Source organism: Phaseolus vulgaris, chromosome 5, assembly GCF_051622355.1.
Source record: "Phaseolus vulgaris cultivar YP4 chromosome 5, ASM5162235v1, whole genome shotgun sequence".
NCBI classification, from domain to species: domain Eukaryota; kingdom Viridiplantae; phylum Streptophyta; class Magnoliopsida; order Fabales; family Fabaceae; genus Phaseolus; species Phaseolus vulgaris.
The window spans coordinates 15,449,044-15,521,132 of NC_143502.1; the positions used below are offsets into that span (position 1 = coordinate 15,449,044).

General features: G+C 44.4%; 1 protein-coding gene across 4 annotated transcripts; it reads right to left on the reverse strand.

The window, feature by feature from the left end:
* Nucleotides 1-32,506: 32,506 nt before the first annotated feature.
* On the reverse strand, nucleotides 32,507-41,095 carry LOC137835223 (Nucleoporin autopeptidase). 4 transcript variants are annotated; one of them, XM_068643624.2, is made up of 13 exons: nucleotides 40,964-41,095; nucleotides 40,685-40,856; nucleotides 40,133-40,432; nucleotides 39,244-39,894; nucleotides 38,901-39,128; nucleotides 38,218-38,810; nucleotides 37,801-37,888; nucleotides 37,646-37,706; nucleotides 34,700-34,838; nucleotides 34,435-34,551; nucleotides 34,152-34,326; nucleotides 33,706-33,771; nucleotides 32,507-33,469 (listed from the first exon to the last, which is right to left on the reverse strand). In XM_068643624.2, the coding sequence occupies exons 2-13, from the start codon at nucleotides 40,698-40,700 to the stop codon at nucleotides 32,778-32,780; spliced, it is 3,126 nt and encodes a 1,041-aa protein (XP_068499725.2). In that variant the 5' UTR covers nucleotides 40,701-40,856; nucleotides 40,964-41,095; the 3' UTR covers nucleotides 32,507-32,777. The 4 variants fall into 4 exon arrangements, with proteins under 4 accessions (XP_068499725.2, XP_068499724.2, XP_068499727.2 ...); XM_068643623.2 differs by having other exon boundaries at nucleotides 39,244-39,903; XM_068643626.2 differs by lacking the exon at nucleotides 33,706-33,771.
* Nucleotides 41,096-72,089: the final 30,994 nt, after the last annotated feature.

Sequence of the window (72,089 nt, forward strand, 5' to 3'; positions counted from 1 at the left end):
ACCTGGCGACGCCCATGCCTGGTGACGCCCATACCTGGTGACGCCTAAAGCGGTCAACACACTGACTTTCTTCCTTGGGGCCCCCTTGGTTGGTCCCGCCATATGTTTGACTTTGACCATGGTCAATGCCCGGGGACGGGTCGGTACAGTTACTCTCTCAGCACGAGTTGCCCATCAACAACGCACTTGGACTCGCCGAAAGGGGTAAGATCCGCCTCAGGGTGCACGCAGGCAAACTGAGCGATGGCATCTTGGAACCCCTCATCGTAAGCATCAACAGCGTCATTGGTGAGTTCCTCCTCTATCTTTTTGAAGCATTTAACCTTCTCAGCGAGCTCCCCGTCAACCTGCCACAGCAGGACCTCGCGTTGGGTTGCCCTTTCCTTCAGCTTTGCCATTTTTCCTTTCATCTCCGCCACCAGCTCTTCCAACTCGATCACATTGGTGCGAAGAGGCAAGATCTTTGCTTCCAGCTGGACAGCCTCCTGGCCCTAGTCATGAAGGGCTTTCTTGGCGTCCTTCTCTGATTGGCGAATGCTTGCCAACTCCATATACATAGCGGTCTCATGATTGGCAAAGGTCTTGGTCTTGGTGGACAATTCTTCCTCGAGCTTTGCCATCCTAACCTTGAGATCTTCGGCCTCTTGGGCCCTACTCAACGAGAGGTTGGATGAGATCAGAAAGTCCCCAAGGTCGTCGACCACGCGGTTTTGAGAGAGATTACCGCTCAAGCTCTCCACCACCTCCTTGTCTTGGAAGAGATTGAATATTCGATGAAGCAGTGTGAGAAGCTCGAAGGTGGAGGGCATCTCTTGACCCTCGGGGGCGCTCTCAACCCCACCCTCGTGAACAACAAGCTGAAGCGGAGAGGAGGCGCTCGGGGGGTGGTCCATGAAGGTCGGGGTCCCACCAAATGCAGAAGCAGAGGGCGCCATGGCCTCGTTAACCCTCTGCCTTTTGAAGACAAGGCTGGTGCATGTGTCCTCGTCGTTAGTCTCGACGGCCACCACCCCTTTTTGCCTATCAACAATAGGGGTTGGTTCATTTGGGTGGGGAGCAGAAGTAGTTGAGGTTGAAGGGGCTATGGGCATTGAAGTGCCCACCCCGGCATCGGCCGCCCTACGCTTAGCCAGCAGGTCGGCCAACTTCTTCTTCTTATACTTATTAAAGCCCATATCTACATGAAAACAACAAGTTAATACGGGGAATAACAACGAGGCAAGTGAAATACAAACAAGAACAAAGTAAGACAAGAAGCATGGGAACGAGAAAATACCGATATATGACTTAAGATTCTTGTGGTTAAACTCACGCTTGAGTAACTCCAAAGTGCTGAAGGGGGTAGGAAGTCCAGAGAGGAGCTCACACACCCTCGCTCTTGAGGAGAAAGATCCTCAAGACAACGGGCCCTCTGAAGAATTGGCTTCTCCGTCCAGTACAAGGGAAACCCATCTAGAAGGGCAGGGTCCCTCCGATTGCTCCGGACTTTGAAGAAGTTCTTCTTGAGCCCCTTGTATGATTGCTGGAAGAGCGTTAAGAGCACCCTCCCAGCCACACTGTTGAAGCTGACCCACAACTTCTTTCCATGGTCTTTAACTTCAAAGAAATAAATAAAAGTACCCACAAATGGCGTAAGGCCGAGGCTATAGCAAAGAATGGCGAAAACCCTTACGAACACCCAACTGTTAGGATGCAGTTGGGCGGGGGCGACGTTCACCTCGGTCAGGAGCGTGCGCTCGAAGAGAGTGAGGGGTAATCGAATCCCAAGTCTTCGGAAGATGGTGGAATAGATGAAGCAGAAAGGACCTTCAGGATTAGAGGCTTCATCAGCACATACTGGCTCACCCTCACGACTAGCCACTGTACCGCCCTGGTAGTCGGAAGTGATGACGTGGCATCAAGCTACAGTATCGGCGTGTTGACGAGACGCCAGGTTGGCAGAAGGGAAGGAAGTCGGGGGGCTCGTGAAGTCGCCAGCCATTAAGTTGGCGTTCTCCGATCTCCAGCATACCAGAACCGGCGATCACCGGGTTAAAGATGAAGTCGCCAGATGTAAACTCAGGCGACCAAATGATTGGAGATCGCCAGAGCAAGCACATCGCCGAAGATGAAGGTGGTGCAGATTATGAAGGCGGCCGGCGAGACCACAGGGAAGGTGTACGAAGGCATCCTAACTCGCCATTTCCAGTAGAGATCGCGCTCCAAGTTAGCTATGCACTGGGCAGCACCATGCATAAGTAACTTAGCCAAAAGAGAGTCAGAAGCAGCGCCCAAGTCAAGGAGGCTCCAGATGATGGCACGTGTACGACTGGATGCGAGCCACGTGTCCAGGTGCGTAACTGCCAGGAGAGAGAAAGTGACCAGGTATTTAAGGGTTTCCCAACGAACTTTTGAGGTACGCACGTTCAGATTGTCTTCTTTACGCTTGCGAGTTCTTGAGCATATTGTGAGAGAGAACATTGCACGGTTCCTTGAGAGTTCTTAAGTGTTTGCTCTTGAAGTATTTGGTGGTTCAGTCACTGACTTGGGCGTTGGAGTGCGATCGGCCGCAGCGGCGCCGCTCTGTTCTTTTGCAGGTTCTTGAGGTGGATAGTGACGAAAGACGGAGGTTGAAGCGGTGCACACGTCGATCCAAGTTTGACGAGGCAAGTTCCAACGTTCTGGTCAACAGGCAGGATCATCAGGCGCCCACCGTGGGACCGTGTAAAACTTGTTCCCATCCACAGCGTGAGTTCTTGGAGGTTTTCGTAGTTTTCTGTGTGGTTGTGTGCTGGTGCAACCGCTGTTCGCTGTTCATCTGAGTTTTGTTCGGTGATTTCGCGTTTTCCACCGTTCGTTTGGGTTTTTGTTCGGTGAAGTGAGATTTCCTACTGTTTACGCGAGATTTGTTCGGTGAAGTTTGAGTTCTTTCGCTCGTTTGGTTATCCGTGGCAGAAGCGGTGGTTTCTGGTGGAGTTGCAGGTTTCTGTGGAGGATCGCTGTGTTCTTGAGTTTCTTGCAGAGTTTCGCGTAGTTTTGACCGATTGATCGCTGAACCAATCGTCGTTGAAGGAAGTTTTGTTCATTCCTCTCTGTGATTTGCTGAGTTTTCATGAGAAAAATGAGAAGCAACCGTTCAAGTCCAGTTGCGCCCGTTGCTGCTGAAGGCGCCGCCGCCATGACCATGGCGCAGATGGTAGAGATTATGCGCTCGTTGCAGGCAACTGTAGAAGCCTCGCGCATAGAACAGGCGAGAATGCATGAGGACCTGGCCGCCTCTCGGGCCAGGAATGATGAGCTTAGCAAGGTGACTGAAGAGCTGCGTCAAGCTCTTCAGGAGCAGAAGGGCGTCCTATTGCTGAAGAGGTCGCGCCGTAGTCGCCACCTCGTGTTTTTCCTATGCCTTTCGCTCAGGCGATTACTGACACGCCTATTCCTGCGAGTGTGGTACCTGTCAAGGCTGTTTTTACCGGCGTAGAGGATCCTGAGGCTCATCTCACCACGTTCCATACGCAGATGATGCTATCAGGAGGATCAGACGCCGTATACTACAAGATGTTCGTGAGCACACTCCAGGGAACGGCGTTGGAGTGGTTTGTGAGCCTGCCTAACGGTCACATAACCAATTTCCAACAGTTCTCGAAGATTTTCGTCGAGCAGTACATCGTGAGTAAGGCACCGCCCAGGGTGTCTTACGATTTGTTTGATATAAGGCAATATCAGGGAGAGTCCCTCAGGGACTACTTGAATTGCTTTGGGGCGCAGATGGTCAGATCGCCGGCTAAAGATGAAGAAATGCTAGTCTACGCATTTAAGAAGGGCGTGTTGTCGGGACCATTCTGCGAGGCATTGATCAGGGCTCACCCCGCCACGTTTGCTGAGGTTAGGCGACTTGCGGTGGCCCACATCGCCGACGAGAGTGAAGTCGCCGAGAAGAGAGGAAGCGTGGCTCCCGCTAGGCCACGCGCCCAGACCAGGATCCAGCCACAGAGGGTGCTGGAGACAGCGGCGACCAGAAGGGATCAGAGGACTCGCCATCCTTATGATCCAAGGAAGAACAAGGGCAGGAGCCAAGGGCGCCAGCAACCAGCACGCCGGGAATATAATCGCCCGCCTAAGCACAAGTTTGTCATGGGATTGGCGGACCTGATCGCCATCCCCAATATACCTGCTAGGTTGAAAGCGCCAGAGAAGGTGGGCGACAAGGTGCTGGGACCAAAGCCAAATGCCTGGTGTGAGTTTCACCAAGGCTTTGGCCACACCGTGGATTCGTGTTTAGCTTTAGGATACCAGCTCGACGATCTGGTAAAGAGTAGGTTCCTAAATGACTATTTGCTGGACAGAAGGACGGGGGCCGCGTCGAGCTCCCAACCAGCAGGTGGAGAAGCCCAGCAGCACGAGATGCCTACGCACGGGGAAATCCACACCATTGCAGGGGGTTTCTCAGGAGGTGGATGCACCGCATCACAGAGGAAGAGGTACGTGAGGTCTGTGATGATGGTGGATATGTTTGAAGACCACTCGCCGGAAGTGGACATTACATTCACCAAGCAGGATCTTCGGGACGTTGTGCCTCATGACAACGATCCCATAGTAATCTCATTGATCACAGCAGGAAGAAAGGTCCACAGGGTTCTGGTGGACCAAGGAAGCTCGGCAGACGTGATGTTCTGGCCGACTTTCACGCAGTTGGAGCTGCCCCTTGACCAGCTGAGGCCCAATGGAGGGTGTTTGTATGGTTTCGCTGGTGACCAGGTGGAGGTCAGGGGGTACATGGAATTGAGGACTACGTTTACAGACGAGGCGGGTTCGAGAACAGAGAAAATCAAATACCTTGTTGTAAACGCTCCTTCAGCCTACAACATCCTGTTGGGAAGGCCCACGCTCAATCGAATAGGCGCTATACCGTCGACTCGGCACATGAAGGTGAAGTTGCCGTCTATGGAGGGGGTGGTGATCACCATCAAATCCGATCAGAAAGAAGCAAAGAAGTGCTATGAGAATAGCCTGAAAAACAAGAGATCGGTGAGTTACGTAACGACCACCCCGCCTCCCGGTGTGAAGCCCAGATCGACGGTAATAGAAGAGACCGCCGGAAGAGACGTGGAGATGGTCGATGCTGAGCTAGGGGAGGGGAATGCCGGTCTGGAGGAAGAAGAGGCAAGGAATCGCCCTGAGGAAGCGAGAGAACTGGGAATCGCCAGGGCGATGATCGCCAGAGAAACCAGACCAAAACCCGTCGAGCAGTGGCTCGAGAGAGAGATGGGGGGAAAAATCTTCAAGCTGGGAAGATCCCTGGAGGTTGAACTCCAGGACCAGATTGCCAAGGTGATAGAACGGCATCTGGATGCGTTTGCATGGTCCGCTTCGGACATGCCCGGGATCGATCCCGACTTCTTGTGCCATCATCTGGCGATGGACAACTTGGTGAGACCAGTGCGACAAAGAAGAAGAAAGTTCAACGAGGAGAGGAGGCAGGCGATTAGGGACGAAACACAGAAACTCCTCGCTGCAGGCCACATCAGGGAAGTTCAGTACCCTGAATGGTTGGCAAATGTCGTGCTGGTAAAGAAGAGTAATGGGAAATGGCGCATGTGCGTTGATTTCACTGATCTGAACAAGGCTTGCCCAAAGGATTCATATCCTTTACCAAGCATAGACGCCCTGGTGGATAGTGCTGCAGGGTGTAAGTTGTTGAGCTTCCTGGATGCCTTCTCAAGGTATAATCAGATCAAGATGCATCCCATGGATGAAGAGAAGACTGCCTTCATGACCGAGAGATCGTGCTACTGCTACAAGGTGATGCCGTTTGGGCTGAAGAACGCGGGGGCCACGTACCAGAGGTTGATGGATCGAGTACTTGCGCCGATGCTGGGAAGGAATGTGCAAGCGTACGTCGATGACATGGTCGTGACCTCGCCGGAAAAAAGCAAGCACGTTGCAGACTTGGAGGAATTGTTCACGACGATCGCCAAGTTCAAATTGAAGCTGAATCCAGAGAAATGCATTTTCGGCGTGGAGGCTGGAAAGTTTTTGGGTTTCCTCTTACCTGAAAGGGGAATAGAAGCCAACCCGGATAAGTGTGCCGCCATCTTGGCGATGAGGAGCCCAGCTACCGTGAAGGAAGTACAACAGCTAACAGGTCGGATGGCCGCCCTGTCTCGCTTCGTGTCAGCTAGCGGAGAGAAGGGACATCCCTATTTTCAGTGCTTAAGGAGGAATAACAAGTTTGCTTGGACAAAGGAGTGCGAGGAAGCCTTCGTCAAGCTGAAGGAGTATCTGGCGAGCCCGTCGGTCTTGTGTAAACCGCTGGTGGGAACCCCTCTCAGGTTGTATTTTGCTGTAACTGAGAGGGCGGTGAGTGCGGTGCTCGCCCAGGACCAAGATCAGGTTCAAAAGCCTATTTATTTTGTTAGTAAGGTGCTGCAGGGCCCCGAAACGAGATATCAGGCCCTGGAGAAGGCTGCGCTGGCTGTGGTGTTTTCGGCGAGGAGGTTGCGCCACTATTTCCATAGCTTCACAATACTGGTGATGACTGACCTGCCCATCCAGAAGGTCTTGAAGAAGCCCGACGTTGCGGGAAGGATGGTGAAGTGGGTAGTGGAGCTGTCAGAGTTTGACATTAAGTATGAGCCCCGAGGCCCGATTAAGGGGCAAATCTTCGCGGATTTCGTGGTCGAGCTCTCGTCTGAGGCGACACGAGTTGAAGGGGACGACTTCCGTTGGGTACTCTCGGTGGATGGATCGTCGAACCAGCAGGGTAGCGGTGCTGGAGTCATTTTGGAAGGACCCAACGGCGTGTTGATCGAACAATCTTTGAGGTTTGCCTTCAAAGCCAGCAACAATCAAGCAGAATATGAGGCGCTGATCGCCGGGATTTTGCTGGCAAAGGAGATGGGAGCGAGGGTGTTGATGGCTAAGAGTGACTCGCTGCTAGTCACAGGGCAAGTAACAGGCGAGTTCCAGGCTAAAGAACCACAAATGGCGGCCTACTTGGAGTATGTGCAGGAATTGAAGAGTTCCTTTGCCTCCTTTGAAGTGGTGCATGTGCCCAGAGAGCAGAATGCCCGAGCTGACTTGCTAGCTAAGCTCGCCAGTTCAGGCAAGGGGGGTAGACAGAGGACGGTGATTCAAGAAACTCTGAAGACGCCGAGAGCATTTGTAGCAGATCACCTGATTCTTCAAATAAGCAGGTCGACGGAAAAAGCGGCAAGAAGTCACAAGTCTTTAACGCAAGAAACATTGAGATCGCCGAGAATTAGAGCATGTCGAGGAGAGAAGGTGAACATGACGCAGGTCTGTGCTACCCATGAGCCAGACACCTGGATAACACAGTACAAGCGGTGCCTGGCAGATGGCCTTCTCCCGCTGGATCCGATAGAGGCTAGGAAGATAAAGAAGAATTCTAGCAAGTTCACACTGATTGATGGCGAGTTGTACAGGTTTGGGTTCACTCACCCACTCCTGGAATGTGTGCATGGCGAGAAATGCACGAGAATCATGGCAGAGCTCCACGAAGGGATATGCGGAAGCCACGTCGGAGGTCGAGCTCTGGCCGCAAGGACTCTCCGTGCAGGGTACTACTGGCCAACGATGAGAGAAGATTGCAAGAAGTATGCACAGTGTTGCAAACAATGCCAACAGCACGCCGATTGGCACAAGGCGCCTCCCGAGGAGTTGAAGTCGATTTACAGCCCTTGGTCGTTTCATACTTGGGGAATCGACATCCTGGGACCATTCCCGCTGGCGATCAGGCAGATGAAGTACTTGGTGGTGGCGATTGAGTATTTCACCAAGTGGATCGAAGCAGAACCCGTGGCCCAGATCACCGCACACAAGATCGAAGGTTTCGTGTGGAAGAACATTGTGTGCCGGTTTGGTGTGCCCAAGCGCCTGGTGTCGGACAATGGGACTCAGTTTGCAAGCCACCTGTTGAAGAAGCTGTGCAAAGGGGTGGGAATTCAACAAGTGTTTGCATCCGTCGAGCACCCTCAGACAAATGGCCAAGTAGAGTCAGCTAATCGGGTGTTGCTGAGAGGTTTGAAGAGAAGGCTAGAGAAAGCCAAAGGAAGCTGGGCTGAGGAGGTACCCCGTATAGTCTGGGCGTACCACACTACCGAACAGTCAGGAACCCATGAGACCTCGTTCAGCTTGGTCTATGGGTGTGACGTAATGATTCCCGTAGAAATCCAGGAGAGCTCGCCGAGATTCCAGAACTTCGTAGAGGAAGACTCGAATGAGGAGAGAAGGTTGAACCTGGATCTACTGGATGAGGTCAGGGAAGAGGCAAGATTGAAGGCTGAGGCGGTGAAGAGAAGGATTGAACGAAGATATAACTCGAAGGTGATGCCGAGACAGTTTAGAGAAGGTGACCTAGTGATGAGGAAAGCCCACCAGTACGAGATGGAGAATAAACTGTCGCCCAAATGGACGGGACCGTTCAGAGTAACCGAGGCGCTCGGGAACGGCGCCTATCGCTTAGAGACATTCGAAGGAGGGGCGATTCCTCGCACCTGGAACGCCACGCACCTCAAGTTGTATTACAGTTAAGAAGCTTTGTAAGTAAAGATAAACACGAAGTTATATTACAATGTCTCTGTCAAACAGTTTGAAGGGGGCACTCTTTTTTCCCTAAGGAGGGTTTTTAATGAGGCCACCCAATAAAGAAGAGTTTTCGAAGCTCAAAGTTGTTTTAGATTGCATGCTTATTGTGTTCAAAAAGTTTTGAAGAAAGACCTTGTCGCTTACATGTGATTTAAGGCAAGTAAAGATATATTGCATGTTTTCTAAAAAGTTTTAAAGTCCTCATCGTCTTTCGGCGATCGGAGGCACCAGTTAAAGTTAAAAGACCTCAACGCCCTCGCGCGTTCTGAGGCGAGATAAAGACCTCCTCGCCGTCGAGCGAGTGCAGGCGAGGAAGAGTGAAAAGTCCTCAGTGCTTCTGGGGGCGAGAAGATGTAACCCCTGGGGCAATGTAGAGGCACTAGTGAAAAGTCCTCAGTGCTTCTGGGGGCGAGAAGATGTAACCCCTGGGGCAATGTAGAGGCACCAGCGAAAGCCCTCAACGTTTCTGGAGGGGGAGGAGATGTAACCCCTGGAGCAATGTAGAGGCACGAGTTAAAGACCTTCTCGTCTGTGAGCGAGTTCAGGCGAGTTAAAGACCTTCTCGCCGATGAGCGAGTTCAAGCAAGATAAAATCCTTCTCGTCTCGAACGAGTTCAGGTATGGTGTAGAGGGCGGAAGAAGTTTGGAAGGTGGCTAAGGTAGGTTCGAAGAGAGCGCCTAGCCACCCGATCTCTTGTTCTGAAGCTCAAGGAGGTAGAGAAGGATCCGAAAGGCGCCTCTACCCCCAGATAAAAGAACAATGGCCAAGGTATGAAGCCAGAAAGAAGCTGATATCGCCAAGAGTCTTTGGCGACCAGGAAAAGTTCAAACAGTGGCGAGAAAGTTAAAAACCCGTTTTTGATGAAGCAGATCGGGTGAAGCGATGTTTTAAGCCAGTAGTTGAGTTAAAGTTCGTTGTTTGAAGAGTGATTTTGCGCTAAGGTTCATTGCCTTGAGATTACAAGTTGTTAAAGTGATGGTTATTTGAAGTTCAAGTGGTTCGAAGCAGTTAAGTATATGATCGCGCTTGCGAAATCGCTAAGTTAATTTCTTAAAGCAAATTGTGCAAGGAAAGTTAAAGCAGCTAAAGAAGTTATAAGAAGGAATACAAGGACTTTGTCATTAAAGTGAGTATCAGATTCAAGAACACATGTACAGGAAAATGTAAAGTTTATTACAATAATGTGAAAGGAAAAAGCATAAAGGTAGTGGATGAGGGGAAATCAATTAGTCTTCAGCGGGAACAACTTTCCCATCCACCACCTCGTTGTTGAGGGACACCATGCTAAGATCCAGATCGAGGAACAAGCAGGCGAACTGCTCCCGTGCGGCCTCGAATCCAGCAGCAAGAATTTGGGCAGAACTCAGATTAAGCTCTTCAATCTGTTTCTTGAGTTCTTCAGTTTGTTCCTTCAGCCCCTTGTTCTGCTGCTCCAGCTCTTCAGCTTGCTTCTTGAGTTTTTCGATGGTTTCCTGAGCTTGAAGAAGGTCTTCAGCAACCTTCTTGGATTCTGCCTGCACCTGACCCAGTTCAGCAGCAATCTCCCCTTTTTCTTTGTTGGCTTCAGCAAGCTTAGCCATGGTGTCGTCCCTCTCCTTCTCCACCTTTCCCAAGAAGACCTCCCGATCGGCTGACCTTTGTTCCAGTTTCTTCACCTTGGCGGCGTCAGTTTTGATCAAGGCCTCCAGGTCAGCCACTTTCACGCGATAAGGCACCAGTTTGCTCTCTAGCTCAATCTTCTCTTGAGCCAAGAGTTGTACCTTATGGCGGAGATCAGTGGCCTCCTTGCGCGCCACCCGGAGCTCGGTGCTCATTGCATCTTCTACTCGGGAGTGTTCAATCTCCACGAGTGTCAGATTGCAGGACAACTTCTCCGCCTCAATCCTTATAGTGCTGTTCTCAGTTCGAAGGGCGTAGAGGTCGTCTTGGAGCTTCCTGGTGGAGCTCTCCACAGCTCTAGAGATAATGGTGGGGAAGTCCTCTGCCATCATCTTCAGTTTGGCCGAGAAAGGCTCCCACATCCTCGTGACCTCGAGAGAGAAGTTTGCTTGTGGAGGCACCGGGTGGGCTCGTTGTTGGCTCTCGCCGCCACCTTCTTTAGTTGGTTGCTCAGCAGGTGCTTCTTGGCGTGGTGGCGACGTCGGGGATTCAGTAATCAGAATCGGAGAGTTGTGGGCAACCTCATCCCCGATTGGAGCAACGTTTGCGGTTGAGGCATTTGAAGGAGGACCCCCTCCAGCTGATACATACGACGTGGAGGCGCTCGGGGTCCTCCATGAAGTTTGGCTCGGGGGCCTCAACCACAGGTGGCGCAGACGCCAATGGAATTGCTTGGACTGGTGAGGCAGGAGGTGGTGGGGGTGGCAATGTTGGAGGCGGAGCAGGTGTAGATGGTGGTGTTGATGTTGGAAGAGGGGGTGGAGCAGATGGTGAAGAAGATGCCACCCTCTTCCTCTTCGTGACGAGGCCATCTTCAGTTGCCTCGTCGTCTTCCTCTTCCTCCTCGTGGACTACTTGGGGGGCTTTCCTCTTGGGTTTCCTGAGGACAAGCTTTTTGCGTTGGTTGGCGGGTTGGACATCGGGAGGAGTTGGGCCTTTGGGTGGCGATCAGCCCTGTGCGGCGGCGATCTCCACCACCGAGTTTGGCACGGTTTGTGAACCCGATGCCAACCCGTGGGTTCGGGCGAGCGCCCTCAGTTCAGCGAGCTTGCCCTGGCCCAACATATTATCTGCATAGAGCAAAAATGCATGGGTTAGCTCATAGAGAAAATAAATGCATAAGGCAGTATGCAGCAAAGCAGATAAATGGTGCAGAAAAATAAAACCAAAGTCTTGCGCACAACGCGCAAGACGCCCAGAAATAGTTAACAGAGGTAATGTCAGAATAAAGACTTAGACGTTCTAACCTATGCGAATTTCGAGTTGGTCCTCGAAGAACTCGAAGCAGATGAGCGTGGTGGTGAGGAAGGTGATGTTGGCATCTGCCACGCTCTTCCAGAAGAAGCAGAGGTCTCTGTCCAAGGCACCCATGCTATCAGGACTTCTTGGCCTCCTGAAGCTACTCTTGGACTCTTTGTTCCCCTTGTTTACCCAATACAAGGGGAAACCGTCGAGCAACGAAGCGTCCTTGTCGTTGGGGCGCACCTGGACAAACTTGCCCTTCCAGTCTTTGTAGGATTGCTGGAAGATAGAGAGGATCGACCTCCCAGCAATCCCGTTCAAGCTTACCCATAGGCGATCTCCTGGATGCTTGGCTTCAAAAAGAAACAAGAAAACGTCCACTGACGCTGGCAGCCCCAAGTGGTCGCACATTATTTGGAAAGCCCGTACGAACGTCCAGCTGTTGGGATGGAGCTGGGCGGCGGCGATATCGAGCTCGGTGAGAAGCTCCCTTTCAAAACGGGTGAAGGGAAACCTAAGTTTCACCTTCTTGAACAGGGTGGTGTAGATAAGGCAGAACAACCCGCCGGTGTTCCCCTTATCGTCAACGCACACCGGCATGTCGGGAGGGCAAGGTAGCACCGTCATCTTTTTGTCGTGCTCCTTATGGAATGATTGGTGAGGCTCGTCCCCTTTCTTCAATCGCAGAACTGCCCCAGCAGAATTTACAGAAGATGTTTCCCTCAACAAAGTCGAGGTGGCCCATGGGTACAGTTTTTGAAGTCTGGGGAGGGAACAGAGGCTCCTCCGGCAACAGGGGGAGTGGCCTGAGCCAAGTTGGGGCGGGAGGGTGCAGGCCTCTCAGCCTGAGAAGACGAAGCACCACGTGCTCGCGGTGGGTCGTGTGCTTGTGAGGAGGGGTTTCGTGATGAAGGAGGAGGATTTGGGGTGATCTTTGAGCGAGTCATTGCGGAAGCTGTAGAGGAAAAAGGAAAGGAAAAATGATCAGGACTCACAGAGGCTGACTCGATCACGAGCGAAGGGTGAAAAAACGAACGAACGAAGGTTCGTTGTAACGGAGACAAAGCCTTAAGTTACGAAGAAGGAGAAGTAGCAAAAACAACCCACAACGTATGCACCAGACAGTTAAGGGATGATGCGAATCGGTTAAAATGCAGGAAAACCCAGCAGAAGAAGGAAAGGAAGTACCTTTTTATGATCGGAAGAGTGATGGAAGAAGTTGGTGATTCGAGAGGTTGAAGAACGCTGAGAGCTTTTTTGCAGAAGAGAGTTGGAGCGTTTGAGAATACGAAGAAAGTGATGGAACAGTGGAGCGAAATGGGTTTAAGGGTTTTTCGAAATGGGTTTGGGAAGCGCAAACGTTAACTGAAGGTAACCGTTGATGAAGCCACGTGTCGAGCGATGGGTGAGGTGTTTGGTGGAGCGTCAGAGAAGCAGAAAGTACAACCGCTTGAAATTCTGCGCCAGTGCCACGTAGATCGGTATTGACGTGACTCTTTTACTCTTTTCGCTGGACAAGTCTTCGCTTAAGACTGGGGGGCTTGTGTACCGCCCTGGTAGTCGGAAGTGATGACGTGGCATCAAGCTACAGTATCGGCGTGTTGACGAGACGCCAGGTTGGCAGAAGGGAAGGAAGTCGGGGGGCTCGTGAAGTCGCCAGCCATTAAGTTGGCATTCTCCGATCTCCAGCATACCAGAACCGGCGATCACCGGGTTAAAGATGAAGTCGCCAGATGTAAACTCAGGCGACCAAATGATTGGAGATCGCCAGAGCAAGCACATCGCCGAAGATGAAGGTGGTGCAAATTATGAAGGCGGCCGGCGAGACCACAGGGAAGGTGTACGAAGGCATCCTAACTCGCCATTTCCAGTAGAGATCGCGCTCCAAGTTAGCTATGCACTGGGCAGCACCATGCATAAGTAACTTATCCAAAAGAGAGTCAGAAGCAGCGCCCAAGTCAAGGAGGCTCCAGATGATGGCACGTGTACGACTGGATGCGAGCCACGTGTCCAGGTGCGTAATTGCCAGGAGAGAGAAAGTGACCAGGTATTTAAGGGTTTCCCAACGAACTTTTGAGGTACGCACGTTCAGATTGTCTTCTTTACGCTTGCGAGTTCTTGAGCATACTGTGAGAGAGAACATTGCACGGTTCCTTGAGAGTTCTTGGGTGTTTGCTCTTGAAGTATTTGGTGGTTCAGTCACTGACTTGGGCGTTGGAGTGCGATCGGTCGCAGCGGCGCCGCTCTGTTCTTTTGCAGGTTCTTGAGGTGGATCGTGACGAAGGACGGAGGTTGAAGCGGTGCACACGTCGATCCAAGTTTGACGAGGCAAGTTCCAACGTTCTGGTCAACAAGCAGGATCAGCCACTATCTGATGGCATTTTCATGTGTTCTTCTTGAATCAAAGTAGAAAATAAGGTGCGGAAGCAATGGGTGAGATGATCAAGACCCTCCTAGGAGTTGTGTTGGCCTTGTAGGTGCATGATAAGTGTGGGTATTGAGTGGTTCGGCCAGCTCAAGGGAAAAGATGAAGGAATTGAAGTTTAGAGGCTAGGATTCTAGGGAGAAGCAAAGTTGAGCACAAATTGGCAGCATAACTTTACTCACAATAAACTTGAAAATACAAGGTGTAGGCTCTTCCTTTTATAGGGTAAGGAGGACCATAATGCAACCCTAATGCTAGCCAAATGAAATGTAAATGTGAAGCACATGGGTGCACATGGCACATGGGTGCACAAATGAGCACATGGGGAGGGGTGTGTCTAGTTTTTATGCTCACCCCCCCCCTTCATGGTCTTTCTAGAATGTTCACACAAATATGCTTTCTACACCACTCTAATTACTAAGCACCCCTAATGGGCCTTTTATGTAACAATTACAAAGGTCTTCTCTTCCCAAAACCGTAGCTTTGACCCATGTGTATGTGAAGCTAGACGGTCTAGAAGGAATCCTCATCATGGCCTAGACGCTCCTTATGTAGCCGCTCCTCATCATGGCCTAGACGCTCCTCTTCATGGGCTAAACGCTCCTTTTTGAGTCTAGACGCTCCTCATCATAGGCTAGACCGTCTAGTCTTGGAGGCTTGGCTTTCATCGTGTGGTGAGCTTGGGCCCTCCTCCATCACTATCTACAAAAACTTATCGTGGTCTTTACCAAAGACGCGCGACGGGTGGCAGGTTTGCCTTTTCCTATAAGCGACTATGCTCTCAAGGGATGTAAAGGTGGACGTTTCCCCCAGAAGATCTGTCGGTGCCTAGCGATACAGGGATTTGTAGAATGAGGCGGAAGGAGGGGGAACTGGCGAAGAGAATGGAACAGGGGATGGAGACGAAGTTGAATTGGACTCTGAAGGAGAAGCTGGAGAAGGTTCTCGTTGGGTCATCTTAAATAAGAAAGCTAAAAAGGAGAAGAAAAAGAGAAACTTTAGAGGAAGAGGTGGTGTAACTTGACGAAACCAAAGAAAACCATAAAAACAGAGACTCGAGACATGAACAGTAGAAATGAATGCGCGAAGAAATGCAAGAATCATAAACAGTCCCAGGCAGTTATAAAGCATGTTACAAGCAACGAAATCATAAATGGCAAAGTGATCGGGGAATAAAAATCATACCTTTCAAATGTTGAGGTTCGAGGGTTTGAGTTTTGGAAGAGAGAGAAGAAAGCGTTTTTTACAGAAATGCTAAGGGAAGGTTCACGTAAGTGAAAGTAATGGAACAGTGGGGAAATCGTAAGAGTTAAAGTGTTTGAACAGTGCACGAAGAAGTTCGAGCGCCAACAAGTCTCAGCCGTTGATCTTCACACGTGTGTGTTGATTAACAAAGAATGGTGAAATGTCACTTCGGTGTAATGTTCACGCCCGTTACCCAATGCCACGTAGGTCGCCCAGCGCGATCACCTAGCCTCTTCACTGAAACAAGTTACAGCTTGAGACTGGGGGACTTGTGTCCCGACCAGTCCTTGGTCATCGACCCAAAGACTAACCTCAGACATCGTGTAACGATACTTGGCAATGGAAGGGGGCCACGTGAGGTGGGCCCCAGACGCACCTACCAGGGAATTGGTTAGTCTTTGATATTTGTATCCCAAGCCTCGATGTTGGAGATCGATATCGGACCTCACCAGTAGAGGGAGAAGATCGGACATTAGTCGTATGGATGCTATAGAGGGCCACGTAAGGTGGGCCCTAGAGTTTTGCTAAGTTAACAGTTAAAGACATGAGATATGTGGGAATCCTAAGTCACGAGGGATCCATGCACGTGGTGTGTATGACGCATGCAGGTGCAACACGTGTGGATAATCCTGGGAGGCGTTAAGGCCCATTAGGGTTAGGGTTTCCAGGGAAAGCTACATGCATGGCACATGAATACTTAGGACACCCACAAAGCAGATGGCGCTAGAGATTATGTGCACAAGTTGGTACCCAAGCGGCCACTCTGTCATTTGTTGCACTCCAGTTAAGGGAAGTTCTATGTGCCAGATACGCTAAGATTCTATGAATAGTGGCGCAAGGACATTCTCCAAGGAACCCTAGACAAGGGTAACGACACAAAGGTGTACCCTAGTTTCAGCCTATATAAAGGGTGCCAAGAATCCTGGTAAGGTACACAGTTTCTAAGACTGAAGCTATTCTATACACTTGGTGTTTCTTTGCCCTAATACTGACTTGAGCGTCGGAGTGCAAACAGCTGCTAGGGCGCTCCTTTGTCTTTGCAGGTGAGAGGTTTCTTGATCAAGAAGGCAAGATCGAAGGGCCAAACCAGTTATTGGAGTCAACCGACGGAGCGAGTCAACCGGTAGGAACAATTCGTTAGAAAACTTCTTGAAAGTCAATCTTCTGAGTTAGAAGAATGACAAAGAGAGACTTTATTCAACACAAAATGTAAAGTTTTCAAAAATATTTGTTCTCTTATTGGGGATATTGGCTCTTGTTGTAATTGTTGTAGTTCTAGGTTGGTGTAAAAGTAGTCCTTAACTAGTACACTTCATTTCAAAATCTTATAAATTTCAATTGATTAAAGATGATGGTGGTATAGTAGTTAATCAACAAGTAAGTATACCTATCTTCCTAAAAACATATCAATATGAGATTCTATGTGACAATTCATATTGAGGTGCATATCTTACTTAGTAAGCGATGACAATATGATTATAAATTTATTTATGATGGCTTGACCAATAAAATAAGTTGCACTCACTAAGGAAGAAAAATAATTTTGTGTCCTCTCACACCTCAAAAAGTGAGAGATGACCAAGTGAAAATGAAAATAAAAGTTGGAAAAAGAAAAAGTAGAATTAGAAAAAACTAGGAAAGAAGAAGATTTAATTATGCAAGTCTATAGTAAATTAAATGCGAAAGAATCTTTTAAAAGTAGTTGTAGAACCTTAAACTCTTCTTATATCCTAGGTAATGACTCTGACATCTCTTCCCAAAATTCTATTAAAAACCTTTTTCTTTTGTTATTGCATAACACAACACAATACAATGACAAAAACAAAAATGGAAAAAAATATCAAATAAAAAGCATTGTTACTTTACCTTTTCTTGAAGCAATTTTCTTAGTTTCCTTACAATAGATAAATTTATTATGTTTTTGTTTGTTATTTACTATAAGTTGATATTTGATCATCGGGGTAGATAATTCAAAAGTCAACCAGCAGAGGTTGTTGTTACTGAACATGTGAAAAACAATCACAAGAAGGGAGGGTTGAATTGTGATTTAGTTAAACTAAAAAAATCCAAATATCATTTTATTAATGGTGTTAAGACGATGATTTGGTTTGTAAAGAAATCAATCTAAAATTCTTTCATCTTATGCAATATGTCAAACTCAACTTGTTAACTTCTCTTAATCATTTATGTGTGATATTTTCTTATTAACTCTGACTAATGATCAAATTGTGGTTCTTGAATATGATAAACTACATGTCATGCAAGTTTGGCCTAAGATGATTCGTTGAAAAAATGGACTTTAAAGAGATATATTTTCATAAATATTTTTCAACAGGTTTCATCTGATGAAACATAAAACAAGTTTCCTCAACATCTTATAACAAATATAATCAGATGGACATATTTATGACCTTATTTTATCCTTAGCTCTTCTAGTCCAAATGGTCACATTAGATGCAAATTTTGCGACTCAACTAGATCACTTGAGTAACATATTTTTGTGTTTACTTTAACAATTGATTATATCATAGTGCTTGCATCTCACCAACCTCTCCATGTTCAGATTTAAAAATCTCATCTAAAAACCTTTTAATAAAAATATTTTTAGAAAGTACTCTCACAATAACTCTTCTTCTAAGGTTAGTGCAGATGATAATAACATGCAAAATAACAGGAGATAAGAAAGATAGTATACACAAGAAATTATATTTGTTCATTTTTGGAACATACTACAATCAATTCTTAGCCACCAAGCAAAGTTCAAGTAGGAAAAATGATGTTACAAAGTACATTAGAGTATTCTTTAGGCTCGTACTCACTCCTAACTAACCTCTTGATTTTCTTGACATAAGTCACTCATGGCTTAACTAAGTATTCTTTGGGCTCATATCCACTATTGGCTAACTCCTTGAGTACTCTTTCTTCAAGCCACTCTTGGTTGAAACCGAGTATTCTTGACACAAGTCACTCCTGATGAGTATTCTTTCGGATCGCAGTCACTTCTAGCTCTACCAAGTATTTTTTAAGAAAATAATTGAGTATTCTTTAGCCACTCCTGACTAACATACAAGGATTGTAAGTTTGGATGATTGCCCGATCATCTTATCTAACTAATGGAGAGTGATAGCATCTCACAAAAAAATATACAATTAAGGCTTTATCTCCTAATACAAACTATTTTGCACTCTAGGGAGGGATTATGTCTTTTAACGAATACAATATGAAGATTCACTCTTCTAGGTGACTAAAGAAACACTTCTAATGTTCTCTTCTAAGTTCTAATGGACCTATACATTTTGGAAAAGACCCTTCTCTCAACTTTAGGATCCTTTTTTTTAAGCTTTTGAGGATTACTGATCATCTTGACACATTTTGGCATAGTCCATCCTCATCACTCTCTTTATTTATCTTAATGGTAGGCTTGATATAGTCTCTAGAAGATGATAATCATTGAGAAGCCCTTTATAGTTGTTGGGCAACTTCAGTTCTTCTTTCATGTCCTCCTTCTGTTTGACAAGCTTCAACCTGACTGTTGCATTTAATGCACCTTATGCAACTTTAAATACTCTTCTTCTTTACGCAATATCCTGGATGACTGACAGTACACACTTCTCTCGGTAGCAAAGTCTTTTGTACCATCTCATGGGAAAAGTACACACTGTACATGACAAGTAGTTGGGCCAAAATTTGAAAGTAGTCATGTTAGAAGAGTTGGTGGTTCTTGCAACCTTGACTCATTTCTCAAGAGATATTTGAACGTTGTTGCTTGGTATGAGTCTTCTTGGGGACAGATGTTGGAGCAATCTTTGTGACATAGACTCACACTTTAGGTATATTCTTCAATCTTGTGTCATCTCAGAGTCTGTATTGAGCTTATTATTTGAGGTTTTTTCACTTCTTTATGAAACGTTCTGGTTAGTCCTTATGATACTCTTTTCTTTTAACATTCATCAATACTCATTTGATAAAATGAAATGTATGTTCAATGTTCTTCCATGTGTTCTTTAATCTTTAATTAATAGACATTATGGTCAATCAACAATCTCTTATCATTTGACAGACGATGCGTTAATATAACTTTATCTTCATCTTACCAAACACAACTACATGCTTTGCTAGTTTAAGCATTTAATTAAAATTATGGAGATTTGAACTTTTACCTTAACAGAATATCATTGAGATTTGAGGACAAATTCTTTTAAAGGGAGAGGGTAAGATGGAAATCATCTAACCACAATCTATGGCTAAAAGGATAAAAGATAAAATCTCAAAGAAGAAGATTCTATTACTTTGAACGATATATTACATGGACTTTTTTCTTTCTGTGTATAAACTATATAGGTGTAAATTTTTTTCTTTTAATTCTAAGTTTTTGTAAAGGCATAAATGAGTTAGTTTTAGATCTTGATTAAACTTGGGTTTGAAAAGTAGGTCAAAAATCCTAATAGAAAACCTCCAAAAGTTGAAGAAAGCATGGAAGAAAAGTTTGGAGCATCAAGCCTCAAGTCCCAGATCACTTGAAACGCGTTATTTTTTAATATATTTTAAGTATTATTCTCCTAACCTCTGACGTCCCAAATTATGTTTTTTTAATTTTACATTAAAATTACCAAACTTACCAGAATAGTTAGGTCATAACAAATAAAACCTTTTATCCCATTTATAATTCACCTTTACAAAATAAGAATTGAATTACTTTTATGAAAATATTCTTCTTATTCTTTAAGATCATTGTTCCAGCCGGTTGACTGGGGGCGTCTTCGTGCGTGGCTTGTCCTCGCGAGCTAGGGCACCCTCGTTCTGCTCAATCTGTGAGTACCTGAAAAGAAGTGAACAAAGGGGCGCCCTCGCGGCCGTTTGCACTTCGACGATCAAGTCAGCTAGCAAGAAACATCAAAGGGTGACACACCTCCATATCGGAACACCGTGAAGGGATGCTCTAAAGGTGGTCGAAAATACTGAGTAACTAATATTGTGTTGCCCTAATTGTCTGTGCGTACAGTGGGTGCCCAGCGAAACAACTAGGGTTTACGTGTGTGTAAAACTGCGAGAATTAGGTCAAAAACTCTGATCCCCTTTCAAACGTCCCAATGCCCCTTTTTATACACCTCCCGCATTTAAAGCGCGTTAAAGCGCATTGAAAGTGTATAAAAATATGCCTTGAAACATTTGATACGTAAACTAAATTAACGCGTACCTTAGCGAACTTTCAGGAGAATATTGATCTTCCAGTGCTTATTACCACGTGTTCTTCTGACTTGATCGTTTATTCTACGCAGAGAGGCTCACAGCATCGTAACCCAACTTAGGGTTATTCCATTGTGCGATTCTTCTTTCCTCGAAGTGCATCTGGTGCGTGGGGTGACTTTCTGGGTGCCAACTCAGACCCCCCAACCTCTAGTCACTCCCCCTGGGAGTGTATCTACCTTCCTCTCGCACTACACACGCGGTTTGCCCCTGGGCGTGGCCCTTTCATAGGTCGTATGTATCCTAGGGGCCTCCCAGCGGTGGTATGAGTACTTCTCGAGTCAGGTTACTCCCTACTGGTACTAGAACTATGGCCTTGAAGCCACCTTTCTCTTCTCTTTGTTACTGTTCTGGGCTACGTCTTAACCTGGCGATGCTTCAACCTGGCGACACCCTCTCCTGGCGACGCCTTACTTTGGCAACGCCTTCTCTTGGCGACGCCTCATCTTGACAACGCCTCCTCTTGGCGACGCCTTCTCTTGGCGACGCCCCATCTTGGCGACGCCTCAAGCGGTCAGTCTGTTGATTTCCTTCGGTGGACTCCTCGAGTGGTCCCACTATATGTTGACTTTGACTTAATCGTTGACTTTTACTTTGGTCAACGCTCGGGGACGGGACGGTACACAAGCCCCCCAGTCTTGAGCTGATGCTTGTTTTCAGCGAAAAGACTAGAGCCTCGCCCCAACATCCACGTGGCACCCTGATGACGTGGCATTTCCTTGAGCAGCTGATGTGACATTCTCTTGAGCAGCTGACGTGACATTCTCTTGAGCAGCTGACGTGACATTCTCTGCGCCAAAGATGTGACATTCTCTGCGCCAAAGATGTGACGCCTTAAGTTGCGTTTTACTCCTTCGACACGTGGCTCGATCCTACGGCTGGGGACGAGCGTCGTTAGCGCTTCCAAGTTAACGTTATAACCTTTCGAAATCGCGCGCTCAAGACACTGTTCTCAAAGCTCCTTCTGCGCTCTCTGTTCTCTCTTTGCCTTTTCGATCTTCACCAACTCAGAACACTTAAAGGTATGAACTTTCTGATTCGATGACCCTCTTTCTGCTTATCGTGCCAAATATAACTGCCTGGGACTGTTTATCTTTCTTGTATTTCTGTATTCTTCTCCTTTTCTCCACATTTCTTCGCTCTCCCCTTTTTTCTGGATTTCTCGCGTGGGTGGGGGTTTTCTTAGGGTTTCGTCCCATTTGCTTCTTCAAAACTCCTTCACTAAGCCTTTTCTTTTTCTTCCTTCTTCAGCTTATTTATCAATCTATGGCGCGTACAAAAACAACGTCCAATCCTCCTCCCCCAAAGGTCCACTACAAGGCCCTTTATTCATGGGCTTCCGACGAACTCTTGAACTAATGCACCACCTTAACTACTGTTGAAGACATAGAGAAACATTTGGGTGACCTGCGATTGTACAACTTCAACACCTTCTACAGAACCCATGATTCTCACATCTTCATCCGTCATGGCACCCCTAGGGAGCCAGTTTGCGTGGACAACAGGTCCAATGGGGGGAAACCCTTCTTCTTCTTTTACCAAGCGGTATTTAAGCGCGTCGGCCTGCGCCTCCCCTTCACGGCCTTCGAGAGGGAGCTGCTCAAGGAGATCAATATAGCCCCCGCCCAACTACACCCCAATGGCTGGGCATTCGTCGGGGCTTTCCAGATCCTGTGTGGGTACCTGGGCATCCCACCCTCAGTGGACGTTTTCCTTCATTTCTTTGAAGTGAAAAAGCAAGGGAAAAGCCTCTGGGTGAGCTTTTCCAAAGTCGCTAGCAGAATTCTCCTCACCCTCTTCCGGAACTCTTTCAAAGGCTGGAAAGGTAATTTCTTCAGGGTGTGTTGCGCCAAACACGACCCTGCAGCCTTGGATGGCTTTCCTCTGTACTGGACGGAGAAACCCAATCCGACCAAGCCCAAATCTTTGGACGAGCTATCCTCCGCTGATAGGGAGGTGTGTGTGGCCTTAGCTGGCCTGAAGATCGTTTTCCACACCTCGACACTTATAGCTCGCGAATTTGATGCCAACGCCCTTTCTACATATTTTGGTAGGGAATCTCGCCCCTTGTTTGTCTTCTTTATATTTGATTCTTAATCGTGCTTTCTCTGATTATCGTAAGCAATGTTTATCTGCTCTAATTTTCATACGTGCTGTTGATCTGTGAATTTGCCTCAGTAGTAGAGTTGATATTCTGTACTTGGCCCTGAGTTCAAATCTTAACTCTAAATTCTATGCATCGCCATATGTATTTGACACTTCATGCTTAACTAACCTTTGTTGCTTGGTTTGTCTTGGTGCAGCATCAGTGATGGACTCCTCAAGGCGAGTCGAACTGGCCAAGTCCTTGAAGGCTCGCTTTGATGCATTGCCTGCAAAGGCTGGCGCCTTTACTACCCCCACTACCGAGTCCAACGCACTGCTACCATCACCACCACACCACACTGCTGAAACACCCAGCTCTCCCCATTCCCTCCAAACACCAAACTCCCCCCTCATGCTCCAAGCGCCCTCCACACTCCAAACATCCCACTCTCCCCTTCCCATTGCTGCAGTCCCACTGGCTGTAGCTGGCACTCCTCCCACAGCCCCCCTTGACAAAGGCAAAAGGGTGCTCACCATCTCCTCCGAGGATGAAGACTCGGACGTGGGGCCTGCCTATAAGAGGAGGAGGACCAACCGCATTGTTTACTCACGCTCCCTTTCACCTCCACATGGGGGGTCTTTAATGAAAAACCCTCCCAGCGCCACATCTCCCTCGCCATCTCCCTCGCCACAAATAGTCCAGGAGGAGGGGGTGGTAGAGTCTGTGCCTCTACCAACACCAACACCAACACCAACACCTGCGCCTGCCGCCCCAACACCTACTCCAGAGCTCATGGAGATTCGCCCTCCCAACAGGCAGCTGATGAGGGGTTTCAACGAGAGGTTGTCGCCGGGTGAGCCCTCTGGAGTGAGACGGTCAGAGGGCATGCCCTACTATCTAGGGGCCTTTTTGGCCGTCGCCCTTGAATGGCACGCCCCAGCAAAGTCCAAGGATGACGAGGCACGCACCCTCCAAACACTCCAATAGGAAGTGGCTACCGTGAAAGAGGAGAAGGAGAGCCTGTGTCGTGGCTGGGCGTGCCAAGAGGAGGTTTACAAGGCCTCTCTGAAGAGGGCCCAAGAGGCCAATGAGGAAGCTCGCAAACGACTACATGGTGCAGGGCAAGCTAACGCGAAGCTCCTCAATCAGGTGGCGTCTCTGCAGTCTAGAATCGTCGATCTTGAAACGGCGGTGAAAACTTCCGAGGCACAACAGAAACAACTTGCCGACCAGTGCGCTGACCGGGAGCAATCGCTGGAAAAAATTGAAGGGGAGCTAACTGCAAAGATGGAAGCGCTCAACCTTCTCCAAACTGAGCATGGTAAGTTCTAGGCTGAACTGAACAGGCTTCAGGTGGAGAAGGAAGTTCTCGAGAAGCAGCTAGCCTCCAGAGATTCCACGATTGAAGAGCTGGAAGGGGCCAAGAAAGTGCTCATTGTGGAGAGGGAAATCCGGGACTCCACAATTGAAAAACTGGAGAAGGCCAAAGGGAAGCTTGTTGATGACATGGCCGACACCTTTGCAGAGGGATTCAAGGAGGCCCTAGCTCAAGCCGCCTGTGAAAACCCAGGGATTGATACCTCTAACTGCAACCCTTTCAACCATATCGTTGATGGGAAAGTCGTGCCCCTCGACACTTGTATTTATAACATTTAGACTTTATTTGTAATTTTGACATTTATCTTCACTTATTTAATTGTTGTTCGACTTCTGCCTTCATATTCTTGTTTAGCCCTTTACGTACTTTATCTTCGTCTTCTCGTGTATCTTTTAGCTTCTCTTACTCTTCACTCATCTCTGTTTTCTTTATCATGTCAAAGGCGTAATTGGTACCTATTTCCGATGCGCGATTCACCGATTTGCTCTTAACCCTTTAGGTAGCACGAAACTTCCTCTTTTACTCTCCCTTTCTAAGTCGTGACGCGTGCCCTTTCTTTGGCCTCCCTACTGAGGAACATACTTAGTCTCCGTATCTGCGAGGAACCTTCCCCATGAAGGCGTCGCCTGCCTCGTTATTGCCCAAAGGTAAAGGAGGGTTTTAACTTCGCATATTTCTCCTATCTATGGTAACTCGTGCTTCCATCCTTTTCCTTCTCTTCACTTACTTGCCTTGAGCCCCAAGGCGCTTACTACCAAAGGCATTGCTGACCTTATCATCGCTTAAGATGAAAAAGGGTAGTCTCTCCTTTTCTGGCCTCCACATCGCTTAAGGGCGAGGGGGGACTTATCTTACCTGTACTGGGTGTCTACGCTCGAGGAGAGACCTGCTCTGGGTGTCCTCAGTGTGTCTAAACACTCGGGACAAAAGTCGCGCTTTAGTGTCCACACCCGTGGAGAGGCCTATTACAACAACGTCGTATCGCCCACGGGGTGTCTAAACACCAGAGCCACTTAGCCCTTATCTCTTCGCGCTTGGTGCCCACGCCTGAGGAAGGCCCACTACAGTAGCGCCGTATCGTCCTCAGGGTGTCTGAAAACACCAAGATGAAGTGTTCTAAACATCAGACGCTGGGGCTAGCTATTCCTACCTGAGGAGGGGGCATCCCGAAGGAATCCCTTAACCCCTGCTCAGGGACTAGGCGCCCAAATTTTTAGCCTACGTCTAACGTCTGATACCAGGGCTAGCTATTCATACCTGAGGAGGGGGTGTCACGAAGGAATCCCTTAACCCCTGCTCAAGGACTAGGCACCTGGATTTTTAACTTATGTCTAACATCTGATACCGGGGCTAGCTACTCATACCTGAGGAGGGGGCGTCCCGAAGGAATCCCTTAACCCCTGCTCAGAGGACTGGGCACCCGGATTTTAACCTTTACTCAACATACCTGTTATCTTGCTCTGAACTTGACCTTTACTCCTTTCAACTTGGCGACGCCTCTTCTTGGCGATGCCTTATCTTGGCGACGCCTCCTCTTGGCGACGTCTTATCTTGGTGACGCCTCATCTTGGCGACGCCTCATCTTGGTGATGCCTCATCTTGGCAACGCCTCATCTTGGTGATGCCTCATCTTGGCGACGCCTGGCGTTGCCTTGAGTCTTTGTCTTTTTTTTCTTTAATCTTTGATCTTACATGGGAGGGGAAAACTAAAGCAGAAATATCTTAAACTTCTCTTTTCTTTATTTGGGTGACCTCATTAAAAAACCCCGGGAGGGAAAAAGAGTGTCCCCTTTACAAAATTTCAACTGAAATAAAACTTTAAATTCGCCGCATTCCAACTACGTGGGATGGGGCCTCCTTCTAGAGTCTCTAACTTATATGAACCATTCCCCTTGGCTTTGATTACTCTGAATGGTCCAGTCCATTTGGGAGACAACTTGTTTTCCAACTCGTAAGGGTGAGCCTTCCTCATGACCAGATCGCCAACTTGAAATTGTCGTAGCTTCACCTTAGAGCTGTACTGATGCTCTACTCTTCTCTTCACAGCCTCAGCCTTGATCCTTGCTTCCTCCTTGGCCTCATCCAACAAATCTAGATTCACCTTTCTTTCTTCGTTGGACTCTTCTGTCACAAAGCTCAGAAAGCGAGGTGAGCTCTCGTGAATCTCCACCGGGATCATGGCGTCTGACCCATAAACCAGACTGAACGGTGTCTCCATGGTGGAAGATTGGGGCGTGGTGTGGTAAGCCCATACGATCCTTGGTACTTTTTCTGCCCACGCCCCCTTAGCCTTCTCTAATCTGCGTTTCAAACCTCTCAACAAAACTCTATTCGCTGACTCGACCTGCCCATTCGTCTGGGGGTGTTCGACTAATGCAAACACCTGCTTGATTCCTACTTCTGCGCATTACTTCCCCAACTGTTGACTCGCGAACTGGGTGCCATTATCTGAGATGAGACGCCTCGGCACCCCAAAACGACACACAATGTTCTTCCAAACAAAATGTTGTACCTTGTGCGCAGTGATCTGTGCCACCGGTTCTGCCTTTATCCACTTAGTGAAATACTCGATGGCGACGATCAAGTACTTCATCCCAGCAATCAACGCCTCGTACTCCGCCTGGTTATTGCTGGCTTTGAAGGCGAAGCGTAAAGCTTGCTCGATCAACACTCCGTTAGGCACCTCCAAGATTATTCAAGCGCCACTCCCCTGCTGGTTGGAGGACCCATCCACTGAGAGCATCCATTTTGACCCCAACTCTACCTCTTGAGGATCTCCTCCTGGTGAGAACTCTGCCACGAAATCAGCATAGACTTGCCCCTTGATGGATCCCCTAGGTTCATACTGGATATCAAACTCTGATAGCTCCACCGCCCAGCGAACCATCCTCCCCGCTACATCTGGCTTCTGAAGTACTTTCTGGATGGGGAGATTCGTCATCACCACCACTGTGAAACTGTGGAAATAATGGCGGAGCCTTCTAACTGAGAACACCACTGCTAATGTTGCCTTCTCCAGTGACTGGTAAATGGGCTTCTGCACCTGGTCTTGCTCCTGGACCAGCACAGAGCTAATGGCCCACTCTGTTACCGCGAAGTATAATCGGAGGGGGACGCCTACTTGTGGCTTGCAAAGCACAGATGGCGTCGCCAAGTACTCCTTCAACTTAAGGAACGCTGCTTCACACTCATCTGTCCATGCAAAACGGCTATTCCTCTTTAGGCATTGGAAGTAGGGGTGGCCCTTCTCCCCTCCAGCAGACACAAGCCTTGATAAAGCTACCATCCTCCCAGTCAATTGCTGAACTTCTTTAACTGATGTTGGGCTTCTCATGGCGATGATAGCTGCACACTTATCGGGGTTCGCCTCTATTCCCCTCTCGGTGAGCGTAAATCCCAAGAACTTCCCTGCCTCCACGCCAAAAACGCACTTTTTTGCGTTTAATTTGAGGCGATACTTTGATATGGTAGCAAACAGCTCTTCCAGATTCGTTGCGTGCTGCCCTCTCTCGTGTGAAGTCACCACCATGTCATCTATGTAGGCCTGCACGTTCCTTCCCAGCATGGGTGCAAGGACCTCGTCCATTAGCCTTTGGTAGGTGGCGCCTGCATTCTTCAACCCAAATGGCATCACCTTGTAACAGTAGCTGCATGTCTCCGTCATGAACGTCGTTTTACTCTCGTCCCTTGGATGCATCTTGATCTGATTGTATCCTGAGAATGCATCCAAGAAACTCAGCATCTTGCAGCCCGAGACGCTATCCACTAACGCGTCGATGTTGGGCAGCGGATATGAATCCTTTGGGCATGCCTTGTTCAAATCTGTGAAGTCGACGCACATCCTCCACTTCACATTCGCCTTCTTCACTAGAACTACGTTGGCCAACCACTTAGGGTATTGTATCTCCCTGATGTGCCCGGCACTTAGCAGCTTCTACGTCTCTTCCTTCACGACGAGGCATCGTTCTTCGTTGAACTTCCTCCTTCTCTGTCGCACAAGGCGAACCTTGGCGTCCAAGGTAAGATGGTGGCACAAAAAATCTGGGTCGATGCCTGGCATGTCTGCCGCAATCCACGCGAATGCGTCTAGGTGGCGCGAGATCACTGCAGCTACCTCTTCTCGTTCTTGCTGGCTCAAGAAGCGTCCTAATTTGAACACCTTACCCCCTATCTATCTTTTCACCACGTTGTCTACTGGTTGGGGTTGCTCACTCTGCACGTTCTCTGCGCGAGACTCATTCATGGGGTTCTCTTCTATAGGCGTCGCCCTATCGGATGCATCAGGCATCGCCTCCTCTAACTCTTCTTCCATGGGCGAGGCCTCTCCATATACTTCTTCCATTGGCGAGGCGTCGCCGTATCTTCCTTCTGTGCGTGCATCTTCTATAGGCATCGCCCCTGCAGGTGTGGCCTCGGCAGGTGTGAACTCTCCGGGCGTCGCCTCTTGCACTGGTTCTAACTCCATCTGCGAATATGAAACGGGTGGTCGTTCAATCACCATGACCACGCCTCTCTTTGTCTTCAAGCTATTTTCATAGCATTTTTGGGCCTCTTCCTGATCTGACTTGATAACTATCACCTTGCCACTAAGGTCTGGTAACTTCATCTTCATGTGGCGTGTGGAGGACACTGCCCTTAATCTGTTCAGGGCGGGTCTGCCTAACAAGATGTTATAGGCTGAGTTGGCGTTAACCACCAAGTACCAGATACTCTCGATGCGCGACGCCGCTCCATCAGTGAACGTCGTTCTCAGCTCCAGGTAGCCACGTACTTCCACTGGGTTATCTGCAAACCCATACAAGCATCCAGTATAGGGTCTCAGCAGGTCAGGGGATAACTGTAGCTTGTTGAAGGTCGACCAAAACATGACGTTTGCAGAGTTGCCCTGGTCGATGAGAACGCTGTGTACTTTTCTTCCCGCTGTGACTATTGAAATGACCACGGGGTCATTATCGTGTGGGACGACATCCTGCAGGTCAGCCCTTATGAAGACGAGGTCTGACTCCCACGGGTCATTCGGAAACTCCCCAGCAACTGAACTTACTGACCTCACATATTTCTTACGTTGAGAGGCAGTGGGTCCTCCTCTGGAAAAGCCGCCAGAAATGGTGTGCACTTCTCCGTGAGTCGGTATTTCTGTGTTTGACCTTCCTCGGGTGTCGCCATGGCTGTGGTGGTAGTAGACCCAGCGAGATAATCTTTTAGAAAACCATTCTTCACAAGCTCATCCAACTGATAGCCCAGTGCTAAGTAGTTGTTAATATGGTCCCCGAATGCCTCATGAAATTCGCACCATGATTCTTTGTGGGGTCCCAGCACCTTGTCAGACTTCACTAGTGGCCTCAACCTGTCAGCTATGTTGGGCACAACGATGAGGTCTTTAAGCTCCACCACGAAATTGTGCCTCAGAGGTCTATTTCCCTCTCTCCTCCCTTCTGCTCGACCCCTAGGCTAGGTCCTCCTTGCCTCGTAGGTGCGCTTCCTGTCTTGGTTCTTTCTCTCTGTGGCGGCTTCGTGGACCCTAGCGGGTTGTGTGCGCATATGCGCTCTCAGGCGTGCGGGCGCGACGGTTGTGCGTTTCTCGTACACCTCCCCCTCTAAGGCAATGTGCTCTACTGCACAACGCCTTATTTCAGCAAAAGTCTTGGGGCGATTGCGAATGAGTGATTCGCAGAAAGGCCCAAGACACACCCTTTTCTGAATGCGTACACGATCATGGGCTCCTCCTTGGTGCCAACTTTCACCACATGCGCCCCAAAGCGGCTTATGTACTCCTTCAAAGTCTCACCTTGATACTGCTTCACGTCAAACAGGTCGTATGAAACTGGGGGTGGAGCCCTGTTGGCTAGATACTGCTCTCTGAATAACTGTGACAGTTGTGTGAAGGACGTGATATGACCCTCCGGGAGGCTGACGAACCAGTCCATGGCCATCCCAGTCAAGGTGCTCATGAAGAGCTTGCACCTTACGGCATCAGAGTCGCCTACCAGCATCATCTGCGTGTGGAACGCAGTAAGGTGCGCCTCAGGGTCCTCTATCCCTGTGAAGGTTACTTTGGGCCCCGTGAATGTGTTGGGGATCGCTGTCTCTAGGATCGCCTGTGAGAACGGCGTTGAGAATTCTCTTGGTGGGGTGACAGCCTCAGGCTCGTCTGTGTCACGCCATCCGCGGCGCAGCTCCTCGTTGGTACGGTGGAGCTCATCGTTTCTCGCCTGAGATGCCGCGAGATCCGCTTGCATGCGTACTTGCTCCACTTTCGACGCCGCCATTGCTTCTTGCAATCCCTGCATCATACCCATGAGTTGCTACATGGTCATCTCTTCATTCTCAGCGCGCGTCGAACCTTGTCTCATGGATCTTATCATCTGGAACCGTTCCTAGCTGTCGTGCAATTCCAAAGGGTAGAGAAACTTGAACTTCGAACGAACGCAATCGTACAGCGACTCAACCAAAGCAATTGGTAAAAACTGCACCAATTTTTCTTTGAAAAAATCGTGAGGAAACTAGGTTGGAAACTGCAACTGGAACTGGAAAACTGTGTGATGGGACTGATGTTTTATATCGGCCCCACGGTGGGCGCCAAATGTTCCAGCCGATTGACCGGGGGCGTCTTCGTGCGTGGCTTGTCCTCGCCAGCTAGGGCACCCTCGTTCTGCTCCGTCAGTGAGTACCTGAAAAGAAGTAAACAAAGGGGCGCCCTCGCGGCCGTTTGAACTCCGACGATCAAGTCAGCTAGCGAGAAACATCAAAGGGTGACACACCTCCGTATCGGAACACCGTGAAGGGATGCTCTGAAGGTGGTCGAAAATACTGATTAACTAATACTGTGTTGCCCTAATTGTTTGTGCGTACAGTGGGTGCGCAGCGAAACACCTAGGGTTTACGTGTGTGTAAAACTGCGAGAATTAGGTCAAAAACTCGGATCCCCTTTCAAACGTCCCAAGACCCCTTTTTATACACCTCCCGCATTTAAAGCGCGTTAAAGCGCATTCAAAGTGTATAAAAATATGCCTTGAAACATTTGATACGTAAACTAAATTAACGCGTACCTTAGCGAACTTTCAGGAGAATATTGATATTCTAGTGCTTATTGCCACGTGTTCTTCTGACTTGATTGTTTATTCTACGCAAAGAGCCTCACAGCGTCGTAACCCAACTTAGGGTTATTCCATTGTGCGAGTCTTCTTTTCTCGAAGTGCATCTGGCGCGTGGGGTGACTTTCTGGGTGCCAACTCAGACCCCCCAACCTCTAGTCACTCCCCCTGGGAGTGTATCTACCTTCCTCTCGCACTACGCACGCGGTTTGCCCCTGAGCGTGGCCCTCTTATAGGTTGTATCTATCCCAAGGGCCTCCCAGCGGTGGTATGAGTACTTCTCGAGTCAGGTTACTCCCTACTGGTACTAGAACTATGGCCTTGAAGACACCTTTCTCTTCTCTTTGTTACTGTTCTGGGCTACGTCTTAACCTGGCGATGCTTCAACCTGGCGACACCCTCTCCTGGCGACGCCTTACTTTGGCAACGCCTCCTCTTGACGATGCCTTCTCTTGGCGACGCCTCAAGCGGTCAGTCTGTTGATTTCCTTCCTTGGACTCCTCGAGTGGTCCCACTATATGTTGACTTTGACTTAATCGTTGACTTTAACTTTGATCAACGCCCGGGGACGAGACGGTACAATCATTAAAATAATACTTCTCATATTTTCTTCTTAAAAAAATATGATTTAAAAGATGTGATCAAATTAAGTTTCTTATGAAACTAATAATTTTTAATACTTTTAGTGTTTCCGCTCTACCTTATGATTTTATATTTTAATATAATTAATTCTAATATAAAGGACTGAAAAAAATCATTACCTTTCATTGTATTATATACATTTTTACAAGTTTTAAAGACAGCATTTACCCTAGAACCAAACCCCTGTCGTGCCCATTATTCGATGGTCAATTTCGCATACCCGATGGCTTGAACTGATTGGAATGGTTTATTTGTATTTATTTTTTAAATAAATATTTAAAAAATGTTTTTAACGTATTTTTCTAATTAAATAAGTAATTTTCTGCCTATTTTAATAATAGTTCTTGAATAACATATAATGAATTTTAAATTTGAATATTTATTTTCTAGCAAATCAAAATGACCATTTAACATACAAAACAGCTTTAACCTAAGGCTTAAAATATTATCTCTTTAAGATTTGTGTTAGGAATGCAAGCCAAAAGTACTGTTAATTAACTATATTTTGTAATTGATTATTATCATTATTTATAATCAATTATAACCGTAATCAACTTTTACCTTTGTATAAATTTATTGAATAAATTAAATGTTCCAATATAAAAATCAGCTTTTTCTAAGGAATGGCAGCTAATGTTCCTCGAAAGGATTTAGCAAATACTTCTTTTCTGTTACGTAAAATTATATAACAATTAGTATGAACCTTCTTACTCGAAAAGGCAGCTAAAATGCTAAATCTTCAACTGTCTCAGACACCCTTTATAAAGAAATTGACTATGGTCCAGTCCTGAAATAAACATATGACATTACATTCTTGAAAGAAATTCCAAAATACTTTGCAAATCAAGGTAATGAAATAAAAAAATGTCAAATCAAACTCCACCATACTCAAAATACATAAAAGTTGAAAATAACCATAACATGTATGGGAATCAAAATTGAAGTGCGTGAAAAAATGATGCTGGAAAAGCCACATTAGAACATCCCCACCGTAAGATGTATAAAATATCCCCAAAACAAGATACGAAGCAATTGAACAACGTTGGCCCAAGCTATATCCATCCAACCACACAACAGTGACAATTTACAGGAAAAACAAAATACATTTCAAAGCAGAACTTTAAGTTCTGAAACTATCAAATGTACTGTTGACGTCCACCGTATTGAACCAACCATTAATTGTTTTCATGGTCATCATTTATCCAAGTGTTTTCGTCTTCTTCGACCAGCTTGTAGACGCTGAAATGGTTGACCCTGATCTTCCACTCTCCTTTAGTGGGATCATATGATACAAATTCAGCACCTTGGTCCTCAGCCTTTCTCTTGAGCATCTCCTTGTATTTCTCAATCTTTGGCCCTTCTGTATATTGATGTCCAGTTTTTTTGTCGAAACATTTAATGTTCAGTAGTGTCACCTCAGCAGGCTTATTCAGACCTTGTCCAACGGGAGGTTTCTTTGAATCATCCATGTATACAATCACCTCCCTATTGTTAAACTGAATCAGGGACTCCAAATCAAGCCCTCGTACATCCGTCTCACCCAAGAATCTAATGCTGCCATACCCTTGCCTTCCAACCACGAAATCCTTCACATGACTACAGAATCCTGGTTCGGCTCTTTCCTTTGCTGCCAGTTCGTGTATCCTAGGCAGCGTATAGTAATCAGATCGCCGCAGTTTTGGCATTAGTGCCTCAACGTCAGCTCCATGCTCATATACAATGGCAGCCTCGCCAGCTCTGTGACCACTGAGTGTCTTGTACATGTCTGCCTTTTGTGAAGAATGATCTTCATTGCTCCCGTTGGATGTTGGCTTTGTCGCTATATACTGACCTTGCTCCTTCACAACACCGTTTTCTACAGCAATCTCTGCAATCATTTACAGAAATTATGGCACAGAAATTAAAAAGCACAAAAATGGGACAAGGGAAGCATTTTAACTGTCCCTCACTTATAAAGTAGTTTAGTCACAATGATCTGATAACACTTTGATTACCATTGACAGCACAACCAAAGTCCAATAAATGCAAAAATGGTTCTTACAGAAGATCAATATACTAGAGCTACATTATATAAATAAATTAAATACTAGAAATAGCACGTACTATCTTTATCTTTATCCTGTGAACTGGTTCTATCAGGTGTTACACTTGCCTCTTTAGAGATATTTCCTGAAAATGGCATTTGAAAAAAAGCAAGGGCATTTTGTCAGCACATTTTATGGCAAGGTTTTTCTAATTTAAAAATATATCCAAATAATTAAGATAATTAGATAAGTTCATTGGAAAAAAAGGCTGAGAGTAGCTTTAGAATTATATATACAATACACATTGCAGTAAATTATTACTCTAACTACAGTTGTAGTATTTAGACATTACTCATCCAGAAGGTTTTCAAAAACAAATTGAATACTCTATCCCATCATAGTAAAAACACTGGTACACAAATCTTTGGTTGGAGAACATTATAATCAACGTACTGAATGAATACTCTCTATTCCTACAACTCAACTAGGGGAAAGATAGAACACTAAATACAGTCAAGAATTTACCATTCTCATTCACCGGTATGGATCTATCTTTAAAAGTTAATGCCTTCTCAGAAGCCTTGGCCGGCCACTGCTCCATGGGACAAATGATCAACGCCCGTGGATTTTCCCTAGGAATGAACAGAGCATCAGCCTTAGGTGTCGTTGTAGTATCCTCATCATCACTAAAGAATGGAACCTGCAAGAGAGTATAGAAGTTAAGACATATCATATTCAACTATCCATGAAAGATTATCTCACTAGAAACCTATAGATTGAATGAAAAGAAAGCTACAAATATACTAACCCTTGGACCATCATTCTTAGAATGATATTTCCTGACAGGAAGCCTTATTCGTCTTTGTGAGAGATGCCGAGATGTTAATAAAGACGATATTCTAACAGGAGCAGGCTTGTCTAGTGCCTGAAATGACGTGTCATTGAACTCATTACCTTTAATTAAAACTCAATTCTTGACCACAGTTCGTATGGTAAAAAAGTTCAATAATTTAGCCTTAAATTAGCATAAAAATCAACAAAATCAAAAGTTAAAACCAAGAAAGCGCAATTACAGGCATGCTAGAGATTCCATATTGAATTGAAGGAGTGGTTCCAACTCGACCAATTGACATCTGAGGCATTGCAGGAAGTGTTCCAAATGGATTTGTATTCGGAACTGCTTGTACAGTCACAGAACTCGGGGTAGAAGATCTGTCAAACATAAAAAAAAATAATGAAAACAGAAATTACAGTATCCAAACACATTCTTAAGACATTTCATATTAAAACAAATTGGCTCCAATAACAGTACACATACGATAATCCAAGATACATAGACAAGGAGTATATAGCCGATACTTGAATCAAATAGACATTCTAACATAAAATCACGTAAATATGTAAATTCTTGGAGCATGACCATGAGGGAGGGAATATAACTTGATGCTTAAGGAAGAATTTGTTACTATAACTTTTGTTATAGTAGCGCATAGCAACCAGCCCCACGCCCCCAAAAATACTATGACGAGATGGAGGAATGTAGGACGGTCATTATTCTATTTTGTCTTCACATATATACTTTATAACGTTTAATGTTTTTACTTCTTATTACTCCCTCCGACCTAACTTTCTATTGCATTAATTATTTTTTGACTCAAATACCCTTAATTAGTTTAGTAAATAATAAGTAATGTCAATTGTCCATTTCTCTCTTACGAAGATTTGGAGAAAATTAATAGTCTACTCTTACCACTATTATCTCTATGATTAATTATTTAGGTGAAAAGTAATTAAATGGAAAAATCAATATAGACAGTCCCAATACTATTAAAGGTATTATAAGAAATTATTTTAAAATACAGACAAATTTATTTCAATTAACTAAAATAACCAACTTAATATTCGTGAATCAATTATCTGTTAGAGAATATTCTATATTACATTAAAATTCTATTTAACTATATGCTTCTGGTTATGTATAATTATGTATAATCAGTATTAATGTTATATAATTGTCTCTATTCTATAATAATATATTTCTATATTTTCTATAGATTTTAAATATTATAGATTATAATAGTATAATACACTATTAATAAAAAATAGCAAAAATAATCATTCTCGCAGGACCTAAAACATGTTTGGGGCGGGAGTGGCTTGAATTGGGGTCCGGGCCTAAAACCCTTCTCACCCGAAAACCCTAGGACTTTTCCTACTCAGTCGTCATCCCCTCTGAACAAAGAAAAAAGTAGCTTTATTCTACCATAAGCAGTCACCCACATCAATCACCACCTCCACCTCTAACTCAAGTAAGAAGTTGCAGAACAGAGGTTGCCCAGTGACAGCACATGCCGCAGGGTATGTCCAGTGAAGGCACAGATGATGCTGACAAATGATGGTGGTAATGATAATAGTGGTGACAACAAAAGCAATAACCAGATGATGCTGGCCATGGCAATGATGGCAAGTGGTACAAACAATTTGAAAGTGATGGTTGTTATGACGACTTGAGTGGGATGATGATGAAGACAGTGTATTGATAGGTTGATGACACAATATAATGATGGTAAGAATGGAGGAAATGGTAGCATAAGTTGACAAAAATGGTAGAAGTTGTAGCCATAGTAGTTAGTATCTTACGATTCACGATACGGTTTCACCCTCCCACGATACGAATCGTGTGAAGAATCTTTTTCGTCCCTGAATCTTAGCTGTATCATGCGATTCGCACAAAGAATCGCTGAATCCCGAAACGAAACGATTCCGTATTGTGTGAATCAATGTAGATTTTAAAAAATGAGTAAATAAAAAAAGATAGACATAATTTGTTTAATAACATGTATGCACCATAGAGGTTGTTTTGGTGAAATTGTGTGGTACATATATATAGACAAATATATATATATATACATACATATATATAATTTATTGTATCTTGTATGTATACATATCTTATATATTTAAGTATATATTAAATTTTTTAATGTTTATGAATCTTACGATTCACGATACGAAACGATTTACGATTCATAATATCAGCTCTCCGATACACTACTTGTATCTCGATTCTACTACCATGGTTGTAGCATAAGTTTTGACAAAAATAGGAGAAGTTGTAGCATAAGTTTTAAGAAAATTGGCGGAAGTGGTACTGGCACATGATGGTGGTGGTGGTGGTTGTGACAAAGATGATGATAATCATGATAGCGAAGATAATGGATATGAAGTGGTAGAGGTAACAACAATGAAAGTAATGGCTAGAGTGGTGGCAATGACAACGAGAACAGTGATGACAAAGATAATTATGATGATAGTGGTGGCAATGACAACGAGAACAGTGATGACAAAGATAATTATGATGATAGTGGTGGTAATGAACGTGGGGTGGTGTGAAAATAAGAGGAAGGTCAAATATCCTATCTTGTTACTTTCTGATGCAACTTCCCCTGCATATAAAAAAAATGCATATGATAGAGAATAAGATCAGGAAATCATATCCTGTCGATGCACCAAACAATTGATCATAACAGGATAAAATAGTTATCTTATTATATGCTGGCGACCAAAAGGGTTGTTAGAGTCTTATATATGCACAAAACATGTAGTGTTAGGTGAGCTTATAGAAAGATGTAATACTTGTCAATTTAATTGCGCAACAACTACAAAAAAATGAAATAGAGACCAGTGTACATACATTTTAGTAAGAATTTCCTATTCACTAGCTAATTTATTGTTTTTCTTAGTATGTGTTAGAAAATCTTATTAAATGGACAAATAGAATGAAATGGAGGATGATTTTATGCAAAGTATTTCTTTCTTAAATTCATGTCCCCATATTTAAGTCATATATATCTTGTATATTTAAGAACTTTATGAATCCATGACACATCAATATTTGTGATATTAATTTAGTGGGTGCTTCATATGTCAAAACTCAAAAGCCACAGCCCGTTGGTCAAAACTCCAAAGGGTAAAAAAAACTTGAACTAAATGCAAGACTTAAACTAATTGTAACTTACGCAAGTCCAAAATTATTCTGACCAAATAGGCCTGGAGTGCCACCGAAGCTGCTTGCACCCACTAATAAAATAGTCATTCAAAACATTAATCCTTCAATCATTGCATGAAACAAAACAAACAGTAGTATAAGCATAAGATAATATAATAAACTGACCAGGTTGAGTCTGGCCAAAGTTGCTAAAGCCAAAAGCACCACTCGACTGAGCAGGTTGTGCAGGTTGAAAAGGTGTTGAAATGGACGGCTGCAGATATGAAAGTCAAACAACAAAAGTATTAGATATTCAAAATGCAGTACACAATTGACCATTTAGCATCTCACATAGGGAAATCCTGCCTAATGGATAAGGCTTTATAGTTGTTCTGTACTACTACTCATCATTATATGCAATATTTACAGAAATAGTAATAGAATACTTACATAACTGGATTAGTGTAATGTTCATTAAGTTTGTAAAGTATAAAGTTCAAATATGACTCCATGTTATCTTGGCTCATAAAAAACAGTGATTTTAAAGAAAAATATTGTATGCAAAAGCATTATTCATTACCAAATACAAATGAAATTGCATACCGCTGTTTGACCAAAACCTGTCAGATTATTAGAAGTGAGTGATGCACTTGATGAGAAAATACTTCCAACAAGCCCAGAAGAAGGTGAATTAAACAAGCTTGACTGACTAAAAGGTGTAGCCTGCCCAAAGGGGGAGGTATTCTGTCCAAAAGCAGAACTTGTCTGTGCAATTGGAGGGGCTGCAGAACTAAATAATGGGGATGACTGTGTATTGCCAAAAATACTTGAGCCAAATGGCGAAGAGGTAGCCTGAGCAGGAGCAGTATTGAACAGCGACGGAGATTGCCCAAAGCTGGGAGTTGAAGAAGAGTTAGCTCCAAATGGAGATGGGGACGAACCAAAAATAGAGGGTGCTGCTGCTGCTGTTGAAGAACCAAAAGCTGATGAACTGAAGGCAGGAGCAGCGGAAGTTCCAAATCCAGAAGAAAAGGGGGAACTCTTTGGGGCAAACGGGTTAGAATTAGGTGTTGTGGAAGAAAAAGGATTGGCTGATGATTGACCAAACACTGGTGAAGGAGAAAAGGCATTTGTCTGTGTTGTAGACGAACTGAAGCCTGCCAAACCAGTAGACTGACCAGAGGGAAGTGGTCCACCTAAATTATAGAAAACATTAAGTCAAAATCATCATACTGCAATGAAAGCCAGAAGAATTATACAAATGTTTATAATTGTTAAAAATATACCTTTGTCTCCCAATTGATAGTCCTCCCATCTTAGTTCCTCGTGACTTTTGTCTTTGTAAACAGGCATGGCAGATATGGATTCCAATTTTGCAGTCTGTCCAGAGGTACCACTATCTGCTTCAGCTGTTGCTGTGTAACTAGCTACTCTACTTCCACCTCGTTGCTGACCTCCAAAACCTGACTGTCCAATACCAGTATTTCCAAAGGCCGAAGATGGTGTTTGAGATCCTGCAAGAGAAAATATTTGAAGATTACTTTCAATTACATTTGCACAAGATACTATTGTTCCTAATATCTTTAAAATAGAAATATAACAGTCAATTCTAATGGTTCTTGAACTCACCAAATGCTGAACTCTGACCTCCGAAAGGTGAGGCCGTACTACCGAATGGACTGCTGCTACCAAAAGCAGCAGAAGACTGACCAAAAGCCTGAGTGGATCCAAAACTAAATGCAGGAGTACTAGAGGCCCCAAAAGCAGGAGTACTAGAGGCCCCAAAAGCAGGAGTACTAGAAGCCCCAAAAGCAGGAGTACTAGAGGCCCCAAATGGAGTGCTTGAACTACCAAATGCAGACGTGCTTGATGAACCAAACATAGGGTTACTAGAAGCACCAAAGGCTCCCCCACCACCAAATACGGGAGAACTTGACACCCCAAATGCACTCCCTGTGTTACCAAAAGTTGGGCTAGAGGTGGAACCAAACGCAGGGGTGCTAGTTGCACCGAATGCAGGGCTGCTTGTAGCACCAAACGCAGGGGTGCTAGTTGCACCAAATGCAGGAGTGCTCGAAGCACCAAATGCAGGAGTGCTTGTAGCACCAAACGCTGGAGTGCTTGTAGCTCCAAATGCAGGCTGAGATGATCCACCAAAAGGGGTTGAGGAACCAAATATGCTGCTTCCAAAAGCTGGTTGTGATTGCTGTGTAGCACCGAATGGACTTGTTTGAGTAGGAGTAGATCCAAAACCTCCAAAAGCAGGCTTCTGACCAAAAACTGATGATCCTATAAAGCAAGATAATCAATTCTCAAATTGAACCACAAAACTGTCCCGATAACATAATAAAAAAGAAAAGAAGAAGACAGCAAGTTAAATGATAATTCAATGAACAACCTGGTGAAAAAATTGATGTAATTTTAAGCTTTCAGAAGGAAATAAATGAAGACAATCTAATGAACAAACAAGAAAAACAACTTTTAAACAAAATGAAAAAGGAATTCCATGCACTCGTACCACCAAATGACGATGATGAGCTACCAAAAGCAGGAGTCGAAGAAGAACCAAAAGCGGGCACGGAACTACCGAAAGCAGGTGACGATGAAGCCCCAAAAGCTGTATTGGAAGCAAACGGAGAAGACTGTTGAGCCGCACCAAATACCCCAGTGGAAGTACCTCCGAACATGGAACTGCCAGTTTGCGAACCAAATGGACTCGTACTACCAAATGGCTTAGGGGCAAACGGATTGGTACTTGAATTGGTCTGTCCAAAAACTGATTGAGAGCCAAAAGGGCTCGACGAAGACTGCCCAAAAGCTGTCGAAAGGATAACTCAAATTTATCAACGGTTTGCCAAAGTAATCAATAAGCAAAACAACACCATCCCCCACCCTTCACGCTTACTTAACACCAATCAACAAAACCAGCAAAGAACAAAAATAATAACAACAACAATAAACGATAAAACAATCATTCTCCAAAGCAACCACAACACTCGCAGAAACGCGCAATTTCCCTAATACCAAGCACGCAAAACATCACGAATTAACGCAGCGAGGCAATACTTACGGTTCGAACCAAACATCGTTAGAAGCAAGGTAGTAACAATCGCGATCTGAATCGAAGAATGTTATGCCTTGGCGATTGTGCTACCTATCCACGAGTTAGATCACGAGCGAGCAGGATCTTCGTTTGGCGGAATCGTGAAAAATCACGGCATGACGTGATTTCGCGAGTCGCTCTGCGAAAGAAAGAAGAAGAAAAACATGGTCAGGTTCAAGAATATTCGTTTCCTAGCGAACACAAGCCCTAATTCGCGCAGAAATAGGAATATTCGAAGTTACGAACCCTCTCTCTGTTGGACGCGAAATGCAAGAACAAGGAGGAGAGGACTGATGATCGGAGAAGAAGCAAGGGTTTTTCTTTCGTTTTTTGGTGATAAGTTAGCGGTTGATGACAAGAAACGAAACGAGAGTTTTGGATGAAAAAAGTGATGGGCCTGCATCTAAATAGGCCCAATTGTGAAAGCCGCGTAGCTTAAAAATTCCGCTGGATAGAAAAACAAAAACATTGTTGGATTGGACTTTTGACTATTGAAGGGATATTTTCTTGTTTTTAATTTTGTCCAGTGAAGTCAGCTTTTTATATAATAATGAAATAATAATTAGTAAATGTTCGGTTTTAAAAGTATAATAAAAAAAGTATTGAGATACTTAGTAAAAAAAAATTGAGCATATTAATGTAATACTCTCATAAAATTATCATTTTTATTATAAACCCAATAAAAAAAACCTATACAAAACATTTAATATTTCAAAATACAACTTAAATATACTTAAAATATATATAAAAACAAATTTTAACAAAAAAAAAGTTTAAAGTATAGTTTTAGTATGTATATGTATATCTGCTAAAATACATATTATGGTCGTAGTTGATCATCCAACAAACAACATATACTTCAACAATGAAATAAATTTTCAACATGTATATAAAAGAAAATATTTTTAATTAGAAATTTACACATAATTCAATTCTAATAAACACAAACATACACAAAAATCATACAGATCATACATGGATTTATACATGGATTCACAGGAGATCAGGTGGAGGTCGGTAGGGGTCAGTCATTCAGGAGACCTTGAAGTCACCAAGGACCGCTGAAGAGGGACCAGTCGAGGTCAGCCACGTGGAGATCTTGAGGTAAGCCCATGAAAAGCAAGAAGGCATTAGTCGTTGACTCAGGAGACCTTAAAAGTTCCTAGGGTAACCACCTATGGGTTGTTGGAAGATGAGTTTCTTGAGGTCTTACAGGTCGACACCACAGAGACGTGGATAACCCCTTACCACCGTTACCTAGCTGATGGGTTGTTCCTGCAGAACCTACAGAGGCCAAGGTAGTTAAAAGGAATGCAGGGAAGTATAACTTGATAGAGGGCAAGTTGTTCCGACATGGTTATACCCACCAAATCCTCACTTGCGTAAGTGGAGATCAGTGCACCCGTATCATGGAGGAGCTTCATGAAGGCATTTGTGGAAGCCATATCGGAGGAAGAGCTCTTTCGTTGAAGGTCGTCCGAGTTGGGTATTATTGGCTGACTATGAAGGACGATTGCATGAAGCATGCACAACGATGTGAGCAATGTTAGAAGCATGCTGATTAACACCACGCACCAGCCGAGGAGTTGCGATCAATTTACAGCCTGTGGCCTTTCCATACCTGGGGAATAAACATCCTAGGTCCTTTCCCCTTGGTAATATGTCAGATGAAGTATCTCATAGTGGCCATCAAATACTTCACCAAGTTGATTGAAGTCGAGTTAGTCACACAAATAACTACTCACAAGGTGCAAGATTTTGTGTGGAAGAATATTGTATGTCGTTTGGGGATTCCTATACACCTAGTGTCTGACAACGGAACCCAATTTGCTAGTCAATAATTGTGTAAGTTGTGCTTGGAGCTTGGCATAAAATAGATATTCGCCTCAGTAGAGCATCCTCAGACAAATGGCCAGGTTGAGTCAACCAATAGAGTCTTGCTGAGAGGGTTTTAAAGGAGGTTAAAGAAGGCTAAAGGAATTTGGTCAAAAGAAGTTCCTCGGATTTTGTGGGCTTATCACACCACCCCTCAGTCAACAACCAAGGAAACGCCTTTCAGTTTGGCATATGGATCAAATGCCATGATACCAGTAGAGATCCAAGAGAGCTTTCCTTCGTTATTGAAGAGTCTAACGAAGGAAAGAAGGTGAACTTGGATTTGCTAGATGAAGTACGGGAGAGGCTTTGAAGAGAAGGGTGGAGTTGAGGCAAAAGAGCAAGACAAAGCCTCGACAGTTCAAGGTTGTCGACTTGGTGATGCGAAAGGCTCACCCCTACCAGTTAGATAATAAGTTATCTCCGAGTGGACTGACCCATTTCACGTAGTCGAGGTGCTCGGTAATGGAACATATAGGCTAGAAACCCTAGAGGGGGAAGCCATTCCTCGAACGTGGAATGCAGCAAATCTGATGTGAGTTGATTTTTAGATGTTTTCATTTAGGTGACACTTTACTTTAAGAATGAGATTTTAGGAGTTAATGGTGATGACCTTAGGAAAATTCCCACTGGACACTAACTTAACCAAGTGGTTAAGTAGGTGTGAAGGTGCACATACTTGAGATTATCCAAAGCTTTTGAAATCTTGAAAACTGTTTTTGATTAATCTCTCTTTCTTAGTTAATGTTAATGAGTGTATAACATCATTTATATGCCTCAATCAAATGGTCAAAGCAGTTAAAATCAAGAACCAAAAGTTGTTGGAATCACTTAAAACAGATTAAAACCACTTAACAAAAATCTGTTAAGGTTTTCACAAAAACAACCAGTTGATTTATCGAAACAACCTGTTGAATTTGTTTGACAGCAAAGCCAAAACAAAGCTAAGCTTTTCCAAACCATTTTAAAAACCACCAAGTTTCAAAGAACAGGTTGAATCAACATTTCAACAGGTTGGAATTTCACACCCTTTTAGAAAACTCATCTTTTCAAAAAGGTAAAGATTCAATTGACCTTGGATCATTTTAAGGAGTGAATTAACAAGTTTCAAATAACTAAACAACACACACACACATCAACAGGGTCTTCAAGCTTTCCACTTGGATTTGGAGACATCAAAGCATCGTATTCAGCACAATACCCAACATTCGCCTTACCACTAATAAGTCACATTCACAAGGTATCTCACATTCATCTTCACTAGGGGTTTTGGAAGGGGTAGGGAAGGTAGTCCTAGAAGATTGATCACTATGGTCACTTACTATTTTCCCCCCTTTTACCATCATGGTTCTTTTTGTTGGACAATTGGCAACTATGTGCCCAAAACCTAAACATTTTCTACTTGAGGTTTTGGTGGGTGACTTAAGGGTAAAAGTGGAAGTGTTTTCTTTAGAAACTCTATGGTGGGAAGTGGTTTCTTTTGAAAATAGGAAGGATAAGTTTGTGTAGAAATTTTGTTTTTATCCTTTCATGAAGATTTGTAGAAGTCATCATTATGAGCATTTTTTTAAAGATGTTTTCTTCAAAATTTGTTATTCCACCTTGATGGCTAGGTGAACCAATTTCTATAAAGAAGGGTACTCATACAATTCTACAATATCTTGAATTTCTCTCCTTAAGCCATTTACAAACCTAGCTATCTTTGACTCCTCACTATCATGCATATCAATTTTAGTCAAAGTAGTTTCCAAGTCTTTACAATATTCATCTACCGTCCTAGGTCCTTGATGAAGTCGTTGGAGCTTCAACAAGAGTTCCTTCCTATAATGAGGAGGAAAAAACCGTGCACGCACGAATTCTTTCAAACCATACCAAGAGACCACAGTTGGTCTTTGGTTCAAACCAATGTCCATTACAATTTGATGCCACCACTGCATGGCATAATCTAAAATCTCTAAGGAAGCTAACTTAACCTTTTGGTCGTATTCGACCTCATACACATTAAAATTTTGTTCTACCTTAGCTTCCCATCCTACATACAAGTTAGGGTCACTATCCCCACTAAAACTAGGTAACTTAACAAAAGAAAAAGAAGTCTTTGGTGGTTGGTCTTAGTGGCACCTAGTTTCTGTTGAAGATGGTTGCTGCCCCTTCAAGATTGTGTTTGATGAAGGCTTATATGTAGTGTTTGATGAAGACCTATATGTACATTTGATTTGTTTTTTGCTTTGCTTTAAGTATGTCTTAGGTAGTGCTTAGAGGTTGTCTAAGAGTGGGCTTTTTGCTGAGTAACTCACCTCATAACCACTGGCCATGTGATAAGAACAAGCATAAGTTTTCTTAAACTGTTTTTCACATGTTTTACACAAAAACACGTTTACTGCATAAAAATAAATTTGTTCTTTTCTAAATAAACAGATTCATTTTTTCCACTGATGCCTTGGCTAAAGTCTTGTAAAAATTAGATTTTGTGCATCAGGTATTTTGACTAAGTCTTCTTCCTTTCAAAACGACTGAGTTTTAAATTGTTAAACTTTCTCTGTTTTCGTTTTGAAAAATAAATTTGTTCATCTGTAAATGAATAGATTCTTTTTTGTCTCTGGTGCCATGTCAAGCTTAAACGTTTTTCAGTTTTATCTCAGCACCAGAATGGTTGACTAAGTCTCCTCACTTAACAAATTCTCTAACTGCTTTTGAAAATAAATCTGTTCATTTTTTTTCAATCTGTTCATTTTATAACAGCTTTAACTGTTTTTCAAAATTCTGTTATAAGCTGGCTTTCTATAAAATGCAAACTTGTTTCTGAGATTAATACCAATTCATACATTTGCAAAAACAAGTTTTGACAGCAGAGAGTTAAGTGTTTGCAAAGGATTAGCATTTGTTCTTCAAAGATTTCAAAAATCACAAAGTGCTTGTACTTGGTTTGGTTCCAAAAGCTTGGTGTGAGGTGCAGCTACTGTTCTAGCAATCTTGCCTACTGGTTTAAGGCAGATCTTTGTATCCTCAATCAGGTGTAGTCGTTTCACTTCTCATTTCTTGTAATAGTTTGGTTGAACACTCTTCTTGATAGGTGTTCTTGAAGAGTGGGTGTGTGTGTGCTGAAATAGGTTTTTTCAGCAAGAGTACCTAAGTTCTTGTAGGTTTCAAGAACAGTGGGAATTGTACTTGGTTGTACTGTGTTTTAGTGATTTCCACCTGTTGTTGGTGAAGACTGGATGTAGCTCAGTTGAGTGAACCAGTATAACTGCCTATGTTCATTCTCTCTCACTCTCTGCAATTTCGTTTCTGCATAATTGATAAAACAGCAAAGAAATAAATCTGTTCAATTGAAAATAAATCTGTTCTTTCTGGGCACTGTGCATACTGTTCTTGATTTCTGAAAAAGGTGTTTGAGTCTGATAAGAACATATATAATCTGCTAAAAGCCATTGGAACAGATTGACTGTGATAGGCTGCTCAAGAAACTGTCAATGCTATTAATTGAACCTTAAACAATTGCTCAAAGTTGAAGCTTGCTGTTCTGTGATTCATTGTTCTTAATTTCTGAAAAAATTGCTTGACATCAAGAAGAACACTCATAGTCTGTTAAAAGCCACTGGAACAGGTTGTTTGCAAAGGTCACTCAATTAATTAGCATGCTATCAATTGAACCTTAATCACTTGCTTGAAATTGAAGCTTGCTGTTTTGTGTTTCACTGTTTTTCAATCTGATATCTGTGTGTGTGCATCTGGAAAATCTATCAGCATAGTCTTGTGATTAACCTTGCTGTATTAAAAGCATTTCAAACAAAAACAGTGCTGAAATAAATCTGTTCATTTTCACATAAATCGATTTATTTTCTGTAAAACTGGGTTAAACATTGTTTCTGCGAGAAAGTTTTAAAAGGTCAATTCACCCCCCCTCTTGAACTTTGGCACTATTAAACCCAACAGTTTCCACATTGTGCACTCTCCATTATTCTTTTTCTTCTTCTTCCCTCCCGTAGTGCATATGATACCTTGTAGTGCATCTAGGTTCCCACCTCCTTTCTCTAGCTAGTTTCTCTTGAGTATCTTCTAGCCTTTGCATTCTTTCCACTAGTTGCCTCATTTCCTCTTCTTTGTGGGCCAAGCTTCTCTTGACCCTTGCAAGCTCCCCCATAAGATGTGCATTTTGAGGAGATTGTGGCTTTAAAGACTCCCCGAAGAATAATGAGCCATGATTGTGAACAAAAGAAAGCAAACAATTAGTGAAAATATAAAAGAAAGAAAGCTAAAGCAAATTGGAATTAAGATAATGACAAAACTTAAAACACGTATGAAAACAATTTGTCTTTGTCTTTGTTTTTATTTACTTAAAATGTCCATATCCTTTTTCATGCATATTTTTAATTCACTTTTCAATTTTCAAAAAAAAAGATATTAGATTGGTATTCAATTAATATGAACACTTGCATTCTATGTTTGGAATTAAATCACCCACTGCTCAAACAACTTCTAATTTGTTTTTAGCTCTTCATAATTAAAATAAAAATAAGTGGAATGGATTTAAGATTCCTAGAACCCTAAGAACATAAGACTCAAGCAAAAGATGTAAGGAAAAAAAATTGACAAAAAAAATTCAAAAGCATAATTTAAAGTGCTTAATGAATAAAAATGCGAAATTGTAAATGATAAGAATTTAAAGGAGGGATCAAAATTGCTTGAAGATAAAAGCAAGAATTGAATGTGCTGGAATTTAAAGGCAGAAATCAACTCAGAAAAGATAAGCACAATTTAAAAACCATTCTCTGATTACCACATGATGTGAGTTTTTTAGATTGACACATTTTAGAGGTTCCTCTTTTGTTTATGATTTTTTACATTAACAATTTAAGGTGAGAACCCTAAGAAGATTCCCACTAGACACAAACTTAACCAGATGGTTAAGTAAGTGTGAAGGTTCACTTTTAGAGGGCAAAGAGAAAAAACACAATATGGTGATTATGATGAAAGTAAATTGCGGAAATGGAAGGAAAAAAAGATGAAGAAAGACAAGTGATAACCAAAATTAAAGACAAGGATGAAATCATAAAGAGGAATGGAATGGATGGCGCAAAAAAAAAGATAAAAAAGAGGAAGGGATGAAGAAAGCTTATGGAAGAAGAAGAAGAAGGGTTGTCACGCCTGATAGAGATCAAATAAGAGAGGATTTTACTAATGGAGGAAGAGGTCATTCACCCAAACATTTGAAGTTCTTCCTTCTAGTCTTCTCAAAAATTAAAGAAGAATTAAAATAAAGAGAGGACCAAGCCTAAAGCCAAAAGAAGACTACAAGCTTTCAAGAATGGGTTTCAATTAATATCTCTCTTTATAGTTTCTTTTGTATAAATTTGTAAATAATATAGAATAGTGTTTAGGAAGGTGCTAAGAGGGAAACCTAAAGATACCTCTTGTGTAAAGCATCTTTAGATATTAGCTTTAGAAAATTCTAGAAAGGTATCCCTTCCTCCTCCACTTTAAGCGCTAGAAGTGGAAGAGTTACAAGGTAACCTTAGTTAGCTTCTTTTGTAAGCCTCTTGTACTTTCATGACCGGTCCTTCTCCTATATAAGGAGGGCTTGAGTCTTTCTAATACAGATTTGATATTTTGAGTAAAGAAATTCTCCCAAATTGGTGAGTGATTGAGAGACTTGTGTGTTCTCTTCTTCTAGTCTCATCTTGAGTGCATCTTGGAACCTCAAGTGGTGGCATCTACACTCATCTTGGAGCCTTACATCCTTCAAGTGGCGTGTTCATCTCCAAGAACTCCAACTACATAAGTTCCCTATTTCATTTCATCTTCTTCATCCATTTTCCCTTCATTCCAAATTACCCATTTTTGTTCTACTTGTTTGTTTTCACTTCAATCGGTGCAATCTCTTCCTTATGATGTCCTCTTTCATTTGCTGCACTTATATTCAATTTTAATCGGTGCAAATTGGTTGTTCTTGTTGTTTTTGTCATGTCCTCCATGGGTATAATTGCTATATGTTGTGTTCTTGAGTTTCTATCCATGGGTTTGTTGTTCAAAATGGGTTTCTATGTGAGTTTGGCTTGGTTACTTGTGTTTTGGTGAGTTCTTGAATGTTAAGAACATTGATCCAATTCTTAAAAAGTGCCTAATCATATTCCAACTCAAGATGAATCCATAACATGTCCATGAAACATCTCTATCATGTTATTGGAATCATATCAACGCCACATGGAGAAAGGAGGCACTCCAAGATGAGTGGTGAAAGAGCCACCACTTGAAGTGCTCACATACTTAAGATAAGATACACTATGAGAACTCATGAGTCTCACATAAACACTCTTGCAAAGTTTCTTTACTATCCAAATTCAATGTGTAAATACATGAGGAAGAACAACTGATATTTTGGTTCATGTCCAGTTCTCCCTCTGCTGAGGCTTTTATGATATTTGGTGGGGCCTTATCTTGTATGTTGAGATGATTGACCTAGTTGTGAAGAGTCTATGGTGTCCTTAGTCATCTGCTTGTCGAGTTGGTTTGTATCAATTAGTGTACGACATCATAGGTTCAACAAGAAAAACAAGGAGAGGTTTGTGTTGGGTTCAATAGTGTCAAAGTTCAAGAGGGGGTGAATTGACCTTTTAAAAGTTTTACGCATAATCAGATTTTATCACAGTACACAGAAAATAAATCGATTTATTTGGCAATGAACAGATTTATTTTGACAATGTTTATGTTTGAAAATGTTTATATCAGCCAAGTTAATCTTGAGGTTATACAGATTAATTTGCAAGTCACACACACACTGATATTAAAGAGAAAACAGTGAACAGCAAAAAACAGTAACCTTCAATTTTTAAGCAAGTGATTAAGGTTCAATTATTAGCTTGACAATCAATTGGGTAACCTATCACAATCAACCTGTTCCAGTTGTATTTAACAGATCATATATCTTCTTCACAGAACCAAACTTATTTTCTAGAAAATAAGAACTGTATGAACAAGCTCAGAAAGAACAAATTTATTTTTAATTGAGTAGATTCAATTTCTGGCAGATTAGCAGATAAGCAAGAATTCGAGTGCAGGGTGAAGAGAAATGAACACACAACAATTATACTGGTTCACTCAAATGAGCTAGATCCAGTCTCACCTAATCCAAGGTGAAATCCACTAAACAAAATGTACCAAACACACCTACACCGCCACTGTTCTTGAACCCTACAAGAAACTTGGCACACTTGCTGAAAAACACTATTTCAGCACACACACTCTTCAAGAAACCCTATCAAGAAGAGTTTACAATCACACTTTTACAAGAAAAGAAATATGAAACGAATACACCTGATAGAGGATGCAGAAATCTGCCTTAAACCAGTAGAACAGATTGCTCAAACAGTAGCAGCACCTCTCACCAAGCTTTAGAACCAAACAAGAACAAGCACACTTTTGATTTTTGAAATCTTTCAAGAACACATGCTAATTCTCTGTAAATCCTTAATTCTCTGATGTAAAACTTGTTTTCTCAAATGTATGATTCACTTTTAAACGTAGGAACAAGTTTTCTTTTTATAGAAAAACAACCTATAACAGATTTTCAAAAAACAGTTAAAGCTATTATAAAAAGAACAGATTGAAAATAAAAAGAACAGATTTATTTTCAAAAGCAGTTAGAGAATTTGTTATGTGAAGGAGACTCAGTCAACCATTATGGTGCAGGGACAAAACGAAAAATCATTTAAGATAAACATGGCACCAGACTAAAAAGAATCTGTTCATTTACATATGAACAGATTTATTTTTCAAAACGATAACAGAAAAGACTTAACTATCGAAACACAGTCGTTTTGAAAGAGAGAAGACTTAGTCAAAATACTTGATGCACAAAACCTGATTTTCAAAAAGACTTAGTCAATGCATCAGTTTAAAAAAGAATCTGTTTATTTAGAAAAGAACATATTTATTTTTATGCAGTAAAGATGTTTTTGCAAAACATGTGAAAAACAGTTTCAGAAAATTTGTGCTTGCTCTTATCACATGGTCAGAGGTTAAGAGGTGAGTTACCCAACAAAAAGCCTACTCTTAAACAACCTCTACCTATACCTAAGACATTCTTAAAGCAAATACAACTATACATGAAATGTACACAAAAGGCTTCATCAAACACATGTCTTGAAGGGGCAGCAACCATTTTCAACAATCTCCCCCTGTTTGATGGAGACAAATCCCCATAGCTCTATTGCTTTAAGAACCTGTACTGCACCAAATACCAAACCAGAAAATTGAAACATTGCATAGCATGTGAATCAGTTTTAAGGTGCAGAATGTAACTTCCTGTTTCATCTAGCTTCACCTAGCATGGTGAGCTATTTTTCTCCCCCTTTGGATTCATCAAACAACAGTTAAGCATAGAGAAAGCAGAAACATAACCATAACAGTCTAGAAAACAAAGACAAATTGTTCAATATTACAAAAATTAAAAACTGATAACCGAAAGCATGGAAAGCAAGATACTTCTAATCTTTGTAATATAACTCTGCAAGATGCAACTGAACTCCTTCAATTTGATCATCAAGGTGCTCAAACCTTGCTTGAGTTGTCTCAAAATATGCTCTTTGTTATGTTGTCATGGCATCAAGGTGATACAAAACTTGCCTTTCAAACATATATAATGGTTCACCTCTGTATTCTGGAGTTTGATAGGCAACAATAACATTCTGATGAGTTGTAGCAGCCTCTTCATGCACTGATTGGGGAGCAGGTGAGTCTCCTCTGATTTCTACAGATGGAGAGCTTGTCCTATGACTTCCAGCATGACCAGCAGATGGCTCTTGCCCGTAGGAGTGATGGATAACATAACATGAGTGTTCTGCAGCTTGAACCGTGTCATCTTCCATGGGAACAATCTCATCTCCATCTTTATTGTTGAGGTTTGAGGCTCCACGTTCTTCTTGAGGATCCTTACCTTTGAGAATCACCCAGCTGTCCTCCACTTTATGAAACCCCATTTTTGTGAGAATTGAGTTGTCAATCTCACTCACAGCTTTGATGGTTTCATTTCGCTCATTGGAAGTGTCAATGCCAAAGTGGTCAATCAATTTTGAAACAAGTATAGCGTAAGGAAAGCGATAATCAGTTAATCTTTTAGATTTCAGCATATGCTCATTGATGATATACACCCAGTTAATCTTGATCAGATTCATGATGCAATATAAAAGGATTAAATCCTCTTCATGTAAAACAACATGATTTGTACCTCTTGGGATGAGCTGCCATGGTATAATGTAGGCAACAAGACGTGGTGTTAGGTTCAGATGACCTGCATGGAATCTGCTTATGCTCTGGGCAAGGGTCCTCATACAGCTTCTGTAATATTGAAGTTTGTTGAACTCCTGAATCCCACTTGTGTTCCCTTTTCCAACCTTTAGACTAGAATACTTGATTCCAGCCACTGAATTCCAAACATCACTGGTGACCTTCATTTTGATTCCTTTCACATAGGATACAATGTTCTTTCCATCCAAGGTTAGATTAGTGTAAAACACCTTAACTAAATCATGATACACATTACCAGTTAATTCCAGCAGCTTTTTCAATTGCTGGTGCTTCAATGCAGACCTTGTTTTAGCCAATTTCTCTGATTTCAGCCAGTTGAAATCCAGCACCTTCGGTATGTTAATTTGTTTTCTGCTCATTTCGTGAATGTAGGCCTTGATACCCTCTTCATCTCCAACGAATCAGCCTTCCAGCACACCTTGAAAGGTGCTTTGCTTGTCCTGATTTTTATTTTTCTGTCTTGAAGAAGAAGCCATGGTTGAATCAGAATTTTCTTGTGTTTCAAATGGTGAGAACCGAAAATGGACAACCAATGTGGGTAGTAGATTTATATTGTAAAATGAATGAGTTGATGGAGCAGTTATGAATGGATATGCATGAAGATTTTATGCTCTGAAATTGTGCAGAGAATCTTTGAAAAGTGCAACAAATATTTGGGGTCACGATGTACACATATCACACCTTAATTGAGCACCCAAACCATCAAATCGGTTACATAACCATGACCAAAACCGTCAAAGGTACAGTGGTTAATACCCACTAAGTCACTCAAACAGTCAAAGATCAGAAATTCTCTTTCCTAGTCATCAAGGCATATCAGTACCAAAAATAAACACATTTAATTGCAAATAAACATATTTAATTTTTCACTGCGAGGTATGATCCGATCGGTCATCGGTAGTCGATGACGTCAGCATCAGAGAACCACGTGGACCACTCGCAGGGTGACACGTGGACCAGGTGGCAGAGAGGTAGGGGGACGATCGCCAAGAGAGGCGATCGGTGGTCAGTAACCAAGTTACCACCGACAGATCAGGCGGCAGAGAGGTCGGGGGATAGATCACCCAGAATGGTGATCGGTGGTCAGTAGCCAAGTGACCACCAGCAGACCAGTTCCCAGACTCGCGCCTGGAGGCAGAGCGCGAGTAGCGGATAAACACTGATCAGTCATCGGGTGTATTGTCATCGGGGTCTCGTGTTACACGCAGTTAAACTGGGACTAAGGTTCCCAGCGAGAGCGTTACTGATGTGAATGGGCAAACATGACTTAGCACTTTGAAATGGTGGGAGTTCAAAAAAAGATGGTCTATACACAGACCATGTTGGAAAAGATTGTTTAGGAATGATATTATTTGGTAAAATAGGAGATATGAAAAAACCATCCTTAACATTCTTTATCCAATATGGTGTGGAAGTAGGAACCTTAGGTAATGAAAATGACAAAGAAGAAGAAGACCTTGTAGGCGTAGCACGAGTCAACAAAAGTGATTGAGTTGAGAAGGTATTAAGACTCGGTTTATCATGTACTTCAATTTCCTTTTCATTTTCTTTCTGAGTTTCTTTGGGATTGGTCCTATATGCTAGACGATGTGGTAAAGAAACCCTGGGCATTAAGTCTATTTGGTGTTCAATCCCTCTTAGAGGTGGTAAGCCTTTAGGAGGATCTTGAATCACATCTTCATAGTCCTTTACCAAATTGTCCAAACATGTGGGACTATCCTTAGCCGACTCACAGTCAATAGTCCTAGGAATAGCTAAAAAAATAGGCTTTTGAGTAACTATTACCCTTTTAACTTGTTGTGTGGACATGAGAAGGCTTCTCTTGGAACTTTTTATATCATTTTCTTTCTCTCTTTTTTCTCTCATTTTAACTTGGTCCTCATGTACTTCCTTTGGAGAGAGAGACTTAAGAGTGACTTTGTGCCCATGGAAGTGAAAAGAAATTTTGTTGGTAAAGCCATCATGAAAAACTTTTCTATCAAATTGCCATGGCCTACCTAAAAGTATATGAGTAGCTTCCATTGGAACAACATCACACAAGACCTCATCTTTATATTTGCCAATGGAAAATGTAATGAGGACTTGTTTGTTCACTACTATCTCACCCACCTCACTCAACCATTGTAACTTGTAGGGCTTGGCATGAGAGATGGTAGGCAATCCAAGTTTGTCTACCACTCTTGTGCTTGCCACATTCGCACAACTCCCCCCCATCTACAATCAAAGAGCATACTCTATCACTAATAAGACACCTTGAATGAAATATATTTTCTCTTTGAGTTTCATCAAAAGGTTTTAACACTTGTCCAAGCATGCGTCTTATTACTAATAGGTCACCCTCATGTGGGCTTTCACTTTCACTCTCACTTGGGGATCTAGAAGGTGAGGAATGTCTAGAAGATTCGGACCTATGCTCACTACTATCTACCCCATCATGCATATACATAGCTCGTTTAGAAGGGCAATTAGAAGCAATATGTCCATAGCTTAAACATTTAAAACACTTCTTACTAGACGTTTTAGGTGGTGATTTAGGCCTAGAATTGGAAGTGGAAGGCTTAGACTCTCTAGGTTTGAAAGTAGAGTCCTTAGAAGGGATATTTGAAAAAGAGTTATTTTTATTTTTCCAAGAAGAGTGGTAGTAGTTATCCTTAGAAGAATTTTTGAAAGCATTTTTCCTTGCAAGTTGATTTTCAATTTTGCTAGCAAGGTGCACCACATTTTCCAAAGAAGAATATTCTTGTAACTCTACCACGTCTTGAATGTCCCTTCGAAGGCCACTCACAAACCTAGCTATCTTAGCTTCATCACTCTCATCCATATTAACTCGAATTAAAAGCGTGTCTAGTTGTTTAAAGTAATCATCCACATTTAGCGCGCCTTGATGAAACCGTTGGAGTTTCAACATAAGGTCTTTCCTAAAGTGTGGTGGTACGAATCTAGCGCGTAAACATGCTTTCAAATCGTTCCAAGAGACCACGGGCGGCCTCTTGTGTAGGTCAATGTCCATGAGGTATTGATGCCACCATTGCATGGCATAGTCCAAAAATTCTAAAGAAGCTAACTTAACCCTATGCTCATCCCTAACCCCATTTACATCAAAAATTTGGTCAACCTTAGCCTCCCATCCTAAGTATACATTGGGATCACTTTCACCACTAAAACTAGGAAGTTTTACATTAGGAGAACAAGGGCCAGCCACATGTTGGCGCCTCTCTTCATGGTGATGATGTCTTGGCCTTGGATTATCTTCATAATAACCATGGGAGTGCCTTGAAGAATGCCGACTAGGAGGAGGAGTTCTTCTCTCACGGTTTTGATGCATGTCTTCTCGGTTTAACTCCAAACTTTGGAGTCGTGCTTCCATCTTCCTTATCACCTCAAGGTAGTGAGCATTGGATTGCTTGGCATTCTTTAAGTCCTCATAAAGGGCTGCCTTTTGTGGTGAGCATGGTTTGGAGGACTCTCCACTAGAGAAATGAGCCATGAGCAGAAAATACACAAAAACAGAAAACAAAACAGTGAAAGAAATTTGTTAGACAATTAAAAAACAGTGAGATATAGGTTGCTGGAAAATGCCCAAGAAAGCACTCAAACCACTCCAAGAAAATATTCTGTCCTCAACCAAGCCTTTCTTGTGGAATGGAGTAGCTTCAAGTGAAATATGTCACAGCAAACCAACTTACTTAAGAACAAGTCTCCACACAACTTTAAGAAGAACAAAAAGACAAGCAAGAAAAGGTGTAAACAATAAAAGCTAAACCAAAAACAGAGAGCAATGTATGACAAACTAGAAAGAATATGAATGAAAGACAATCAAGAAAAATAAGGAACTCAATGAATAAAGAAGGCACACAAAAAGAGTCCTAAAGAAAAGTGCTAGAGTGGATGAAAGAAAACAGAAAACAGCTACTGGAAATTGTTTTTTTTTTTTTAAAGCAAACTGTGCTATGTTTACAGATTTAACTGTACCGATTGAAAGCGAACTGGAATGTGAAAAATTAACCACAGAAACTTCAATGTCTTAACTCAAAAATGGCACTGGAATGAGGTAAAAACAGTAAGCCAATTGAGAGAAATAAATTTTTCAAAATTGCTGCCCAATTACCGTATTCTTTTCGGCAGTATTGTACACTTTTCGTATTTTATTTATCATTTTTTGTGTACTTGGAATTTTTGAGTGATTCTTTTTTCTATGCTTTTGTAACACTTTGAAGTATGTAAATACAAATTTTCACAAATTTCCTATGAGCCAATTAATTGCAGTAAATTGAAAACAGTAGCACGTTTGTAAGAAAACAGAGGAGCCTATTTAGGAATGAAAAACAGTATGATGAACTAGCAAAGACATAATGGAAATTGTGTAAAGGAACTTGTATAGAATGAAAATACAAGCATGAACTCAAATCTAAAAATGAAAATGCACAAAGGATCAAGCAATAAACTCAAAAAACAGAAAGTAAACCAAAGCAAGAAACAATTAAAGCAATAAAAGTACTACTAGAAGTAATGACAATTATGGAATAACATGACTAAGACAAAACTTGACATGATTGCAAAATTAAAAGACACATAACAAGATATAACCACAAGTGAAAGGAAGCTTAAGGTCAGCTCTAGGAAGGAGAATGCCATTCCAAAAGAGCAGCCATACTCATATGAACAATGAGTGCTAGAGTCCTTTTCACAAACACATGGTGTAACAAAAGAAAACAGCAAGAAAACTCAAAATAAATCCTAAAACAGAATGGTAAACAACTTGAATTAAAGAGCTCTTGAAAGTAAAGTGCAATACAACTCAAAATTTAAGCAAGAACAAGCCTAGACTCTGATACCACATGATGTGAATGTAACTACAAGAACACATGATTCTTGACATTCTTAGGAGCAACTTGAGCTGGATTTGAAAGGCACTTTACTTTAGAATTGGATCAATGTTCTAATTCAAGAACTCACCAAAACTTAGCACCAACCAAGACTCATATGGAAGTCCATGTATTGTCAAATTGAATCAAACACAAGAAATGAAGAACAAGAATTAAAAACTGGACAGAATTGAAAAGCTAGCTACTGAACCGAAAAGAAACAAATAACAAAGCTGGAAAAGTAAATGTAAACGGTAGAAAATGAAGGAAGAACACTAGGCATTAAAACTACCGAATGGAAAATTGAAGAAAAGGAAGAAGAACACTTATAGGAAGATGCTTGCTGGATTTTGAGAATTGGAAGAAGCCATTCACGCCACTTGGAACCTTGAACCAAGATAAGTGATGGAGTGCCACCACTTGAAGCTCACCATAGCTCACAAGATAAGGCAAAGAAGAAGAAGACTCAAAACTCACAAATTCTCACCAAATTTGAGTATAGTCTCTCTACTATAAAATTCCAATCTGAATTGTGAAGGACCTAAGCCCTCCTTTTATAGGAGTAAGGGCTGGTCATTTACATAGCTTATTCCCTAAGCTACCCAAAAAACTCCTAAGATCACACCCCCCTTACTAAGCTCACTCCCCAAGCTCCTAGAATTTGCTAAACTAAAGCCTAAAGATGCTTTTACAAAAGAGGTGTCTCATGTTTCCCTCTAAGCACCTTTCTAAACATTATTCTATATTATTTACAATTTAAAAGAAACTATAAAGAGAGATATTTAATATGAAGCCTATTATTTGAGAGTTTGTAGACTTCTTTATCTTTAGGCTTGATCTTCTCTTTGACTTCTTTTAATTTGTGAGAAGACTAGAAGGAAGAACTTCAAATGTGTAGGTGAAAATCCTCTTCCTTCATTAATAAAATCCTCTCCTAGTGGATATTCATCAGTTACGCATGGACCTCGCATGAGTACACCTCAAGGAATCATGCACGAGAGTGGCCTGAGGGAACTAGTAAGCCAGTCAGTGATTGGTGATTCCCTCAACCCATTACGTGCGTGTCATCCAGAAGGGTAAGTCGCCTACATAGAGAGTAACGTTCGGTGAGTGCGCCTAGACCAGCCACACCCGACGACCACTCCTAAGAGTGTGCAATTTACCCAGATAAGAGAAGCATCCTAAGTTACTCCGCAAGGACGTAGCTTAGGCGGACAAAGAGAGGCGCTAGAGCCCTTCCAGTAAGTGACACGTGTGTGGTTAGATGTGAGTTGCAGGCCTCCACGTGTCACCATCTGAGAGGGGTGCGGTCCAGACAAAAGAGCACTCCGTACCGCTAAAGGTACAGACAGGCGCAGCCAAGCGCAGACATGCGCAGACTCCCACGCTCCCCATTGCTGATTCTGAAGGTACGCTTTCTCTGAAAAGCATGACAGGGTTCTGACACATGCCAGAAAAGCATAACAGAATTCTGTTATGCCCAGAAGCAGGGAAAGAGAGAGATAAAAGGCAGAATCAGAGTGAGAGTGGGGGAGAGAAAAAACAGAGTGCAAGTTCTACACACACACATTCTTACTAAGTTTCCAGTTTCTGGTGGTTCTGTTGAACTAACTTGATCGTCGGAGTGCAAACGGCCGCTAGAGGCGCCGTCTGTGTATTTTGCAGGTCACGTCTTGAAGCCATCTGAGAAGAGAGAGAGAGAGTTCAGAAGGTGGTTCTTCAGGAGACACAGTCGCGAAGACAGGGCAGAAAGTGTTACGAAGCGATTCACCCACGTTCAAGTTGCCGGCAGGATCATTTGGCGCCCACCGTGGGGCCCGAGTGAATCGTTGTCCCATATATACCACAGTTTTAAAAGCTCACCAGAGTTTTGTCAGTTTCTCTGATAGAGAAGATGCCTAGAAACAGACAACCATCACCTGCGCCATCCGCTGATGAAGGAGCTGTGACAATGGCGCAGGTCCTGGAAATGGTGCGCACGCTGCAGGATAACGCTGCAGCGTCGAAAGTCGAACAAGAGAGGATGCAGACGGAGTTGGCTGCGTCGCAAAGCAGGAACGACGAGCTAAATCGTGTCAACGAAGAGTTGAGAAGAACGCTGCAGGCACAGAGGGAGCACGTCGTTGACGAAAGGGTGTCTAGACAGCCTTCACCTCCAAGGGCATTTCCTATGCCATTCTCCCCTGAGATTATGGGAACCATGGTGCCTCCCAACCTGGTGGGGGTAAAAGCGTCGTTCAAAGGGGTAGAAGACCCAGAGGCGCACCTGACGGCATTCCACACCCAGATGATGTTGTCTGGGGGCTCAGACGCTGTATACTGCAAGATGTTCATGAGCACACTGAGCGGAATCGCCATGGAGTGGTTCGTGAGTTTACCAGAAGGGCATATCACGTCATTTTCTCAGTTCTCGAAGCTCTTCATCGAGCAATACATCGTCAACAAGGCACCTGCAGTGGTGTCCTACGACCTGTTCGACGTGCGCCAATACCAGGGGGAGTCGCTGAAAGACTACCTCAACCGTTTTGGAGCACAAGTGGTTAGACTACCCAGCAAAGATGAAGATATGCTTGTGAACGCGTTTAAGAAGGGAGTGCTGCCTGGCCCTTTCAGTGAGTCTCTCATCAGGAGCCATCCCAGCACCTTTGCAGAGATCCAACGGCGTGCGGTGGCGCACATAGTGGCAGAAACAGAAGTTTCTGAGAAGAGGGGAAGTGCTGCACCACCCAGACCGCGTGGAGGGCAAGGAAAACCACAACAAGCGAGGGTGCATGAGGCCAAAGAGGGGAAGAAGGGGCGGGAAAAACCTCGTCCCTATGCACCAGGCAAAGACCAGAGTAAGGGGCGTGCGAGGGAGAATAACGCGCCCCCAAGATACAACTTCATGGTGGGGTTGGCGGATCTCATCGCCCTTCCAGCCGTAGCAGCAAGACTACGAGTACCAGAGAAGACAGACAAGGTACTCGGAAGGAAGAAGAATGAATGGTGTGAGTTTCATCAGGCCTTTGGACATACACTTCATTCCTGTTTGGCGCTGGGACACCAACTGGCAGAGTTGGTGAAGTCTGGTTTTCTAGCAGATTACCTGCGTGAGCCACAGGGTGATCGCGCGTCAGGATCCCAAACTGGAGAGCAACAACATGAAGTCCCTGTGCATGGGGAAGTGCAGACGATCGCTGGAGGCTTCTCTGGTGGGGGATGCACAGCTTCACAAAGAAGGAGATACACTCGATCTGTGATGGCGGTAGATGCAGTGAATGAGAGTCATTACCCTGAGGTGGACATTGTCTTCAGGAAGGCTGACCTACGAGACGTTGTCCCGCACGACAACGACCCTGTGGTCATTTCTCTCATCACAGCAGGAAGACGAGTGCATAGAGTACTCGTAGATCAAGGAAGCTCGGCGGATGTCATGTTCTGGCCAACATTCAACAAGCTACAGTTGTCCCCCGATCAGTTAAGGCCGTATACTGGTTGTCTCTACGGTTTTGCAGGGGATCAGGTAGAAGTGCGGGGATACATCGAGCTGAGGACAACGTTCACTGACGGAACGACAGCCCGCACTGAAAAGATAAAGTACCTGGTGGTGAACGCCCCTTCTGCGTACAATGTCCTGTTGGGGAGGCCAACGCTCAATAGACTGGGCGCAATACCATCGACAAGGCATATGAAGTTGAAGCTGCCGTCGATGGAAGGGACTGTGATAACCATCAAGTCGGATCAGGCTGAGGCAAGACGCTGTTATGAGAACAGCTTGAAGCAAAAGAGAAGTGTGTGCCACGTCACCACAAAACCACCACCAGGCGTGCGCGAAGAGCGATTGGCGGTCAGGGAAACACAAGGCGCTCAGAGGATGGAGAACGCCGCGGTGGGGGGCTCCCAGGTAGCCCAAGTTGAAGAAGAAGAGGAAGGCGCGATCACTCCTCGCGAGTCGGGGATCGCGAGAGCGGTCATTGCCAGTGAGAGAAGGCCCCACCCAACTGAAGGCTGGGTCGAAGTGGACATCGGGGGAAGAAAATTCAAGTTGGGGGGATCCCTCATTGAAGAAGAGCGAAGACTGATCATGGGTGTGATTGAGAAGCACATGAATGCCTTTGCATGGTCAGCATCCGACATGCCAGAAATCGACCCCGATTTCCTCTACCATCGTCTGTCGATGGACCCCATGGTTCGACCGGTGCGACAGAGGAGAAGGAAATTCAACGAGGAGAAGAGGAAGGTGATCCACGACGAAGCGCGGAAGCTCCTTGTCGCAGGGCATATCAGAGAAATCCAGTACCCCGAGTGGCTAGCGAATGTGGTACTGGTGCAGAAGGCAAGCGGCAAGTGGAGAATGTGCGTGGACTTCACTGACCTCAACAAGGCGTGCCCCAAGGATTCTTACCCCTTACCCAGTATAGATGCCCTAGTCGATAGCGCATCGGGGGGAAAGCTGCTCAGCTTCTTGGACGCTTTCTCGGGATACAACCAGATCAGGATGCACCCAATGGACGAATGCAAGACCGCGTTTATGACGGAACGGTCTTGCTATTGCTACAAGGTCATGCCATTTGGGTTGAAGAATGCGGGGGCTACCTACCAGCGGCTCATGGATAGGGTGCTCTCGCCCATGCTGGGGAGAAACGTACACGCCTACGTAGATGACATGGTGGTTACGTCCCAAGAGAAAAAGCATCATGCAGCTGATCTGGAAGAGCTATTCGCCACCATCGCCAAGTATAGGCTGAAGCTCAACCCTGAGAAATGCATATTCGGTGTAGAGGCTGGGAAGTTCTTGGGTTTCCTCTTGACAGAGCGAGGAATCGAAGCTAACCCGGAGAAGTGTGCGGCGATCGTGGCGATGAGGAGCCCAACGACGGTGAAGGAGGTGCAGCAGCTCACCAGTCGCTTGGCAGCACTGTCCCGGTTTATGTCTGCTGGTGGGGAGAAAGGTCACCCATACTTCCAGTGTCTCAAGCGCAACAGCAGATTTCTCTGGACGCAGGAGTGCGAGGAGGCCTTCATTAAGTTGAAGGGATATCTGGCAAGCCCACCAGTCTTGCGAAAGCCCAGGTAGGCATCCCTCTCCGTCTATACTTTGCTGTTACGGAGAGGGCAGTCAGTTCAGTCCTGGTGCAAGAGCGGGACCAGGCCCAGAGGCCTGTTTATTTCGTTAGCAAGGTGCTGCAAGGCCCTGAAACCAGGTACCAGGCCCTCGAGAAGGCCGCTCTGGCGGTGGTATTCTCAGCCAGAAGACTCAGGCATTATTTCCACAGCTTCACAGTGGTGGTGATGACTGATCTGCCTATCCAGAATGTATTGAAGAAACCTGATGTGGCAGGAAGGATGGTCAAGTGGGCAGTAGAATTGTCGGAATTCGATATTCAGTATGAGCCCCGAGGACCGATCAAGGGGCAGGTGTTCGCGGACTTCGTAGTCGAGCTATCATCCATCGCGACACCTGCAGAAGGGCTAGATTTCCGATGGGTGTTATCGGTGGATGGCTCCTCTAATCAGCAAGGAAGCGGCGCTGGGGTCATCCTGGAAGGGCCAAACGGAGTGCTGATCGAGCAGTCCCTCCGTTTCGCCTTCAAAGCCAGCAACAATCAGGCGGAGTACGAAGCCCTGATCGCGGGAATGTTGCTAGCAAGGGAAATGGGAGCAAGAAATCTGCTGGCCAAGAGCGATTCGTTACTGGTCACTGGGCAGGTTACGGGGGAGTTCCAAGCAAAGGATCCCCAGATGGCAGCCTACCTGGAGTATGTGCAGCTCCTGAAGACGTCCTTCACTGAGTTTGAGTTAGTGCATGTGCCAAGAGAGCAAAATGCCCGAGCAGACCTGCTTGCCAAGCTGGCCAGCTCAGGCAAGGGGGGGAAGCAGAGGACTGTCATTCAGGAGACCCTGAAGGTGCCACGCGCGTTTGTATCAGACAACCAGGTGCTTCACGTATACAAGTCAATGGAGCGTCTAACGATCGGTCATCGGTCGTTGACTCAAGAGACGCTGAGAGCGCCGAGGGTGAGATCACGACCCTCGAAGATTGGTGAGTCGATGGAGGTCCACGCGGAGAAGGAACCCCACACCTGGATGACGCCATACCGGCGATACTTAGAAGATGGTATACTCCCGCTCGATCTGGCAGAGGCCAAAAGAATAAAGAGGGGTTCAAGTAAGTTTACTCTCATAGATGGAAGCCTATTTAGATTTGGATTTTCTCACCCTGTGCAGATCTGTGTACACGGCGAGCAATGCACCAGACTCATGTCTGAGCTGCACGAGGGGGTGTGCGGGAGCCATGTAGGTGGTCGCGCTTTGGCAAGTAGAGTACTCCGCGCGGGGTACTACTGGCCGAAGCTGAAGGAAGATTGCATAAGGTTTGCTCAGCGATGCAAACAATGTCAGCTGCATGCAGATTGGCACAAGGCACCCCCTGAGGAGTTGAGGTCCATCAGTAGCCCGTGGCCATTCCATACATGGGGGATTGACATCCTAGGACCTTTTCCCCTGGCGACAAGGCAGATGAAGTTCCTCATTGTGGCCATCGAATATTTCACTAAGTGGGTGGAGGCAGAGCCAGTTGCACACATCACCGCACAGAAAGTCGAACACTTCGTCTGGAAGAACATTGTCTGCCGCTTCGGAATACCCAAGAGGCTGGTTTCCGACAATGGCACCCAGTTCACCAGTCATCAGTTGAGGAAGATGTGTGAAGAGCTAAAGATACAACAGGTTTTCGCATCAGTGGAGCACCCACAAACAAATGGGCAGGTGGAGTCAGCAAATCGAGTGCTGCTCAGGGGGCTGAAGCGAAGGCTAGACAAGGCCAAAGGAGGCTGGGCAGAGGAGGTCCCCAGAATTGTGTGGTCTTACCACACCACCCCACAGTCCAGCACCCATGAGACACCCTTCAGCCCTGTCTATGGGACAGACGCCATGATTCCTGTAGAGATACAGGAGAGCTCCCCCAGATTCCTGAACTTCGTTGCTGAAGAGTCCAATGAAGAGCGTAAGGTGAATCTAGATCTGCTAGACGAAGTGCGAGAGGAGGCCAGAGTCAGTGCTGAAGCCGTGAAGAGAAGAGTCGAGCGGAGGCACAACTCTAAAGTGAGGCCCAGGCGCTTCCAGGAGGGTGATCTGGTGATGAGAAAGGCGCATCAGAATGACATGCAGAATAAGTTATCCCCGAAGTGGACAGGCCCGTACAGAGTGGTGGAGACATTAGAGAACGGAGCCTATCGCCTAGAGACTTTGGAGGGAGGAGCAATCCCCAGAACGTGGAACGCCACCCATTTAAAATTTTATTTCAGTTAAAATTGTACGGTAATGGCGTTCTCACGCTGAAAGGCACATGCTTTGTTTGTGGTGAAAACAGTTGAACAGACAAGGGGGCACTCTTTTCCCTAAAGAGGGTTTTTAACGAGGCCACCCAATTAAAGAAAAATTTCTAGCATATAAAGTGTGCTCAAGTATTAAAGTTAAAATCCTCCTTGCCCCAGGTGCAAGTGCAGGTGATTGGTGAGGCCCTACTTGCCCTAGGCGCAAGTACTGGCACCGATCTAAGTCTTCCTCACCCCAGGTGTGAGCGCAAGCAGAAAGGTTTGAAAGGCCAGGGGTGCTAGTAAGACCAAGAGAGGGAAAGGAAAGGTTTTGACAAAACGTCCTTACCCACTTGGCATGCACCAATATTGGCCCAGTAAGACTCTCAGTCAGAAAACCTTTCTCACCCCAGGAGTGAGACAGGGAGCGAGCGACTCAACCCGCCAAAGGGTAATGACCTCGGGGAAAGGGAAAGGGGTTAGCGACAAACACTTCCTTTTCCCCAAGATGAGGCCTCATTTTGAGCAATCGGTGTCAAGGTCCTTTATGCACTTAGCGCTAGAGCGACAGAGAAAGCTAAGTAAGGACTAAAGAGCGATCACTGATGAGTTGTCGGTAATTGGCTAGTAGTACAAAGCAGTGCACGAGGACTGTTAAACGCCAAGCTGAGGGAATAGCCAGTCGAGATCAAGCCGATCGCGCTAAGCCTGAGTTGGTTGACACTTAGTCGCGCGCAAAGAGTAAGAGAAGCAGATCGCGCTAAGCCTGAGTTGGTTGACACTTAGTCGCGCGCAAAGAGTAAGAGAAGCAAATCGCGCTAAGCCTAAGCTGGTTAACACTTTGTCGTGTGCGAAAGGAAAGGTAAAGCCCAAGATCGCGCTGAACCTAAACTAGATAACAGTTAGCCGCGCACATAAAGATAAGTGGAATCCAAAGAAAATACAAAGAGAAATTGAGCAATTGAAACCAAGATATATCACCAGAGATGTTCATACAATTGTCAGTTACAAAGAGTTGAATGGTGCAGAAACATAAGGTTACAGAATGAAGCTTTGTACAAAAGAAGTCAAAATTACAAAAAGGAAGAGATTCAGGGAGTAGGAGGCCTAAGTTTCCCATCTACCACCGAGTGATGAATGCTGAATTGCGCAAGGTCCAGTTCTGGAAGGACGCAGCGGACTTGCTCGAGCGCCAGCTCGAATCCATCAATGAGGGAATCGGCGCCCACGTTCATCAGGTCCTCTTTCTCCGCCTCCAGACTTCGCCTCGAAGCCTCTGCAGCATCCCTCTGCGTGGTAAGGGTAGCAAGGGAGGAGGCAGCCTCAGACAGCTTGCCCACTGCCTCCTCAAGCTTCTTTTCGGTAGCAGCAGTTGCCTCCTTGGCGGCCTTGAGCATTTCCACCCGCTGAGAATCCTGTTGGCGTAGGGAGGCGTTCTCAGCCTGTAACTCCTCCACCATCTGACTCCGCACGAGCAAAGAAGAATTCTCAGCCTGTAGCTCTGCCACCTTGCAGTCCAGAGGACCAACAGTCTGCCCCATCAAGATCTCCATCTTGATGGTCTCCTGGACCTGCAGCAAGTACTCCCTCCTGGCCTTCTCCACCATACCTCGCATCAGCTCGACAGACCCCTGAGCGGCTTCAAGGTCACTGTGCAGCGACTCATTGTCGTGCTCAAGCTCCTTCACCTTCTTCTCCAGGGCTTTCTGCCTGCGATGCTGGGTGGAGAACTCCAGCGAGAGCACCACCTGCTTGGCAAGGTGTGCGTCTATCTCCTCCCCGCTCCAGTCGACGAGCTCCCCATTGCTGATGTGCTGTCGCACCATGGAGATAACTCTGCTGAAGTTCTCATGGTTGGCTCCAGTGTTGCTTGGGCGTGAGCCAGACCCACCAGGTTCAGCATTGGCGGTGGAGATTGTTATTGGAGGCGGGGCACACTCGTTTTGAGCAGAAACACCCCCAGCAGGGTGAGCGGATGGACCAGGTGATTGGCCTGCTGGGGGGGAAGTTGGCGGCTGAGAGATTGGGGGCGATTTTTGGCTAGGAGAAGGCGGGCACGCGGGCTCTGGGGCAAGTCGAGTAGAGGGGGAGGGAGGTGGTGAACCTTCCTCTACATCTACCACCTCGATCCCTCCAGGTTGGAGAGACGAGACTCCCTCAGCCACTGTTTTCTTCCTCTGGCGGTGAATGAGTGGGGAGCCTGAGCTTTCCTCTTCCACTGAGGCAGCAGCAGCAGGTACCAGCGAAGAAGCCTTCACCAGTCTTTTCCTTTTCTTCCCTTGCTCAGGGCCTTCGGCTGGCGCGACCGAGAGCGGAGGGGCTTCGATTGGCTCAGTGGTGGAAGAGGAAGAGCCAGTCCCTTTGGCCGCTCGGCGTTTAGCGAGCTCCAACACCGCCAACCTCCTATCTTTCCCTGACATTGAATCTGCATAGGCAAGAAAGAGGGAAATTAGACAGTTAAGAGACGCGAGCAAGGTGAAAAGTATAAGAGCATGCATGAGGAGGTATAAATGTCCTAAGGGGCGGCAGAGAAAGAACTACCTATATATTTCTTCAGGGAAACCACATCAAACTCATCCTTGATGAGGCGAGCGGAGTCATACTTGGCCCCCAGGAGCAGCCCACACAGCTCGCGCTCGTAGGGGGCCATGGTCTCGAGATCCTTGGGTTTTTTAAATTGAACCTGGGGAACCCAGTAGAGGGGGTACCCCTCGAGCAGATGAGGGCTTTGTGGGGTGGCAGATATCATATAAAATCTGCCCTTCCAGTCTTTGAAGGACTGTTGGTACAGGCCCAGAAGCACCCGTCCAGCAACCCCGTTCAAGCTGACCCAAAACCTATCCCCTGGTTTCTTCGCCTCAAAGAAGTAAAGGAATACCTCCACCGAGGCGTTGTGCCCAAAGTGGTTGCACAGGATCTGGAACGCCCGGATGAAGGCCCAGGCGTTGGGGTGGAGTTGGCAGGGCGCGACATTCAACTCCATCATCAGCTCTTTCTCGAAGAAGGTGAAGGGGAGTCGCAGCTTCAGCCTTTTGAAGATCGCGGAGTAAACGAAAACGAAGGGCACCCCATTGGTGGCCCTGTCGTCAGCGCAAATGGGCATCCCTCGGGGAGGGATGCGGACGCGGATGTGGAAGTCGTTTTCCCTGTCTATGGAACACGAGGGTTCGTCCGGGTCGTGGCTCAGAAGCGAGTTTAGATGGTCCTCAGGTAGCAAGATGGACGTTTCAGATAGCAACGCCAGAGGGGCCCAGTCATAGACTTTGGCGTTGTCATGGAAGGAGGTGACAACAGGCGGTGGCGAAGCTGGTGCACTCGCGGAGGGCTGTGCACCAGAAGAAGAGGCAATGACACGAGCGGTCTGCTTCAAGCGAGCCATCGAGAGATAGCTGCAATGGAGGAAAACGAAGGGTCAGAAATAGAAAGGGAGAGAGTGATGGATGGTTCGGTGAAAAACAGAGAGAGGGAATGAGGAAGAAATGCCCAGGTAAAGGAGAAAGAAGGGGAGGCAGAAGTCAAAGCGGAAACATGAGAAAAACCCTAGCGTGGGTTGAGAAGAAGAAAAACAGGGAAGATGGATGCATGATAACTAGAATGATAAATGCAATCGGTAAAGATGACCAAAAAGGGGCCAGGGAAAAGAAAAACCATACCTTTGAATGATCGTAAGAGTTTAGGATCACAGAGAATTTGAAGAAAGATGGGTGCGCAGAAGAGAGGTTCGCAGAGAGTCTGGGAGTCAAATGAAGAAGATGAAGGAACAGTGGAAGGGCGCGCCAATTTGAATGAAAGAAGCGCTAGCGACGCACAGCGCTAGCCGTTGATGGGGCCACGTGTCGCGAGATTAAGAAAGGAAGTCCAAACGTTAAAGAAGCAGCACGTGAGGTGGCACGTGAGGCGGCCCCACTTGCCACGTGGACTGAGGGCACGACCACTTAGTCTCTTCGCTGAGAACGAGTTCTCGACTCGAGACTGGGGGGCTTGTGATCCGATCGGTCATCGGTAGTCGATGACGTCAGCATCAGAGAACCACGTGGACCACTCGCAGGGTGACACGTGGACCAGGTGGCAGAGAGGTAGGGGGACGATCGCCAAGAGAGGCGATCGGTGGTCAGTAACCAAGTTACCACCGACAGATCAGGCGGCAGAGAGGTCGGGGGATAGATCACCCAGAATGGTGATCGGTGGTCAGTAGCCAAGTGACCACCAGCAGACCAGTTCCCAGACTCGCGCCTGGAGGTAGAGCGCGAGTAGCGGATAAACACTGATCAGTCATCGGGTGTATTGTCATCGGGGTCTCGTGTTACACGCAGTTAAACTGGGACTAAGGTTCCCAGCGAGAGCGTTACGCATGGACCTCGCATGAGTACACCTCAAGGAATCATGCACGAGAGTGGCCTGAGGGAACTAGTAAGCCAGTCAGTGATTGGTGATTCCCTCAACCCATTACGTGCGTGTCATCCAGAAGGGTAAGTCGCCTACACAGAGAGTAACGTTCGGTGAGTGCGCCTAGACCAGCCACACCCGACGACCACTCCTAAGAGTGTGCAATTTACCCAGATAAGAGAAGCATCCTAAGTTACTCCGCAAGGACGTAGCTTAGGCGGACAAAGAGAGGCGCTAGAGCCCTTCCAGTAAGTGACACGTGTGTGGTTAGATGTGAGTTGCAGGCCTCCACGTGTCACCATCTGAGAGGGGTGCGGTCCAGACAAAAGAGCACTCCGTACCGCTAAAGGTACAGACAGGCGCAGCCAAGCGCAGACATGCGCAGACTCCCACGCTCCCCATTGCTGATTCTGAAGGTACGCTTTCTCTGAAAAGCATGACAGGGTTCTGACACATGCCAGAAAAGCATAACAGAATTCTGTTATGCCCGAAAGCAGGGAAAGAGAGAGATAAAAGGCAGAATCAGAGTGAGAGTGGGGGAGAGAAAAAACAGAGTGCAAGTTCTACACACACACATTCTTACTAAGTTTCCAGTTTCTGGTGGTTCTGTTGAACTAACTTGATCGTCGGAGTGCAAACGGCCGCTAGAGGCGCCGTCTGTGTATTTTGCAGGTCACGTCTTGAAGCCATCTGAGAAGAGAGAGAGAGAGTTCAGAAGGTGGTTCTTCAGGAGACACAGTCGCGAAGACAGGGCAGAAAGTGTTACGAAGCGATTCACCCACGTTCAAGTTGCCGGCAGGATCAAGGTACAATTGACATTTATAATTCCCAATTCATTAAGCAGAAAATTAAACCTATCTTTAGCCAATGGTTTTGTGAACAAATCTGCAAGCTGTAAATCTGTACCAATGAACTTAATCTCATATGTTCCATTTGATATGTGTTCCCTTAGAAAGTGATGCCTAATTTCAATGTGTTTGGTTCTTGAATGCATGACAGGATTTTTGGTTAAGTTGATTGCACTTGTGTTCACACAACAAAGGTATATGGTTAAGTAAGATACCAAAGTCATTCAATTGCTGTCTTAGCCATATGGTTTGAGCACAACAACTCCCTGCTGCAATGTACTCTGCTTCAGCAGTGGAGAGAGCAACACATGCCTGTTTTTTGCATTGCCATGAGATCAAGCTTGATCCAAGCAAGTGACAGGTACCACTGGTGCTCTTCCTATCAATTTTGCAACCTGCAAAGTCTGAATCAGAATATCCAGTTAAACTCAATGAAATGTTACCTGGATACCACAAACCAACTTCTTTAGATCCTTGCAAATATTTCAAAATCCTTTTGGCAGCATTGTAGTGTGATTCTTTAGGAGCAGATTGAAACCGAGCACACATGCACACTACAAACATGATGTCAGGCCTGCTGGCAGTGGGATACAATAGAGATCCTATGAGTCCTCTGTATTTGGTTTCATCAACAGAAATTCCAGCTTCATCATGATCCAAGTGACAACTAGTTGAGAAGGGTGTGCTGATTGGTTTGCACTTGTCCATTTCAAATTTTCTCAGCAGATCCTTGCAATACTTGGCTTGATTAAGGAAAATGCCATCCTTGAGTTGTTTGACTTGCAAGCCTAGAAAATAGTTCAACTCACCCGTCATTGACATTTCAAACTCACTCTTCATGATTTCCACAAAAGTTTCACACAATTCTTCATTGTTTGATCCAAAAATGATGTCATCCACATATACTTGTACTAGAATTGTGTCATCTCCTTTCTTCTTAATGAACAAGGTCTTATCTGATGTGCCTCTGTCATAGCCTTGTGAGGTGAGGAAATCACTTAGCCTCTCATACCATTGCCTAGGAGCTTGCTTCAGCCCATAAAGAGCCTTTTTGAGTTTGAAAACGTGTCCTGGATGCTGATGGTCTTCAAAACCTGGTGGCTGTGAAACAAATACCTCTTCATTTATATAACCATTGAAGAAGGCACTATTCACATCCATTTGGAATAGCTTGAACCCTTTGATGCAGGAGAAGGCAAGCAGCAATCTAACAGCTTCTAGCCGAGCCACTGGTGCATATGTCTCATTATAGTCTATTCCTTCTTGATTATACCCTTTAGCCACTAGCCTAGCCTTATTTCTGGTAATCACCCCATGCTCATCCATCTTGTTTATGAATACCCATTTTGTTCCAATTATATTCATCTCAGGTATTCTAGGAACAAGAGTCCAGACCTCATTAAGAGCAAATTGATTTAGTTCCTCTTGCATGGCCAGAATCCAGTTACTGTCCTTGAGAGCTTCATTCAGATTTTTGGGTTCCACTTGAGATACAAATGCCATTGTTTCACAGAAGTTATTCAAGGATTTCCTAGTTGACACTCCTTTCTCAATGTTCCCAATGACGTTATCAAGGGTTAGGTCTCTCGGGGCTTTCCACTCTTTTGGCAAACCTGCAGACATAGTAGGTTCTTGCATAGCATGTGTATCAGCAGTATCAATATAAATCGATTCATTTTGATTTAAAACATATTTAAATTCATTACAGTCAAGGTTATCAACATCAGTTCTAGATATGCTATGATCAGTTTCATCAAATACAACATGCATTGATTCTTCTACTATGAGCAACCTTTTATTGAAGACTCTATATGCATGACCATTCAAAGCATAACCAATGTGCACACCTTCATCAGATTTAGCATCAAACTTACCTAGATTTTCTTTGCCATTATTCAATATAAAGCATTTACACCCAAACACCCTAAGGTGACTCACACTAGGTTTTCTGCCCTTATACAATTCATATGGAGTTTTCTTAAGAATGGGTCTAATTAAGGTTCTATTTAACACTTAAGCTGCAGTATAGACTGCATCTTCCCAAAAATACTTAGGAAGCTTAGATTCATTTAACATGGTTCTAGCTAGTTCCTCTAATGATCTGTTTTTCCTTTCAACTACACCGTTTTGTTGGGGAGTCCTAGGGGCTGAAAAGGTATGTGATATCCCATGCTTCTCACAGAACCTCTCCCCTATGATCACTTCGAATTGATTTTATGCAACAACCATTTTCATTCTGCAGAACCTTTGCTAATTTCTTAAAAGCATTGTAAGCATCATTTTTATGTGCAAGAAACAAAGTCCATGTAAATCTAGAGTAGTCATCCACAACAACTAAAGCATACAAATTTCCAGCCAAGCTAGCAACTCTAGAGGGTCCAAATAAGTCCATATGCAATACATCCAAAGGATTTTTTGTAGAGACAATATCTTTTGAATTGAAAGAGGATCTGATTTGTTTACCTTTCACACAAGCATCACAAAGCCTGTTATCCTGAAATTTAATGTTAGGTAAACCAGAAACAAGATCTTTAGATTTCAGTTTATTTAAGTGATTAATGTGTATGTGAGCTAACCTCCTATACCACAACCAAGACTCAACACTTCTAGACAGCAAACACTCGTTTGAAGAGTTAGTTTCCATGATATTAAAAAGATATATGTTATTCACCCTCTTACCAGTAAACAACACCTTACCAGAGGTGTCACATGAGATTGTACAGCCCTTTGACTTGAAGTTCACCTTGTATCCTTTGTCACAAAGTTGACTGATACTGAGAAGGCTATGCTTGAGTCC

Excerpts from the sequence above, each read along its gene's own strand:
- LOC137835223 (XM_068643623.2), bottom strand. Across the intron at positions 39,129-39,243 it reads AGGTCAGAGTTCAGCATTTG|GATCTCAAACACCATCTTCG; the intron begins GTGAGTTCAAGA and ends TTTCTCTTGCAG. Across the intron at positions 34,839-37,645 it reads CAGAATAATTTTGGACTTGC|ATCTTCTACCCCGAGTTCTG; the intron begins GTAAGTTACAAT and ends TATGTTTGACAG.